The 71,333-nt window shown below is 40.6% G+C and overlaps 1 pseudogene; it reads left to right on the forward strand.

Annotated features, from left to right (window-relative positions):
• Positions 1-30,534: 30,534 nt before the first annotated feature.
• On the forward strand, positions 30,535-60,732 carry LOC125441273 (annotated as a pseudogene).
• Positions 60,733-71,333: the final 10,601 nt, after the last annotated feature.

The following is a 71,333-nucleotide window of genomic DNA, read 5'->3' on the forward strand; positions in this document are numbered from 1 at the left end:
TATTAGTTATAATAATTAAGACTTAATTGAATTATGAATTTACCACAACTGTAAAATAGGGAGCAAAGTGAGTAATTCTTTAAAATGTGTTTACATTTGGTGCAGAAGAAATCGGGGAGCCTTCTCTTTCCCTCTTACAAGTATAATTTTTTGTTTTATACTCCTCAGTTGTTTTTTTGTTTGCCTTTAAAAAAATTCTGATAACAGTATACAAAAAAAAAGGCTAATCTTGTGCAGCACTCTTTTGTCATTCGCGGAGGACTTTACATTTGTCCATTGTGGACCATATTAGTTTGGTATCAGACACTTCTGCTCCTTCAAGACCAATATCTTTTTTAAGTGAGCCAAAAATGCTTCTATAGCACTATATTCACTGTTCAACATAAAGATCCAAGGAGATTTTGCGTACTAAAGCAGCCACATCTTCCTGGACCTTTGCACTGTGGAGGGAATATTCTCCCAGGTCCCTAGTACCTGTCATCCCCGCCCCTCAATTCTGCCACAAGAAACAATATGGCAGGTAAAACTTTACAAACAGGCAAGAGAATCTTGCTACAAAAGCTATCCGGGGCAATGTAAAATGATCTTTTTCACTGTTCTGTGTTTGATACTGCAGGCAAAAAGCGTTTTTTTTTTTTTTTTAATAGAAAGTGGCATTTTCCTAAATATGATTCTTTAAGGCTAACAAAGAGGAATACGGCACAATTTTCCCAAGCAGAAACAATATCCTTTCACTTCCATCAGGGAATGCAAAGCTAACTTTGTTCTTTACGTTGAATGGAGTATAGAAGTCTGCAGCAGAGGGATCATCTCTGATGCAGAGAAGAGTGAATTACCCAGGCACAGATTGCAGGCATGGGATCCAAGCCAAAGCTTGTGGAGGTGGGGGGCAAAAGCCAGCAGGATCAATGATGTTCTCCACTTTCCATGCACTGTTTGCACAGATAAACAGTGCTTTGTGAACACATTTTATTCCAATTTAAAAATATGTTAATATTTAGATTAGTATACTTGATTTTTGATAAGTCGTTTTCTGGATGATGTTCTTTCTTTCCAGTTTGCTGAAGTCTGGTGTTAACACACTGAGGCGAGGAGTTCCTCATGGGCCAAAAGCGGCGTGAAAGCGGTGCAAAATGGTTTAAAGAGTAGTGTCAAAGGGTTTTACACCGTTTTCACACGTTTTCACACCATGTCACACTGCTGTTTTGGCCCATGTGGAATCTGCCACAGATATATACACATATTATTCTTAAGATATTAACTCTCCCCTTGAGTTGGGGGGTACTTAACAGCAGCCAAAATTCAAGAAGAAAGTTGCAGCAAAAAGTCGCTTTATGGATTTCCCCTAATCAACACACTTTGAATTACATACCTTAGCACCATTCCTTGAAACTTTCCCTATCAAAGAGACATTTTACAAGTAGCGACCTTTAAAAAGTCAATTTGGGCAGCAACAAATACAAGTCCCTTACCAAAATCAAAAGTCAATACATGAAGGTACAAAGAAAGAATTCTCCCAAGAATGCTGGCAGCTCTTGCTTCCCTTCCACAATTTGCGGCTCTTGCAAAACATAGAAATCAAATATTTATTTTCTACTGTATATAATTGTTTGCCTGTGTATGGACAGTCATACTATAGCATTCCATCTTGTAAGAGAAACTGGCCCCAAGGTCACCCACTGGAGCCTCAAGGAAGAACTGGAATTCCAACCTCAGTCTCTGAGATAGTCAGAAACCTTATCAAACAGTAGAAAACATCCAGTTCTGGATGCCAGGCAAGCCTCGGGTAACAAATTGTCCAGTGGGTGCTTCTTGGCATAGCTTCAGTGAATCTTCCTCAAAGGCTGAAATAGTTCTGGAAATCCCTGGAAATAGCCCATGTCCTTCCCCACCCATCCCCAACACCTTTTATTGACAGAAACTAAAGCTTGTGAAGGCTGGCAATACTGTTTGGTTACCCTAGCAACCCCCACAATGTCCCCTGCAGAGGGGTTTCTGTTCTTAAAGATGCAGGTACTACTTTGATTTCTTAGGGGTAGGGGTTAACTCCCAATGTATTTTTAAAAGCTTTTAGATTTTTTCTACCAAATTTAGTTTTTTTCAGGTTTATACAAAGATTTGTTATATTTGTTCATAGTTTCTCTGTTCATGAAAAGCTGTATTTAAGTATCCACAGATATGGTCATGGTGCAAAATTCAATGTATTGATATCCATCTATATCAGGGGGGTAGGGAACCTGTGACTCGAGAGCCTGGCATGCCAAAACTCTTCTGCCCTTGCACTGTGGCTCCATGAGCAGTGCTGCCGACCCCACATCCTTGCCATGCCTGCAGGTATGGCAGGGGCTGAGGCGCATCCATCAGCTTCTCCAGAATGAGTGAGTAAAAGGTAAAAAAACCCCAATATATATATAGTGGTTATCTTTATTTTTTAAATGTCAAAAAAAAATTGCGGCTCCAAAGTGTTTTCTTTTCCCATGGAAAACGGGTCCAAATGGCTCTTTGAGTGTTAAAGGGTCCCTACCCCTGATCTATATGAATCCATGCTCATTTTCTAAGATACTAATATCATCTTATATTAGATGGTAGTCATTTGATAATGGAAGATAATTATGTGTAAGTTGATCTTTTTTTGGTTTTTTGGCTTGTCAATTCCACAGTTGAATTATGATGGTACTGTTGAATTTTTTCAAGGCTAGAGACATCCAGAGATGGTTTAGCCATTGGCTTCCTGAGGAGGAGGGCAATTCCCAAACATGGGAAGTAGATGTTGGAAGAATGTGACACATAGATTCGATTCTGCACTTGTACTGCTCGACCTAAGTTGAAACTAGTTAGAGCCGAAGTGCTCCGCACAACCACTGGGATTGGCGTGGTTTTGTACCAGCTTTACTTAATATAGCGGTCAAATTTCCGACTGCAGTTAGAGACTACTACTTTTTCAGGGAACCATGCTCAAACTCAGCTCGATTCCAGTAAAGTGTGGAATCTCTGGGTACCAAGAGTCCTCCATTCAGCCAATCACATCTGAGTGTTTCGGGCATGCATACAGCTGGAGAACCGCCGCGGTGAAAATCGGCGCCTAAATTTCCCCCCCCTCTTCTTGCTTGCGTTCGAAGCAATGGCTGAATTAGCACAAACGGCGCACAATTTCCATACATACCAATGTAAGCGGCCAATCAAAAAAAAAGAAGCCACCTTGATTCCCTCCATTCCTGTGGCAGTTTTTTGTATAATGTGTGTGGGGATAGACAGAACATGGCCATAGAACAGTAGCCAATCGGCTCCAGACGGAGCAAGAAGGGCAAGAAGGGGGAAGGGAGCAAGAAGATTGTAAAGAAGCCCTTTGAGTCTCCCTTTGCAGGAGAGAAAGGAGGGATATAAATCCAAACTCCTCCTCCTCCTCCCTCCTCCCTCCCTCTTCTTCTTCTTCTTCTTCCTCCTCCTCCCTCCCACTTGCTTTAACCAGCTAGGCCCCCCAAATTTTGTACCTGAATATCAGTAGGGTCTCTGGCAGAACAGGCATAGTGTGTGTGTGTGTGTGGGGGGGGGGATGGGAATCTACACTTGGACCAGGGGAATCAGTGGAAATTGCCACCCTTTCTTCCACATATGAAAATGCTATTCCATCAAGATGAACTGTGTGATGGATAAATGCCACTTTGAGAGGGATTGTGCCCACAGTCTTTTTGTTTCTTTTTTGGGACAACACAAAGGGGTCTGCAAATTGCAAGAAGACATTTTGAGTAAGGTAAGAATGAGGGCCTTGTGGCTGCTAGCATCTGATATTACTCACCCCTGTCCATTACCTGGAGCAATGAAGGGACTTATGTTGTGTGGAGTCAGCAAGTGTACAGTCAATGAGAACATTAGGCAAGCCTATATATCTCTTATTCAAATAATTGGTTGAAGCTCCTTCTGTTGTGTAATAATTTCTTAAGGGCAAAGAATGCCACAGATCCAATTAACTGAATTAAGTTATAATTAATTTGACACATTCACTCTCCTGTTTTTTAAATGCTGTTGACTTGTGAACACATTTGGGGGGGTCTGACAGATGTTAAAACCCTTTTAGGGATTTGCAAATGTGCAAAATGATGCTTGGAAGAGATTCTGGGGGGCTCAACTGGGGAATTCAAGGGGCCCTGTCCCATGCCAGCGTGACTGCTTCTAATTTGATTTCATTTTGCAGCAAATGCAGAGTCATCCTTACCAAGTCAAATCTTACAGTTCAAATACAAGCACCAACTCATCCCTGGCCCACTTAGCTATTTTCATTTACACAACACATTGTACTGACACATTCCTTTAATATGCACCGTGTGTGTATGTTTGGCTTAACTATTGCAATTGCAAAAGATTTGTATATGAATAAGGGAAAAGACCATTAGAGGGAAATATAGAAGGAATATGGAGCATAGAGGTATATTATATGGGAGATCAGGTCTATTTTTAACCCATGATTAGTGTTTACCTCTGGCAATATTCTTGCAGTGACTCGGTATTTGATGACTTGTTTCCAGAAGCGGTTCTCCAATCCTGACCCACTCCGCACCCTTACGTAATTATGCATCATTATGTCATAACATCACAAATAAAGGCCATTTCAAAGAACTTATTCACGAGAAATTTTAAGAGATTTTCTTGGAATCCAGTGAATACTGTGATGGTGAAAATCAGATGAATATTTAATAGAAAATTACAAAAGTTGCTGAACTTCAAAGAAGAGTCTATGGGAGGGGGAGGCACAAGCCATATATACCTTTAGCTACCTTTACACAAGCTACCTTTAGCAGCAGCTGAATGACAAACAGAGATATTTCGAATAGGCAAAGCTTTTTCTCCATCATAGAGATACACTGATAAAGGGACATCATGGGACTTGTCACTTTTAGATATCATCAAATACTAATATCCAATACTAAAATCCAACCTATTGCAGGGGACTTGAGGGATGGACAGGAAACAATGACCACAGATAAATAAATTTTAAAAAAAAACTGATAAGGAATGGATGGATTTGACTGGGATCCAGGAATGTTCTGGATTACTCTGGATTGCGACCTGATTCAGGTATAGGTGTGCACTTAAAGTAACCCTAGGTGTCTGGTTAGCTTTCCCATACCAGATCCACTTAACTCTCAACCAGAGATGCACCTCAATAACACTAGAAGTTTGTTTCGGGTCCTAGTACACAATTAAATACTATTAGGGGAGTCTCTGCTTAGATCCTAAGCTTTTAGTAAAAACATAACTATTGCATTCTTAATATAAACTAAATGAACAAAGTATCATGGATTACATTGATAATTAAAGGGACAGTAATTACACAAGTTCGTGGAGTTTCTTACACAAAAAGGGTATAAGGAAGATTATCAGGCAAGAGTCCCCTTCTGAGAAGAAGCTCTCAATAATACAATGTTCCATATCTACAGAGTTTTAACATAATTTCCTAACAATGACTAACTGTCCCATGTGATAAGAGTAGCACATTCTTGGCTAACTCATTTACCTTATACACTGTATAAGTTTATTGTTATTTAGAACATCTTTTTTAAAATATATATTAAAAAGTTGGTTCATCCTTACTTACTATTTTTTAGGTTAACAAAGTCTATTTAAAAAAAATGATCCCAAGTTCTACTATGACAAAAATACAGATAAGCAAATGCATATTTGAATGCTCAGCAACTACAAAAGTGCCCACAGCACTTCAGAAAGCTAGCATTTTAATAAGATGTCTCACTGATGTTCTACTTTTTATTGAAAGATTTTTTTAAAAAAAATTAAGGAACATTTGAAATATGGCCCGGAACAAAGACTCCTGAGGGGATATCATCATGGCTTTTGCAAAGGGAAGTCCTGCCTCACCAACTGTTGGAGGATCTTTGAGAGAGTTAATAACAATGACACAGTAGACATTATACTCTTGGAATTTAAGGTTTTTGACAAGGAAGGAAGGAAGGAAGGAAGGAAGGAAGGAGTGTGGAGGGTGGGGGTTCCACAAGGATTGGTATTGGGATCTGTTTAATAAGTTCATAGATGATCAGGAATTGAGAGAGAGTGGTGTAGCAATCAAGTTTGTATGATACCACATGTATTGATTATGAACTCCAGGAGGATATACATAAATTGGCTGAATGAATGCAGTTCAGTATTAATAAGCTCAAGGTGATGTACATAAGAGCAAAAACATCCCATCTTTACATGCCGATAGTGTCCAAACTAGCTGAGACTGAAAGGGAGAGAGATCTTGTGGTTGTACTGGATAGTTTGATGAAAATGTTTATCCAATGTGAAAAAGGCAAATTCCATAATGGGGGTTATTAGGAAAGGTGTTTTTTTTTTTTTAATGGCAAATATTAGAATGCCCTTGTATAGATCTATGGTGCAATACATTTTGCAAAATACTGTGTACAGTTCTATTCACTGTATCTCAAAAAGGATATTACAAGGCTGGAAAATGTACAGAAGTGAGCAAACAAGATGATTAATGAGTTTGGAGTACCCTTTCATGGGTAAATGAGAAAAGTCTAGAGCTTTTGGTTTTTTTTTTAAAAAAGAGACTCTAGGGGATCCCCTGGTAGATGTTTATAAGAGTATGCATGGGGATAGAGGAAAGTGGACAGAGGAAACTTTTTCTTCCTCTCCCATAATATTATCACTCAGACACACACACTCAATGAAGCTGATAGACAATAGATTGAAAACAGACAAAAGGAAATACATCTTTATTGATTGAGTAATTACATTTAATGGAACTGAAGTAGTAAAGGGCTACCAGCATAGATGGCCTTAAAGGGAGACAGATTGATGGGCAGTAGCCTCTTTGTGGCTGCTAGCTGTGATAACTAAAGGGACTAACCAGTGAACCACTGAATACCCCAGGTACTAGCAGGCAAGATCAAGGAGAGAGAAGCCATGTACCTGCTCGTTGGCTCTTCAAGGAACTAGTGGTCTGTGTGAAACAGCTATAGAACTAGATGAATCATTTAGTCTGATCCAGAAGGACACCTGTTATATCAGTAGCAACATCATTTGAATCTCAGGATGGGTGCTCAAAGGAGGTTGGACAAAAGAGATGTGAATCACGAACAGAGAAAGCAGAGCAATGAAGAATAAAAGGCAAAAGGGGGGACCTGGCTTTAAAAACAAAACCAGTATCCCAACATTATGTCTTTGTGCATAAAGGATGATAAATATCTGCTTGTCTTCTCTTTCTTAGAGCGACCAATCATAGGTTTCATAACCATGACTGAACAACTAAGAAAAAAATGTAGTTTGCCTCCACAGCTGCCCTTTTGGAGCAATGCAAGATGGAACTGTGAACTCTGGGGCAGATGCCTCATAAGGATGAGATAGTTGTGTTGAGAATCTAGATCTTTACACTAATTAAGCCCTACTGTTGAGTAATTAAGTACTTACTACTCCCGATGCTATTACCTTCTGAGTGATGTATGTACATGCCTCAGGTCATGGAAACTCCAGCCCTCAAAGCATGCTATTAGCATTTGCTAATAATTACTATAGTAGTGTTCGGTCCCGCATAAATACTTGTGTCAGGAGTTAATACCATCAATTTTTCATCAGTCAGCCATATATATTATAATAGGAACTATCACAGAGTGTTGTAATTTATGAGGCCTGAGGGTGCCATTTTTCTTATTATTGAAATGTGTGAGGCTCCTTATACCCAGGGAACAGGTATAAGACCAGCAGGTACCATTAGTGGCAGGATTCCTGTTTGGAACATTTAGCACAATCAAACAGTTTTGAATACACGGATTGTATCAACAGGCTTATAGACTACTGAGCAGAGACAGCACTGAATGAAGGGTGATATAATGTTCTTAACAGTCAAAAGACAAGCTGTTCACCTGCAATGTGAACTCTTGCAGTTTGCCCACATGAACAAGTCAACTCTGATTTGGTTTGTCTATCATGTGGTTCAGGTAGGGTTTTTTTGTCTTTTAAAGTAAAATTTATAGAGGGTGTGCAAGTATTGCTACACATATTGGTTCACTTTTCACAAAATGAATTCATCCAGCGTTTTTTACTGCAATTGGTAAAAGGGATTCTCTGGGGACTGGAGGGGATAGTTATGTTAATTCGGTTAAATGGGCATTAGTAATGAACTTTCTTTTTCACAGCTGGCATTGGTTAACAGACTTATATGGGCATTAGCCAACAGACTTTCTTTTCACACTGGAATCTTGTGGGTTTTTTTCTTCTTCAAAGTTTTCTCCAGGTCATTAACATGTTACTTAACCTAATTCTCAGGACAGCAAAGACGTCAAAATACATTCAATGTATTGTTGAAGGCTTTCATTTATAAGATCACCCTGGCATCCCTGCTGCCATTGGTGTAAGTAATGGCAGGAGACGGGAACATGGTCAGGGAGGAACCAACTTTAGTCAGTTCCACTCCTGGCCATTCCCACAGCGATAAGCTGGCGGCAGGGGGATCCAGACTTACACTGCCCTTCTTATACTAAACCCGTTGTGAAAGTCAGTATTGTATTACTCTATTTTGCCCCATAGAAGCTTCTCAGCAGCAGAGGGGCTTTTTTACTTTCTAGGTTTCCCCATGCTGCCAGGAAGCCTTTTTTTTGGAGGAGGTTGGACATGGTTGTGGCACCGCTTGATCCAGGCACCTGGCTCTTGGATTGGAGCTGCCTGAATTTATCCCACATAAGTAGAGGAAACACCATTTCACGTAGTTTCCCTTACCCTTTATCATATGGCTCTACTAGCTCTCCGAGTGATGTACAGACATATCTCCTTGTAAATGTGCATGATTTCTGTCCATAGTACAAACAGAACACCAGATTCTGGAGGTTGACTGAGCTGCTAGGCTCTGTACAAAACAGCCTGGAATTTTTTCTAATAAAGCACTAGCCTCAGTGAGAGAAAGCCTACACATTAAACTGTCTTATACTGAATCAGTCTGTCAAAGATTGAATCCCCACTTGGGGGTGCACTTAGATCCAAACCTGTTCATTTGTAAAACCCGTGTCCTCTTCATTTGGCAAACCGTGTCACTCTTCATTGCAGCAAGCACACAGCAGACACACCCGGTTGCAGAACTCTTAGCAATCCCCACTACCAGGCGGGCACAAACCACCCAGTCTCCCCTGATTGGCTGGCGTGCCTTGATGGGGTGGGACCTTTTCCCACTGTAGAAGCGTGCATTGTAGAGGCATGATTAAAAACCCCCCAGCATGTAAGCGTTTAACGTTGAACTGTTTAACTGTGCAAACAGTTGAAATGGGTTACCTGTGTAAACCATTAGCGAATCAAAGGCTGACACGTTTGACTGTTTTACGCATGTCGTCCCCTTCTGCTGGCTGATTGCAAAAGCGAAAACGAAACCAAGGAAAGGCTGCGTGCTCATTGCAGCGCTGATTGGTTGCCCGAATTCCTCGTCACACTCCCGGGTGGGAAACGAGTCAGGATATCAACCCTCATCCCTCCCCTCGGATCAGCTCTGAATCGTGTTAATGGGGTCTATGCCCCTTGTAACCAGGTCCTGCCGGAACGCAGATTAACAGGGAGAATGGAATTTGCCACGCATGAAGCAATGGGGAGGTCAGCCCTCAAACCTGGTTAGTTTGTGTTCTGAAACCTGGCTAAAACAGTAGTGGGGATTTGACCAAAGTCAGTGTTGTGAACTCAGACTGGCAGCTGCTCTCCAGGGTCTCCAGCTGAAGTCTTTCACATCACCTGCTACCTGACCCTTTAACTGGAGTTGCTGGGGATTGGAAGCAGAGAGTTTTCTGTATGCCAAGCAGATGCTTTACAGCAGATGCTCTGGTCCCTCCACAAGACAAAATTGTCCCCCTTCATTTTGCACTCTCCAATGCTGCATCCCATTATGTTCCCTCCAGGACATACCGTGGTGCATTTGGCCATCTTGGTCACTGTGAATAAGCTAGCTAATGATTTAGCAGCTAGGAGCTTGATCAAAAGAACTGTAATGACCAGGGGTTATTTGTCTGGAGCATCTCTCTCCAGGAATGTAATATCCATTACAGTTTGGGAAAACAAAATGCCTCAGAACTAAAGGGGAGGTCAGAAACCCAGTTTTGCAGTTGTAATTAGAGATAGCTGGGAGCTGTGTGTTGGCTAAAGGTAAAGCTCAACGCTACCAGGAGCTAGTTAATCTGCATATACTACTCCTGTTCAATGGACAACTAATGGAAAGATCTGTCTTGCCAAGTTAATTGTTACTATTAGCCTCCCTGCAAGACAAGAGTGGGCAAGATCTTTCCATTAGTTGTCCATTTGCTTTCAGGTTCAGTTCAAGATTCTGAGTCTTAGCTTTTGAGCCCATCGTGACCTGGGACCCACATACTTGAAGATTATTCTCCCTGTATGAACACATCTGATAGTGTAACCCCCATGCCCAGAATGGGTTGACCCAGTAAGGGGGTGGAGACTCAGAGCAGCAGAAAGGCTGAAAGAGCTCTTTGCAGAAGACAAGGGTACCAGTACCGGACCTTGATTTCTATAAGCCCTTAACACCTTGTTAAGGTAATTGCAATATTATTGGGAACTACTGGGAAGGTAGTTGTTTTTGCTATGTTGTAAATGTTGGAGTTTATTGTTTCAGGGTTTTCTTTTGTGGTTGTAATGGGTGAGAGTTCTCCTGGAGACCTTCATCATGTTGCAACCTGTTCATCAAGCTCCTTGGAGTCTTCAGGAGCCAACCAATAACTTGCAAAGAAGAATTTGGACTTGGCAATATCAGTAGACTGTAAATAGAAGGGACTTGAAATGCAACACTAGACAGAACCTTGTATTGTAAACGTTAAATGTTAATGTTTTAAAAGTGTTAATTGTAAAGAAAAGTAAACTATTTTGTTGTTTAAAATTTGTTGTTGCAATTCATTCCAAGTACTGCCCCACAGAACCCACAGCTGAGGTTACAATAGCACTCCTTATTTAGAAAAAAATTTCTCCACCCCCTCCTGTAGATAAAAAACACACACATAAGTGATCATCATGAGATATAAATTGTGTGCAAGCAAGGCATGCTGCGAAAATGAAGGGAAATCACATGTGCTATTATTTAAGGAGGCTGGGTATTTTCCCTTTGCAGTAATGATTTCGCCCAAATAAGTGTTATGATCTTTATTACTTATCTTTATCATGGTTTTCTGGCCACCTTCTTTTTGTTCATTTTCTCTCCTCCCTGGATTTCAAGTAGTTGTCTGCCATAAAACAGGAGCATAATCATCATTGGAGGGCAGGAGCTATCATGCAATTGGTTCATTTTAATTGAGGGTTAGTGAGCAAAATTAAACAGTCCTTCCAACATTATTTTTATGCACCCAGTGTAAAAACGCTTGGATTGTACCTCATATAATTAGAATCAAGGATGGACTTGGCATCTTCAATGGCAAAACCTCAGAACGAATGAGATGGTTCAGTTGGCACCAGTGCCCACTCTTGTCTTGCAGGGAGGCTAATAGTAACAATTAACTTGGCAAGACAGAACAGAATTAAATGCTAACAAAACTGATTTGTCTTTTTGCCAAATACAGGGTAAGGAGTGACCTCACACTGTGATCTACAACATCTGCCATAGAACTAGATGTTTATGCTTGCTTTTTTGGGAGGTGTATCTCTTCCTGAGAGGTAGTAAAGAGTCCACTTATTTCATGTTTTTGCACTGAAGACCCTGTAATTCTTCTGCTACTCAGGGAGAATGAAACAAACCTTCAGTTTAGATTGTCAGCCCTGTTATTTAAACAGTGAGATGTAGCTAAAGGCACAACACACTTTTGGATGCCCAGCATATACTGAAAAGTGATATCAAGCAACTCTCACTTTCTTTGAGATTGGCAGAGGCCCAGTGGCGTAACTAGGCAAACTGTAGCCCTGGGCAAAACCTGAGTTTGATGCCCCCCCCAGGCGCGTGCCCAATGCAACGCGGACCCCTCCCACGTGCTTCATGCCCAGTGGCGTATCTAGGCAAACTGGAGTTTGGAATTGCCCCATGGGCAGCCACCCTCCCCCAATGTGACCAAGCAATGATTTTTTACACCAGGTTGTTTCAACGTCACCATCACATTATAGAACATGCCCCAACTCACAAATCTGAGCACAGCAATAAGCCATGCCACACAGCAGAAATAATTTTTTGAAAACATTTTCAAAATGCTTACAAAATGTTTTATTACTGCTATGAAAACATTTTATGGTGTTGTATCCAGTACCCCCAATTGGGGGAAACAGCATCACTTTCAATGTTTCAAAGGAGAATCTGGGCTCCCTAGGTTAAACAAGTGATGCTGGAATCCACCCCCAAACAGCATCATTTTCAATGGTGTTTAAACTAGGGAGCCCAGATTCTCCTTTTAAATCCACCTTAAAGGGAGAATCTGGGGTTCCCAGTTTAAACAACATTTGAAGTGATGCTATTTTGGGGTTGATTCTCTCCCACCCTGAAACAGCATCACTTGCAATGTTTAAACTGGGGACCTCAGATTCTCCCTTTGCATCCGATGTCAAAGCCCGGGGAGGGATTTAAAGAGGAGAAAATCTGGGGGGGGGGAAATTTGGGAGGTGCCTGCTGGCAGGGGTGCAATTGTTAAGCTAGCAGCACCAAACTTTCAGGGTACATTTAGGAGACTCCCCTAATGATACCACCCAAGTTTGGTGAAGTTTGGTTCAGGGGGTCCAAAGTTATGGACCCTCAAAGGTGTAGCCCCCATCTTCTGTTAGCTCCCATTGGAAACAATGGATGATGGGGCAACCCCTTTGGGAGTCCATAGCTTTGGACCCCCTGGACCAAACTTCACAAAACCTGGATGGTATCAGTAAAATATCCTCCTGATGATACCTCCCAGGTTTGGTGAAGTTTCGTTCAGGGGGCCCAAAGTTATCGACCCTCAAAAGTGTAGCCTCATCTCCTATTAGCTCCCATTGGAAACAATGGGGGATGGGGCACCCCCTTTGGGAGTCTATAACTTTGGATTCCCTGAACCGAACCTCACCAAACCTGGGTGATTGCATCAGGAGAGTCTCCCAAAACATCCCTGAAAGTTTGGTGCTGCTAGCCTAAAAAACTGCGCCCTCTGCAGGCCAAAAATGCAAAAACACTAAAAATACAAAAAATCCCACAAACAAACCTCCGCCCCCCACAGGGCTGCGCCCAGGGCAACTGCCCACTTTGCCCAATGGGAGGAACGCCTCTGCAGAGGCCCTTACCATACAGGCCAATAAACACAGGTTAAGGGCAAGAGAAAACCCAGGTTGGGGTGGGGGGCTTTGCATGGATCCCGGGTTTTACAAGAATCGTGATTTCTGCTATTCTTTTGTTTTAAGGCGCCGGCTGTGAGGCGCATTATGCAACTGTGCTCCCCCCACCCCAGCTCCCATCTACGGAGCCACACAAACACTGCTGGCTCCAGCAAATCTCTGGGGGAGCATGTGTGCCTGCCTGCGTAGCTGAGCTTCAGAGGGAGGTAAGTTTTTTAAAAGTTTTTTTAAAAAGCACTTCCTGTGAAGGCACATGCCCTGGCCGATGTGAACAGCCTGGGGCTATGCCAGGTTCGTTTATCCTGGCTGTAACCTGGTCTAAATTTGCTGTGCGGAAAGGGCCAGAGTGCTGTGGGGTATGAAAGACTATGGACTGGATCCTGCACAAGGACCATGCAAGGATTGCCGATCTTCCTGGATTTCCCCTCCCTTCAGCCATTTCTGACCCTGAGAAAGTGTATTCCTGGGCTCTTAGGATTGGCATGGAATAATAGCCATGAAAATAGGGAAGATACATTGAGGAGCTCAGCTCTTACAAGAGGCAGGAGGGAGCATTTTTGACCCCCCCCCCATTCCTTCTAACATACCTTAATTGTAAGCATTCAGAGGTTGTGATTTTGTTGTTTTTATTGGCTTGCTATATTTTATATGGAATTGGTATTGTATTATTATTATGGATGTGAGCCACCCTGAGCCCAGCTTCGGCTGGGAAAGGGCAGGATAGCAAGCCCAATAAATAAATAAGTAGATACTGTAACCTCCTGACCCAAAGAAAGGAAACAATGGGGAACATGTGGTGGCAATTAGCACGCTGTGAACAACAGATAACAAAAAATCCACCCACACTAGGCTACTGCATCAACATATTTAAAGGTATCAGAGTAAACACATATATCCAAACAAGACACAAAAACAAGGCACAACAGCAACGTGATAACAGCATACAAGCCACAAAACGGAATGAACAGAAATGAACAAAAAGTTGCAGGAGAACAGGTAAGTCCAGTAAGTCCAAGTGAGTAACACTACAAGATGAGTGTGCAGAAATAATAAATTTTTATTTGGATTCACTGGCTCCCTCCTCGTCCTCCTCTTCTTCCTGGATGTCTGCATCAGTATGCAAGGATTGATGGTGGCCACTGAGGGGGGGGTCACCCCTTCTGCCTTTCCTCCCCCTTCAGTTCCATATCATCAGCTTCCTCCTTCTCCTCCTCCTTTCTGGACACTTGTATCATCAGGCAACAGTTAACAGTGCATTTGCAGCCGCCAGCAGTCACAACCCTTCCTCAAGGAGGGGCCAGTTTTCACACCTGCTCCTTCTCAGGTAACTGTAGGTGGTATAGTGATTAAAATTATTCACCAGTGGATGAGAAGGGCAAGCATGCCAGAGAGTGAGTAACCACCACATCTCGCTGCTTTGCTTGTGTTGGTTTTTTCCCCAAGCCGTGTGTGTGGCAATTGGCTGGAAGTTTACTGTGCATGGCGATTGGCTGGAAGTGAGTCCTTGCCACCCTGGCTAGCCTTTTGTATAATAGGATGCCAAATGTAGGATTCACCACCTTCAACAGCTAAAGAAAGTGGATGAAACTTCTATGATACCACACTTATGTTGTAACTGTAGGCAAAAAAAAAAGAACACTGAAATGTCCACAGCATCTCACAGACAGCACGTAGAGCAAAACAGCACATCTATGCAACCTTCACTCATTTTTGCTGAGATTGGCCTGAAAGTAGGCCTTTTACAGACTGTACTCAGAATATCAAATAAGTTCTACTTATTTTCTTTACCAAAGTCCAGGTGGCACGTAGCTATAGTTGGTGGTTGTCATAACTGCAAGTGGAAGAGATCTGCCATCTCATAAAGACACTCCCGTTAGTGCTTTGTAGAATCAATTATGCCAGAGTTTGTCTGTTGCAGAAAAAAATAAACAAGGATTTTATGGTCCCTTAAAGACTAACAAAATTTTACTGTAGTACATACTTTCAAGGCTCAAGTTCCCACAAAAATTCTTGATGGAATAAAATTTTGTTAGCCTTTAAGAGCCCTCATGGCTCCTGTTTATTTTTATAGAATCAGAGTTTTTTCCCCTTGAAAGTTAAAACAAAGTTAAATGGACCTGGTTGAAGAAATCTCTGCAAACATACTTGGGAAGAAAACTCCAGTTTTGCAAGAATCAAAGATAGATGTCTCATTTTTGTTTCTAATCTTGATTGAACAAGGGCATAGATCAAGATAGCCATGGTGTATGCTAATCTCTTAATCAGATAAAGATGTTAAATAAGATATCCTAGAAATAATTATCAAAATAGTGCCCGCTGTTTCCACAATATGCACTGTCACTACTGTTTGACCTGTACCCCTTTTTACAAATTAAATAATTTGAAATTGAAATGCTGGATGTAGTATCTTTGCTATGTTGGTTACTTATTTCCTGCAGCTTCTCAGTATTCCCAGTCTTCAGCCACATTGCCTTGCTTTGAGCTTTTACATCCTCCAGAAATTGTTGGCTGGGAATGGAAGCGGACATTATGATTTCATGTATTAATGATATACTAATGATTTAGATGTACCCATAAACACAATCTGCCTAACAAATGTTGTTATGCTATTTCACCCCATGGATCAGTAATGACCCGGTGCTTGCACAAGGTACCACCTCTACCTCATGATTAACTTCTATTCAAGACAGCTTGAATGTGATGGAAAACATTCTGTATGAATTTGTTGATATTAGATTGTCTCTCAGGGCATAGACACTGGCTGCTGTACCACCTCTTTCTACACAAAAGAAGCCTAGACTGGTCAAAGCTCCACCTGCACCACTATAATCTGTGATCAGTGGTGGAAATTCCAGTAGAGCAACTAATTATGAGTTCTTTGCAATAACCAAGAGGAAACTGAAAATGTGAGTCCACAGTGATGGCATAAATTGAAACCAAAAATGTTGGTAGCATTACATAAAAGCTGGTAACGTTTCACATTTAGCATTCAAAAATCTACATTTTAAACATACATATAGATGCCATTTGGCAGAACTGCATAACTTTGGACAAAATTAACAGAAATCTTGTGGTGCCCCAAAGACCTAGCCTCAAGCTTTCAAAGGCTGGAGTCCACTTGTTCATATGCACTAAAAGCGGATCCTCTCTTAGCAGACATATGCATACAAAGGTTTTGAAAAAGAACAAGGTTGTAAGAAGAGCAGGGTCAAAGGGCAGGTGAAATACAAGTAAAGAGTGAAGAGGCACAATTATGGAAACTACAAATGCATTCAGGAAAAACATAGCATAGCGACCATCCTCAGTTACAGTAACTGGAGTGATAACACAATTTCCCTCATTTTGCCTAAGTTGCCAAGTACTTATATTGCCAAAGGAATCCCCATGTTTTGAAGATACTGTCCAATTTTCTCATGAATTCTAAGCATGGAGATGACAAGTCAACTAAGTGTATGTCTGTAATGTGTACCATACGATTCATAACTGAAAGCTTACTGATAAAGAGTAACACCATATTGCCCCTAGGCCCCTAGCTTGTGATTAATTTCAGATTTACAAAGGGATTTTGTGAGGGATTTCTTTAAGAGTTTTTCTTTTTCAACAGTACATAGCACTGTTTGTGATCTCCTAAAACCTTTCCAGAGATTAAAGATAATCCAAGTGGGTGGTAAGAACAAAGAGAAGTGTTTATGAGTGATTGGGTGCACCTATAAGTTGTGAATTCTGTATAGAAGTCAAAGAGTCCTGCAGTGGGGGAGGGAGAGATGCAAGAAGCTATCTGTGTTTTGCAGTTGTCTTACTTCTGCACCTTTTTTAAAAAAAAAATAAAAGAGGTGTTAGTGGGAGACCTCCTTGGTTGGAGTTATTTTATAACATTAGATGCACCAAATAATACAAAGTGTTCTCCTTGACTTTTGAATTTTTTGTCTGCTTTTGATTTGTCATAGCTTCTGTCATTGTTTTAAATACATGTTTTGTGTTTTAATATTAAACTGAAGGCACAAAAAATTGTATCATGCATTACAACAAAGGTGGAAAAAAAAATAATGATGTTCCCTTTTTTTAACAAAATGAAAATGTACATGAATTAATCACTGACCTGTACATTGTAATCAATTACAGTTAAATAGATCTTATGGCGAAGTCTCAGATAGCTTTAAAAAGCAGTGACAAATTATCATAAAAAGATAATAGACCATGGGGTGCATGTTTGAGAATTGTAAATGACTGCAACAGTACATTAAATATGGATCACGAGAAAGAAAATAAAACCAATGAGAAAAACTTTGATGTTGCTTTACAGAATGCATAAACAGCAGTAAGTACACTTTTTAATAGAAAGCTCTTTTAAAAATTATATCAGTTGAAGTTTTCACCTATCATACCTGTTCATGATAGCAGCAGTGGCGTAGTGGTTAAGAGCAGGTGCATTCTAATCTGGAGGAACCGTGTTTGATTCCCCGCTCTGCCGCCTGAGCCATGGAGACTTATCTGGGGAATTCAGATTAGCCTGTGCACTCCCACACACGCCAACTGGGTGACCTTGGGCTAGTCACAGGTTTTCTGAGTTCTCTCAGCCCCACCTTACCTCACAGGGTGTTTGTTGTGCGGGGGGAAGGGCAAGGAGATTGTAAGCCCTTTGAGTCTCCTACAGGAGAGAAAGGGGGGATATAAATCCAAACTCTTCTTCTTCATAGTTGTCCCAGTGTTCCTTTGGCAATATCATGTACTCAGCTAACAAAGATGTTTTACTTGAAAAAAAATTCTTGAGATTTTTTTAAACAAATGTAATTTTTTTAAATTAACAATTAACAAACAAGATTTGGAGCTCTTGAAAACATCAGAGTTCGCTTACTGAATGTCAACATGAAAACATTTTCACTTGGTGCTGAAAGGGGGCAATGCAGTGATGTAACAATTGTTTTATGTAGGAAATTCTGCAATTAAGCCTACCTTTATGCTCCAATAGATCTACATGCAGGGGGATATATGGGGTCAAATGTCTCTGGGCTGTGGACATTTAGTCACGTGGGGGGCTGAAAATCACCCCCACACCAGGAGTGAGCTTCAAATAATTTAACCACTGGTTCCAGTGGTGGGATTCAAATAATTTAACAACTGGTTGTTTACAAGCACCATTTTAACAACCGGTTCTGCCAAAGTGGTGCAAACCTGCTGAATCCCACCACTGCCCCACACCCCTCCTTCTTTCCCCCAGGTCCATACGCTGACTTCAAGACCAGTGCAAAAAAAGTTGTTTGGTCATGGTGCGGGAGGGCGGCCGCCCATATGGAACGGGGGACACTCAGTTTTTGCACTGGGCTACATTTTCCCTAGATACACCTCTGTCTACATGCAGTAAATATGAATGAATACAATATTCAAAAGTCTGAAGAGATAGTAGGGAACACATAAGAGAATATAAATTCTGAGGTCTCAAGATCTCAGGCATCCCATGAGTATGGCCTGAAAGCAATTAGTTCACTGGTACAACTAAGCCAAATCTAGGAGTGATGCAATCCTTACTCCAAATCTAGGAGTGATGCAATCCTTATTCCCATTCCCCTTATTCCCCCATTTCAAGTGAAGTAAATAATAAATAAGAAAACTGCAAAATTCAGTGTTGAAATTTCATTGCCATCCTGTTCAAAGGGTGCCAACCATTGCTGAACCTATGGGCATCTTTGGATTTTGAGAATAAGTAATGGGTGCCAGTGCAAAATGGCTTCCATGAGGTGTGTGGCCAATCACGATTCTTTAGGAAGTTCCAAGTCAAGCATGGTCCAATGGTGGGAGCAACTGTTTCTAAAGAGATGCTTTCTACGGACACAAAGGCAATGCCTTTGTGGACACCGGGAAATACACTGGTGGGGTCTAAGGACTCTATACTGGGGATTGCTGTTAAGTTAGACAGTACCATTGATAAACTAAATGCTACCAAATCCCCTGGCCCAGATTGCATTCATCCAAGAGTTCTTAAAGAGCTCAAGCATGAAATTGCTGATGTCCTCACATTAATATGCAACTTATCCCTGAAATCAGGCTCCATTCCTGAAGACTGGAAGATGGCCAATGTCACACCAATCTTTAAGAAAGTTACAAAGGGGGGACCCAGGAAATTACAGGCCAGTCAGTTTGACATCTGTTCCTGGTAAATTAGTAGAATCTATCATTAAAGATAAAAATTATTAAACATGTAGAAAAGCAAGACCTGCTGAGGAAGAGTCAGCATGGCTTTTGTAGAGGCAAGTCCTGTCTTACAAACTTACTAGAGTTCTTTGAGTGTGCAAACAGACATGTGGATAAGGGGGAACCAGTGGACATTGTCTACTTGGATTTCCAAAAGGCTTTTGACAAAGTTCCTCACCAGAGACTGTTGAGAAAACTCAGCAATGGAAGAGATAAAGAGGGGAAGTCCTCCTATGGATTAAAAACTGGTTGAGGAACAGGAAACAAAGGGTGGGTATAAATGGGAAGTTCTCACAATGGAGAGATGTAGGGAGTGAATTGTCCCCAAAGAGTTACGTTTTGGGACCAGTGCTCTTTAACTTATTCATAAATGACCTGGAAGTAGAGGGTGGAGTAGTATGGTGGCCAAGTTTGCAGATGATACCAAGGTATGTAGGTTGAGTAAGACCACCACAAAGGATTATTGTGAAAAGCTCCAAGTGGACCCGATAGAATTAGGTGAGTGGGCTAAGAAATGGCAAATGCAGTTCAATGTAGCTAAATGTAAAGTGATGCACATAGGGGCAAAAAAATTAGCTTCACATGCACGCTTCTGAGGGTCGAAGTGCTAACAGTCACAGACCAGGAAAGGGATTTAAGGCGTCTTAGTTGATAGTTCAATAGAGATATCCAACTCAATGCATGGTAGCTGTGAAAAAAGGCAAACTCTATGCTGGGGATAATTAGGAAAGGAGTTGATAATAAAACTGCAAGGATTGTCATGCCCTTATATAAAGCAGTGAAGTGCGAGCGCGCTTGAATTACTGTGTCCAGTTCTGAGTCATACGCATCTCAAAAAGGATATCTCGAAGAGATAGAAAAAAAAAGAAAGTGCAGAGAAGGGCAATGAGGATGATTGAGAGGATTGGAGCACCTTCCGTATGAGGAGAGGCTGCAGCGTTTGGGACTCTTTAGTTTGGAGAGGAGACGTCTGAGGGGGGATATGATTGAAGTCTATAAAATTATGCATGGGGTAGAAAATGTTGACAGAGAGAAATTTTTCTCTCTTTCTCACAATACTAGAACCAGGGGGCATCCATTGAAAATGCTGGGGGGAAGAATTAGGACTAATAAAAGGAAACACTTCTTCACGCAACGTGTGATTGGTGTTTGGAATATGCTGCCCAGGAGGTGGTGATGGCCACTAACCTGGATAGCTTTAAAAAGGGCTTGGTTAGATTTATGGAGGAGAAGTCAATCTATGGCTATCAATCTTGATCCTCCTTGATCTCAGATTGCAAATGCCTTAGCAGACCAGGTGCTCAGGAGCAGCAGCAGCAGCAGCAGGCCATTGCTTTCACATCCTGCATGTGAGCTCCCAAAGGCACCTGGTGGGCCACTGCGAGTAGCAGAATGCTGGACTAGATGGACTCTGGTCTGATCCAGCAGGCTAGTTCTTATGTTCTTATGTTCTTACCAACCCATAACCACTGCACCATACTGTTTTGAATTAATAGCATGGTATTTACAATTGCAGTGATTTTCTAGAAATGTGTATTCTTTGCCTTTGTTCTTTCTGATTTTACCAATTATTATGCTTTGAAAAGAAAAAAAGCAACATCATTTGGGTGTGGGAGAGGTCTTCTTGGTTCAATCGTTTTGGTATTCTTGAAATAATGAAGAAGAAAAATGATGGGGTTGGATAACCGGATTCTGAAAAACAAATTCCTGACTAAAAGAAGACATTAAATTTAACAGACAAGAAAATCAGCTTGTTTTTATCCATAATTAGTGCTGCTGTGTCAGAAACTTTTCTAAATGGGAGGGACCAATTTCAATTTTGATGTACTGATTGCTTTCAGATGCAAAGTAATTCTAATGAAATGTCCCTGGAGTGCTCTGAAAATCCTTAAGACCGAGGAGTTCCCTAGGAAACAAGAGATGCATTTCCAAGCATTCTAAAGCTCGGATGGCTGACAGCCAGTTCAACTGTAAGCATCATTGATAGAAGTTAATATGCTCCAGCTCAGAAGTGAATCCTTTGGTGGTGCAGAAGAAAAGAGGAGTAGCAACTTAAAAGTGGTGAGTTTATGACTACATTAAGACATCAAGAACTTGCCTACACTGTAGCTAAATGCACTCTTGGATAACACTAACTCACAAGGCTTCTGGGGGACTCTTTTCCCCCAACTGGGCCAGACTCAGACTGTCCTGGGCATTTGTCTATCTTTTTCTCTGGCGTAGGCTTTCCATCCACTCTCCTCCCCAGCTGGTTCTTTTCTCCTCCTTATAGGCCTGGACGAACAGGTGCTGGAGCTCATCACCCCCACCCATCATACTCTCATAAACCCATGGGAAGTAGTCCCTGTCTGGACTTTGCTGGGTTCCCACTGTGTGGGCTGAACTTGAACAGATATATCTACTATTTTGCCATAGCAGCATGAGAAGCAAACTCTGCATTCACACAGAAGTTTTTTCCAAATGTCAAGAAGGCTGCCTGTCACATTTGTGAATTTTCTATGCTTCCTGAGCTGTCTCTGGAATTGGAGAACAGAGTTTCCTTGTCTGCCATTTTCCTCAATTGTCCTTCAACACACTTTGGCCTTTTTTGCACACTTCTTTTTCTTGGCTTTAAATGTCTTTTTCTGTTGGTTTTTTTTCTTCAAAAAATATGCACACATTACCCCCTCTTCAGCATAGACTCCACTTTCACTCGTATTGTGCCATGCGTTTTATGAATGCTCACAAAAGCACAACACCAATATACCGGTATGCAAAAATAAATAACCCACATAATACAGGTAATAATACTGATTGTATGCTGTTGATGGCCTGGTTGATACCACATATGATATTTGATAGGGAAGTGAAACAAATGTTTGAGGAAATTCCTCTGCTTAGCTGAGTGGTGTGAAGGACTGCATGACAACATTTCTTCTTAAGAGTGCAGCTCTGTCTCAAGCAAGGCAGTGTTACATTCATAAAAGGCTAGGAACAGGATTGGCTGTGGGGGCAGAAAATTGAGGAGTCTGCCCGGGCTCCATTTTCCGCCCCACCACTGTGATGGTGTGAGGAACCTGCTTTTCTGATAAGGCCTGCCTTTTCTCTGACTGCAGCAGCACTGCTCCTCTTTTCCCTTAGTGCAACCTTTAATCTAGCAGTGCTGACATGAGATTGCTCTTTGGGGGTAAAAGACAGAGGAAGACTCTGGGAAGCCATACTAGTGCCTCTCTCCCCAGACAAAATAAGCAGGCCTTGGGTACTGTTGTTTTGGAAGGTCATTTTGGTCCCACACTGTTTGCACTTTTTTTTTTTTTTTAAAAAATTACCACCAGAGATTAATAGAAGAGATTACTGTACAGAAACAATCATTAAGAGAACAAAGGGAAAGCTTCAATAACTATCCTCTTTCTATGGCGGCCCAAAGAATCTGAGGGAAAGAGGCAGAGGAGCCCGTGAGTGAGGAGCTCTCGCCCGTAACCCCACCAGCTCCCGCCACCATGCCCTGGAATGTCCCTGCCATGCACCTGCATGCGCCCGGTGCGCTACACCCCCTCCCCAGCCCTCTTGGCGCTACGCCACTGGGGAAGAGCGCTCTTTCTGTGTGGGCAAGAAACGTCTGCACAAGGCAGAGGAAAGGAGGAGTACTCCGAATGCTTCATTCATCTATCTAGAAAAACCTTTAGTCCTCCCTGAGGCTAACATGAGCATGTACAGCCCCATGTGTGCCTACACAGAAGCAATAATAAACTTCATAGTTAAAATTGTCATATAAAGTAACCTCCTGCCTCCCTTCTCTCCTTTGTTCTGTAAACAGCCTTGGGGACAACACCAGACACAGCTTTTGCCAGGAGTTTTGGAGTTTGCCAGGTTTAACTGGTCACAGACTAAACAGGTAGAGACTAATGCTAACAAAATGGCGGTTGAAAAGCTTTGTGACAACAGAGAATAACTGGGTGGGAGCCTACCATAAATTAAGACACAAAACATTAAAAGTCCTAGCCTTATGCTTCCATGCAACGTCACTGCAACTGGTTTCCTGGGTCACAAGTGAAAGGAACATTCCTCAGATATCTGAATGAAATGTACACATCATTCTAAACATCTCAGCTCTTGTTTACCCCCTTAGTCTAGGAATCTTGTTTAAGTTACTTTAAGGTGTGACTCGGAATGAAAGCATTTATGTTAGTAATTGGGTGTGGACATATCCTCCAGACATTTACAGTCCATGCAAACAATAAGGATTGTGTGTTTTATTTCTCAAGTAGCAGATAGTATTTCTAAGAGATGATATAATATACAATTTCTTTTGAAGAGTTTAAATAATGGTACCTTGTAACTGAGATCTGAACCATGTTTTTCGACCATGTGTTGGAGCTTTATAAATGTTGGAAGAGAATCCATCGTTGATGTTACATCAAGGTATAATTCCTTGTTCAGTCATGTAGTGGAACCCCTGAAATTTGTGTTTAATTTAAAGGATGTTCCTATATTTTAAATTACATGGTTTTTTTAAAAAAAAATCAAATATTCTCTTAATCTGATTTTCAATGAGATTAAATTAGTGGAGCTGCTCTGATGTGAGAGAACAAAGTGTGTCCCTGGAAATTGCTCTTCCTGTATGAGCATCACAGTCTCCTGCAAGAAATGTCACAAGCTGTACAGCTGAGGAAAAAAAAAGATATTTTTGTTAAATATTTTCAAAATGAATAATTGTCTCACTTGATCAGCTGAAGAATCAAAGGGCTTGAAATGAAACAGTCTTTCCTCAGTCAGTAAGGTCATCTTCAGGCAAACAAAGTAACAAGAACAGATAAAATTAAGACTTGCAGATTTTTCAGTTTTAAATTAGTCAAAGAGTCTTTTCTTTCAGATGAGAAGCCATAAGGAGTTGCCTCATGCCTTTATCTTGCTCATTTAGCCCTCAAAGAAATATTTCCCTTTGATTTTCTCTTGAGCATCAACAGGGGATGGAGCTTATGGGTTCTGCCTGACCTCACAAATGTCAACATCACTTTTGAGATTTTGGTGATGGACAGACTTCATCTCTAAGGTAATTCTTGTAGGAATGCAAAGAGACAGAAACTAGATTCATTCCAGAGTTCTGGTTTTACCGTAAGATTACAATAACTATAATCTGTTATTACCTACACTTTTAGCATACTTTAATTCCACACCTTTCCCCAAAGTTTGTAAGAAAGAGCATACTTAGGTCCACCCTACTAGTTTCTTCTAAAACAACAATGCTATATGAGGAGTAGGTTAGGCTGTGAAAATAAAAAAAGAGTGGTAACTGGACAAAGGTCACCCAGTAGGAGTTTGATTACTGAGGATCTATTTGTTTACTTCATTTTTATCCCTCCTTTGTGTCACAGAGTTAGTATTGAAACTAAGGAATCAAAAGGAGTCCTAAGAGTATTTAATGTTGATTAGATGTGCTGCATTTTTAATTTGGTTATATTCTTGAGTTTAAAATAAAAATAGAGACTTTCCAAATAAATGAACAAAACACAAAAACAAACCAGCTTTTTCAAGTTCAGTGCATCCCCCTCACGAAGGTTAAAGGATGCACACCAACTCTGCGCCAACTGCTTTGTCAGTTGTTGCTGAGAGGTAACACTGACATTAATTTTTTGTTTCCCTGAACAGATAATTTCATGAAGCTGAAGACACTGCATTGCTTGACATATTCCTTGCCACATGGTAGGTATGACTTCATGGTCATGTCATAGATCTTAATTCAAGACAGGAGTGAGTCCTGTAATCTGATTTCCAGTTCCAAAGTTTGGTTTGGGAAGATTTCAACTATTAATAAATAATCTGAAGATGTGCAGTGTTCTTTGATCATCATGACTGTCTAACTACAGACTGCCCCCTGTCCATTTTAGGGAAAATGCAAAAAAGTGAAGAAGAAGAGTTGGTTTTATACCCCACTTTTTATCTACCATTAAGGAGTTTTCAAGCTGCTTACAATTGCCTTGCCTTCCCCTCCCCATAACACCTTGTGTGAGATCGGATTGGAGCTGAGAGAGTTCAGAGAGCTGTGACTAGCCCAACAGGCTTATGTGTGGAGGAGTGAAAGAGAATCCAGACAGGTCTGACTTCCTGGTAGGCATGGATTGTGGCAGCATATATATATATTAATGAATCGCACTGGGGCATAAGCATATTTGCATCTCTTCTACTGGCTTGGTCTTGGTGTTTAGCAGTAGATGGGGTGAAATATGTTCATTTGTAGACAAAGATCACAGGGGTTTTGGCACACTCTAGAGAAATTTCCCAGGAATGCAAAAAATGTGACAATGTAAATTAGCAAAATGAAAGAAAGAAATCACTTTCCCAAAACAATTTGGTAAGAAATGCTGATTGGGAGAAAAGCAGGATGTTACTTTTGAAAAGTGAGGGATGAGCATGCTCAATGTGACACTGAAGGCAGTTAAGTATTGATGGGAGGGGAAACAGAGGGGAACAAGGACATTTTGAGGCTTGACCCTTTAATAGCTTACAGTACTGTAGATATTTAGGTTGTGGAGAAATTCACCAACTTGTTCAGTTTCTTTTATTACCAACATTTATCCATCATCAATATTGCATAAATATTAATCTTGGTTTTTTTTCTGCTTTCATCCCCAGCCCCATCCATACTGCACCGTGGAAAGCTATCCCACTGCACCCTCTGAAAGAACTTGGGAAAATAGGAGGATTGAAGAATCACTGAAATGTGAAACTGAATTAATGAGTGTTTATAGTGACACAGGAGCATCTGTACTACCTTCAAATGGTGAACCACAGGAGGAGGTAATTAGCACTGGATCATTTGCTAGAATGATCACATGCCAAGAAGAGCAGGCTCCAAGCCCTCCTATTAGTTGTGCAGAAACAGAAATTTCTGCTGGTGCCACATTTCGTACCTGTGCCTGGCAAGCTTGCAAAATTCTTTCTTTTCCATAGCCATGTCTTCCTCAGCATCTAAGTCAGTCACTTTTAATTAAGCAGTTTCAGCACTCATTTTTAACTGTAGAAATGCAAATGATCCAGAAAATCAATGTGGCATAGATGAGTGGACTACAAAGACTGGAGTTGAAATCTCATTTAACTATGGAATTCACTGTGGGTCAGTCACACTCTTTGAACCTTTACTGCATTGCAGGGGGATGGACTTGATGACTTTGGGGTCTCTTCCAAATCTATGATTCTATGAACCTACCTCCAGAGGCGTAGTTCCAAGGGGACAGGGGATGCGCAATGCACCAGGTGTGCGCCCCTGTGGGGGCGTGGTGGGGGAGTTCCAGGGGCATGGCAGGGGTGTTCCGGGGTGGGGCGGAAGATGCCCCAGTGCGCTGGGCGCTTTTCCTCCTTGCTACGCCTCTACCTTCCTCACAAGGTTATTGTGAAGATAAAATTGAGGAGGGGAGAACCATGTACAGTGGCCTAAGCACTCCAAAGCAAATAAAATAAGTGCTAAATAATGCTAAGAGTCACTGGGCTTAGAAGTCATTTGAGTGAATCATTCTGCAGAATGTAAAGGGCAAAGTTACTGTGGTCATTTTGAGAGCATAATGTTGGCCTTTTCAGTTCAAAACTGAACAAATGTGCCTACAAACTAGCAACTTTGTAAACCAAAAAGTCTTTTCAGCAAGGAACACTCCTCCATCATTCCACACAACTGTTTCCATTTGTATGTGCTTGTATGCAGAACACTTCTGAGCAACATCTGAATTTCAAGAGAGACTATTAACTGATTTTTTTAAAAAAGTTTATGTTCTGCAATTTCATTTACTAGGATGAACACTTAAATTCAAATTATTTGCTACTACCATTTAGGGTATTTTTTTCCTTCAGTGGGGCAGTTTCATCAAAAATAATCAAGAGTTGTTTGGCATCTTAAAGGCTAATAAAATTCTATTTCAGCATATATTGGAACAAATGTGTGAGTCTTTAAGGTTCCACAAGAATCCTGTTTTATTTTTCTAGCTGTCAGTATTATTCTATATATTAGATATTTCAGAATTTGGTCCTATCATTTCAATCATTCTTCCAAGGGTTTGCCTACCTTTAAATCCATAGTGTTAACACTATTGGTTATAAGGTGAATTATAGCCATTTGGGTGCAGGAATTCATGCTCCATCTTGTCACACTCTACTGCACATTATATTTAATTAAAGTTTCTTCTCAGTCCATAAAAGAAACCAGTATGGTAAAGAGAGTGCCACACCAGGCCGGGGGGGGGGGGGGTGCTCCAGGGTTCCTTCATTAACTAACATATGTATTTGTTTAGAACTGAAAATAAGCACTAACAGACAGAATAGTATTTTAGTTATTGGCTTTATACTGTCTAAGATTGTTCTCCCCTTTAAAAAGAGGAACTGTTATATTCCTTTCTATGGGCTTAATGACTGCTGGGCCAGGTATTAATCATCCATGCTTTGCAGGATCTGTTTTAGAAGGTGGTGTGGTTTCCTCAGTGGAAACTAGGACCACTTCTCTTTTCAATTCCTCCAAAGAAAGGATATGGGGTGTGTATGGAGGGAAGGTGTTCTGTCAGGGGAAAAGCTGAAGGATCACTAATCTGCTACCTTCCTTTCCCTCTCAGCTTTCAGGCATCATCTCTCCTGCCTGTCCCAGTAAAGCGGCTTAGAAGGAAAAAGGCAGATCTACTGACTCATGGAGGTGTGGAACATTATAATAGCACCTTGAACTGAGCCCAGACGGCAACGGGGAGTTGGCGCAGTTGCTAAAGCATAAGAAAATTAGATGTGGCCTTCCAGTTCATCCTATATCTCCAAGTTGCCAAGGCCCAATTTCTGAACACATAACTTTGGAAAATGCACAAGAAAGGTGTGAAATTCCAGAGCAGCACCCATGTTAAATGGTTGCCTCAATCCCCAGAAGGAGATTTGTGCTACCTTAAAGATTAGCAGCCTTTTTTGAAAGCAATCTTAAACAGGTCTACTCAAAATCCTACTTAGTTCTATTCAAAGGGGCTTACCCAAAGAAAAGTGTTGTGGCATAAGAAAAGTGTGAAAAGTGAGCTGTCTTGTGTCCTACAGTTCTTATGTATCACATTTGTTTCATTTTTCTTATTGAAAAATTAGACCCCAGCTCTTCCCATTCAGCACTGTGTTCTAGCCTTTGTTCCTGGTACATTGAGTCTCTATTATTTGCCTTTGGGGATGCCTCATTAAAATTTTGTTAGTATAAATTGTTAGCTTTGTCATTCTTCAGGGTTCAGCTCCTTTCTCTGAATCCCAGAGTGGAGTGTGGACCTTTCTTGTTGCTAATGTGTATCCATGTAAATACATGTGCATAGTATGCAGCCTGCTGTTTCACAGGTTGCAGCTGCTGAGGTAGATTTCGAGTTGTTGATAATATATTGGAGGACAACTGTGTTTTCTTCATTTATTTTTAACCAAAGTATCCATCACTCTCTTGTCTCTTTCACCAGTCGAGGACTGGGATACTGCAGAGTAAATGAACGTAGCAGGTTGTGAAGACCCTTCAACACCAGTTAAGAGTGGGGTTTGCAAGGGATCTTTAATACAAAAATAGGGGCTATGACAAGCACATTTCTACTTTCATCTCTGGAATGTTGAAGTATATTTATAAATACCCCCTTACAGATTTTATTCTCACAACAGCAGCCCATGATTTGCTCAAAATCACCCACTGTGGCCTTCATTAGGGAGAAAGAATTTGAACTCAGTTCTCATAAGCCCAAGTATAACCCATGATTGACTACAGCACCCTGTCTCTGACCACCAAACTTTCTCCAATCTTGTGGAGAACCAGTCTGACAGCATTACTCTCGTGTATAATAAGGGACTTTGATACTAAAGCACCAAACATATATTTCTTTTTCACAGATTAAAGAGAGTGCTAAATGCAGTGCTTTATGCTAAATCATCTAGAAGGCACCTTTTTTTTGGTAGAACTTAATTTTATTTATACCCTGCTTCTTTCCCCAGTGGGGATCCTAGGCAGCTAACCATTCTCCCTTCTGCCATTTTATCATCATAACCCTGTTAGCTAGGTTAGGCTGAGAGAGACGGTGTAACTGGTACAAGGTCACTTAGCAAGCTCTCGATCAACTATCCTGAAAATAAATGGACCGGTAAGCTTCTGCCACATATTAAAACCCAGTCCTTGCTGTCCATATTAAGAACTTCCACTTTTGATGTGCTCAGTCACTACTGCAGACCAGGGCTGTCTTAACAGCATTACAGGCCTCCAGGCAAAGCAGTGTATGAGATGCGTACATATACATGCATATGTGATTGCAGAGGTGACCATGATGCTAAATCAGAGGCAAATGCCAATGTCCACTTGTTATAATAAAAATTAACAATATTGTTCATTATCTTTAGTAAAATCCATGCCAAATATGCATTTTCCAATAACAAATATTTACAGTTTAGTATAGTATTTATTTATTGACAGCAAGTCACAACATACAGATTAGCATGGGGCCCCTATGCTCGTGGCAACTGCCCAGTGTGCCCATGCATTAAGATGGCCCAGCTGCAGACTCAGATCGATGGAGACAGTTGTTGGCCTGACGGAGGGAATTTTGACTTTCGAAAGTTCTTGTTGATCTCTAAGGTGATCCCAGACTCGGATCTAGCTCTCAAATCTGCCAGTCACTCACCCGTATGCACGCACTGAACAGATGAAAAACCCCATTCACCTTCCCTCTTTTATCCACCCTGGTAAGTGATCTAGAGGAGGCCCTTTTAGCTAGCATTACAAGCGATACAAATAAAGGTCACTCTATGAATTGTTATTAACAATAAACAATAACCCTATTTTAAGGCTAAACGTGTTCCAGCCACATCATCTCCTCGCGAACGGCCTGGCCCATGTCATCGAAGAGGTTCTTGGCTATAGATCCGCAGCCCCGCTTGTGATCCCCCCCCCCTCCCCCTTTTCAGATCCTTAACACTGGGTTTGAAGCGAGTGAGGCTGACCGACTGTCAGACGATCCTTCTAGGCCTTCATTGGCCGAATGCAATGGCGAGGCGGGACCTCCTCCTCGCGCAGGCGCAGCTCTGCCCTCTTTCTTTTTCGACGCCCCTCCCCATCCTGCGTTTCCTTCCCCCTCCTTTTGCTGCCTGCGAGCGAGCCGCTGTTGTTGTCAGTAGGCTTCGCAGCCCGCCGGGGACGCGGGGAGTGCCGGCGCAGTCCGTTGGGCGCGCGAGACGTAGAACCTAAGGAGAGCGGCGCGAGCCCCTCAGCACCGCCAACCGCCCGCGGGAGGGTTAAATTGTTTGTTTGCCGCCGCCGCCCGAGTCGCTGAGGAGGCCACTGCGCGGTGGCTGTTCCCTGTGAGGAAAGCGGACCGGTGCTGAGCAGAAGCGGCCGCTTTCTCATGCGGGGAGCGGCGGGAGAGACGCGGAGGGCCGCCGCCGCAGGGAAGACGGCTGCTCCCACCGCTGCCGACATCCTGAGTAAGTGGACGAGGGCGGGGTTGGGGAGCCGAGCCTCGGGCTGGGCCTTCCTCGGAGCTTTGGCCGGGAGGCAGGTGCCGTCGCTGTTGAAAGACGCCGGGTGTTTCTGAGGGGAGAAGGGGCGAGCTCCAGAGGCCTCCCGCTTGTCATCCCCCTCAGGCCAGACGCGGCGCCGTTGGCAGGGAGCTGTATCCATGCCCAGCTTTGGGGTGTGTATCTTGTCACAAACACACACACTCACCCTCCCTCTCTACCTGTTTGCGACAGACCGGTGGAGAGGGACGCGCGGATGCGTTTTTGTGTTTGAGAATGGGATTCTTCCAGGGACTAGTGGGATGGATGGATGGTGTATGTGTGTGTGAGAGAGAGGGGTGCATCAGCATTTAAAGCGTACACAATCATCATGCTGCGCTGGAGGGTGAAGTCGAGTTCACCTTTTCTCTTTCATCTTTAGCGCGCGCACTCGTCCCCCCCCCCCCCCTTTGCAGGACAAGGGGAGAAAGGCGCTTTCTTTATTCCTTCCCCGCGCCTTTGGATGAACATTCATTCAGTCAGGTTTATGTGCTGGCTGATAAGAAGTTCTTACACTACAGCTGCAGATCTTTTGGGGGGATGACACTGCATCTTATTCTTACAAGCTAGGTATGCGGAGCCAACAGGTTTGCCCGGGGTGAGCAGAACTGCCTGTTTATTTCCCTTCTAATGGTGCAGAGTGGGTCTGCCGCAAAGAGAAGCCCTCTGTATTGCCTTCTTTGGAAGTAGCTGCAGGAGGTTGTCCTGCCAAAACACATTATTGCACAGATAATCTCTTCAGCAAACAGCCATTTTTTTGGTAAACTATTACCCACCCTCCTGTGCTTTATGGGCAAGCATTTCGCATAGAGTTCTTTTTGCTTAGGGGTTGTTGGGGGTTTTTTTGCTGTGTTATACTAGCACCGATGAAGCAAATTGGTAGAGAAGCATTGCACTTATTTTAACTAATGAATAATTAAAACACTGAGTGGCTTAAAAGAACCTGTGTTTATTACAGTGGGGCAAATTCACATGGTTTATCTTCAGTAGGTGTCTTTTACCTCTGTCAAGTTATGAATTGGAACTGTAAGATATCCTGTTCTTGTATTAAGAAAGAAACTGCATTTGGTTTGTATTTGAGTGTTACTTGATTTGGGGTGTGCCGTGTTGGAGATAAATATTTTTCACTGACCACCTAAGACCTAGGTAGTTAAAGCCACAGCTATAGCTCTGTGATGGTCTACTATGGATGTGAATTCCTTTCAAAGGATTCAAATCAAGTTCTGTTTAAAGCCTGCCCTCTAGTGCAGCCATTCTTACTCATAAATGCTACTATATTTATATAGTGCTTGTTAGGAATTCACAATGCTGGATGCTTGCTGTAAAAAAGTGGGAAAGAGTTCAGTAGAGTAAGTCATGCACTTTTCCAAGCTGTTTTTGAAAATATCCACAAGTACATATTGTTGAATGTACATACTTTAAATGTAGTTACTTTATTACAATGCTTCAGTCAGTTATCTAGACTGAAAAATAACTGGACATTGATGGTACATTTTAGTTTTTTGCACCGTCATGGAAATGTACATTCTGACTTTTACAGAACTTGGTTGACTTAACAGTTGCCATATAATTTTTAAAAAATTAACAGCACAACTATGCTTATGGCAATTTGTTGAACATTTTCCTAGAATACATTGAAAGATATTAATTACGTGGAAGAATTAGATTCAATACTATTCAAATGCAACCTGAATGGGTGAAGACTCTGATTCCAGATGAAAAAAAGAAAATTTAGAACCATAATTAACTTTATATAGCCAGTGTGGGGACTCGTTTTACTTATTGTAATGTCCAAGTAAAAAAGTAAAATGAAGATATTAATTTTCCAAATGCATGTGAATAATTACTGATATCTTCTAATATATAAGCTTATGATATAGAGATTGCAGTAATTACTTTATTGTCTATAATGTTTAGAGATCACCTCCTGACAAGGTGCTGTAACTTGTACCTTGTACTCTGATAATTATGTCAGCTTTTGTGCATTCAGCATTGAGTTGAACTCAGCATTCTTATCTCATTTTTCTTTGTGCTTTGAGAACAGTTCTTTAAGTGTGCTCTTAGTGTCAGGTGTTTTTTTGTTTTGCTTGATTTCACCTTTGTATTTTTCCCCTGTCACTTTTAAATAAACACAAGAAAGTGGTTTGCTTGTAGTGTTTGCATGATGCCCCAAATTACTTTCACAGTATTGTTTCCCACTCTATTGTCTCTTCTAGTTCTGCCATATAATTTGGAGGTAAGCACTTAAGTTATTAGAGAGGAAAGTCGATGGGGCAGATAATTTATCTTTTGTCCTTCCTCTGCAGTGGTGAGTAAGCCATAATGCCTAAACATGGTTAATCTCTATGGGTGCATAGTAATGTTTGACATACATAGTGCCCATATGTATTTTTTAACATTGAAGTGGCATAAAACCTGTAGAGCAGCCTTCTAATTAAGCACTTGCCTGTGGTAAGAATTGCTTCCAAGAGACAGAGTAAGATGTGCTTCCTTCAGACCTGTGCTACTACTCGTCCTTAACATGCACAGCCGTAGTATAATGTTTTCTTACTCAGCTTGGAGAAATTCAACATTTCACTAGGGTGGCTTCTTGTTCTTTTTTCTCCTTTTTCCATTATGGAAAAATATTATTTGAACATCTAACCTCCCTTTAAAGCCCCCAACTTCTGTGAGCTGGTTTTCTGGTTGAGGTGCTCATATAAATGTTTCAAATTAATAATAGTACTTAAACAACTTACAGTTTACTCACAAGTGAAGCTACACTATGTTTTCTCTAAATCCATCAGAGTATCAGCAAGTTATGCAAGAAAGTTATAAAGTACATAGCACTGGACTTCCAGCATGGGTGACAATGTTGGTGGGGCAGCAAATGGAAAAGAGGGAATAGAAGTTATGTTGAGGTTTTCTTATGTATATTTGAATACATTTTATATGAACCATGTAAAGCTTCTGAAACCTTCCACAGCACAGGTTACTCCAGTGAGTGGATCTGGTTGTTGGGTTTTCATTTTGGAACGCAATAGTGTACCTAACTTTTTACTGAATAGTTGAAAGTGTGGCGTGCATAGTAAACACAACTTGCTACAAATCACATATAAATTATTCCTAGTTTGATTATTAATTATTTACGTTATAGTCTGGCTTTCCCCTGTGGCTCATGGTGGATTAGAAAATTTAGTAATGCAGTAGGAGCAGTATAAGACTTATTAAACATTATAATAATACTGGATTACAAAGTTAGAAAACAATGCAATAAAAACAACATAAATATATAATAAGAAATGCAGAAACTGGATTGCAAAAATTAGACAGTGCAGTAAAATGAGAAATTCATACAAAAAGTAGTGCCATAAAAATGCAGCTCTATTCCCTTTGTAAAAATACATTCTGAGCAATTTTGTTTTATACATTCTGTGGAATAGTAGAAGCGTGAGAGCCTTCTTGGCCCTCTCAGTCTGTTCATTCCCCAAAATAAGGGCCACAGCAGATAATGCTCAGTTAAAGGCAACTGCTGACCTTACCCATTTGCAGGGTGGCACTTTCAGGAGACTTTGCTCACATGAACACAGCTGTTGCAGTGGAACATACCACAAGAGGAACTCCATTAGATATGTGGGTCCTAGGCCATGAAAAGGGCTTTGTAGGTGATAAGTCAGAACCTTGGATTGAAGCCGGGAACTAATTGGTATACATTATACCTTGTGTGGCTCATTGCCTGCAGCAAACATACTAAGAACTGTGATTAACTACATCAGTATAATGTTGTGGTGAGTGGCATATTTAAAGTTTATTCCAGGTCAAAGAGATTAGAAAGATAAGGGGAAAACAATGCAGTAGTACTAGCCCATGTACCCTAGAGTCTTACATGTCAGTCTTGCATTAACTGGGTAAGTCAACTGTAGCACATTAGGAGTATCAAAAAAGGAGTTATTCTCAACCAATCTGTAAAAAAGCTTCTGTCCATTCACTTCTACTGTTTTACTTGCTACAGCTGAATAGAGGGTGACTAGCTACTCTTACGCTCTATGCAGCTAAGCAATACCACTGTAGTTGCTGTTTAGATTAATAGTGCTAAAGTGTGTTAGGACTAGTATTTAAGCGGTCTAGAACATTTGCAGACTGCTAGGTGTTTGACTTCTGTTGACCTTTTGGAGATTCTATACACATGAATAACCTTCAGACCTTATAGTTAGTCTAGTAGGAATTGAAAAATATCAAGAAATGCTGTTTAAAACTGTTCTTGGCTACACAAAGGGTTTTCTTTGGCTTGACTTTGAAATTGCACTGAATTTTTTGTTGTAGTTTGGTTCATTTGTTCATTTGCACATGTCATCTTTCCTTTTATATCTTTGGGACAAAAATGGTAAGGCATGTCAGTATTTTAAAAAGGAAGCATGAGAATTTGGAACTAGTAGATTGTGACAATAGTTTGCTATAAATATCATACAATAGCAATTGCCTGTTTTTTTCAAAAAGCCCTCTTGTGGTCCAGGGGGAAAATGCAGAGCAAATGCTGGCTGGTAGAAGAAAGTGTGCACACAGCTGCTAAGGCGATGAACTGAATCAGGGAAAATGTGTCTGCATTCACAGCAGTGATGGCTGGGAAGTAGAGAATTTTTGGTGGAAGATACCACATACGCAGAAAATTACTGTGATGGTACTAATTTACATGTTTGTACAAGCTGAGAATTAATATTGGGACATAGAAATTCCAGCATTCTTTAATCAGGCGTTCCTTAGGCTCACTGAATTTATAGACCATTCTTCCATCAGTTTCTACTACTTTTTTATTTTTGAGGCTATTTTGCGTAGGATATTAAAAATTAGGCTTTTCCCAGAGTTTGCTGTTGCATGACTTGACCATGCCAAATCATGGATTCATTGTTTCAAGGAAGAGAGTGTATGGCAGATAGAAAGCAAATGAAGAATAAGACCAGATTGTATTGCAGATTTCATGTTCCATTTTAAACAGAAAAAAGTTTGCATTTGTGGTTTGTGAAAATGAGTTGCAAGTCCACAAATTATAATGAATTGTTTGTGTTCATGATAAACATTTGTAACTTTGTTACATATAAAGTATATAGTGAGGCAGATTAACAGTTTAGTTCAGTGTATAAAGTTACATATAGTAGGATAAAATAATTTATAACACGCTCCTAAACATACTACTTTGAATTCAAGTCTCATTGATTTAGTTGGGATTTCCAATAGAAAGGCACTTGTATGTAAGTTTAGTATCTCATTTTCTAATCTGTCTATTTCACAAGTGTGGCCAGACCTAAGAACATCTAAATTAATGAATTGGGACCCCCCCCCCCCCCCCCAGTTTACAGAAAAATCTTTAAAAGTTGCACAAATTATATTGGGGGATTTAAACCCCAGGAAAAAATCTTATAATTTTATATTTGCGTTTACACAGATAACTTGGTGGGCCTGTTGCTGATGTGGCACCTCTGGAGGGTATTGTCTGCTGCTTAGGGTGCTCCTGTCACCAGTATGGGAAGGAAGTGGGCTGGTGGGCAGAAAATGCATGACTGCTCCCACTGTGGAAGGGGAGAGCCGCTGTTGCTACTATGAAGAGGACAAAGTGATTGGTTGGCCAGGAGAGCCACTGCTGCTGTAAGGTTGGGGTAGAGGGGGGAGAAGAGGATGAACAATAGTGTTCTTCTGCTAAGAATCAGTATGCCCTTGGCCTGCACCAAAAGGCCAAGGACATGCCAAGTTCATGGACAATGGACTCCACCCAGACAATGGACTCCACCCAGACACAGGATTTGCATTCACCAATACTACTGCTGCTGGGAATGCAAATGCGACTACAAATGTAAATGGACTGATAACCCCATTCCAAGAATACAACACACTCAAATCCACACTCCCTTGCATACATAGCAAGTTCCACCCAAACAGGTAGTGATTGGTTCCCCACCCTGGGACATGGACAATATATACCCCACTAAACTTTCCCTTCTCACTATACACAGTGTATAACATACTTCTCTCTGTGATACACCTCTGAAGATGCCAGCCACAGATGCAGGCGAAACATTGGGAACAAGATCTACCAGATTACAGCCACACAGCCTGGAAAACCCACCACAACCAGAAACTATCCCGTTTCCCATGAGACCAAAGTATCAAGGGAAAACCTAGTTACCTACTCGGCATGTGAAGCCATAAAGCAAAGATCAAGGAAAGAATGTCTCAGAATGGCAGTGATAACAAATAGCAGACTGGTTACATATATGTTGTAGCAATTACATTGAGCTAGGAATGCATCTCAATCAATTAGATACAATAATTCTGAGCATTTTTTTTCAAATTGTGAATTTAATATCTTTCATCCATAAGGATTCCCATTGTTGAAAAGATATTTCTGCTTGAAAGTTTCATCCATTTCGCCATATACTCTTTCACTTGTTGTTTTTTGTTTCATATTTTAATAAGAGCTTATATATTCTTCCTAGCAAATGTTGTTTTTGTTGTGTAAATTCTGTCAATTCCCTTAATATTCCTCCTGACACTTTCAATTCTTAATCTTGATAATATTTGAAAATATAGCAACCATTGTATTTCCTTTTCTTCACCTTTCACCTCTTACCATGATTTAATTTGTTCTTGTGGCTGTTATTTATATAATGGGTGACCGTTAGATTTAAATGTTTCATCTGTCCCACTTGCTCTGTTCATAATTAGTTATGAACTCCTACACTTAACTCCGCAGTGTACAATTTAATAATTTTTTGTTCTAGACTTTTGATCCAATCTGAAATTCAGACCAGTCCCATTGCCTGATAATATAAATTAATGTTGGATGTGTGTTTTGCTGTGTTGGTTTGTTTTGTAGCTGCGGTGTTCTTTTAACATGCCAATAAAGGCTTTCTGTACACTGAAAAAAATAAATTAATGTTAGGGTCAGCCAGTCCTCTTTCATCTTGTAAGACTTTAAATCTAATTTTGGGTTTCTTGCCATTCCAGATTAATTAATTTATCTGAATTTATATAAATTGGGAGCATTTGAAATAAAAAAGTTCAGCTTTGTTAAGACATTCATCTTAACAGTAGCAGTTCTTCCCAACCATGACATTTTAAACATAGTTCATCTTTGTAAATCCTGTTGTATTTTCTTCCATGTTGTTGAATAATTGTCTTTAAATAGTGTATCATTTTGTCCGTTGAAGTTAATTCGAAGTTATTTTACTTTCTTTGAGATAATATCACACCCAGTAATTTTACCAATATCCATTACTTCTTGTTTTGTTACAAATGTCAGAAAAAATGTATCCTGAATAAAGACCAAAATTGTTCTGTTTGCACCATCAAATATTTAATTGATATGGGTGGGTTGGTGATAGTTAATATTATATCATCTGCATAACTTTTTGTCTTATATTCTTCTCCATCAACACATAAACCTTTGATTCTTTGATATTTCCTGATCTTTGCTGCCAAAACTTCCAATCCAGGAATAAACAACCATGGAGATAATGGGCAACCTTGAAGTGTTCCTTTTTCAACTTGTAATTCCTCTGTAAGAACATCATTTATTAATACCCTCGCACATTGTTTAGTATAATTACTTTGTATCCAGTTGAGAAATCTTTTACCACATTTTAAACTTTCCAATGTCTTTAAATAAAAGTCCAAGAGACATTATCAAAAGCTTTCCTTGTGTCTAAAAATATATTTGTTTTGCTTTGCTTTAACAAATTCCATTGCATTAATGACAAACCGTATGTTATCTTTCATGTATTGTTTAGGTGCAAATCTTGTCTGGTCATGAATTCTCATCTACACACTTTTGTAATCTGGTTGCCATAATCATTGTAAACAATGTATAATCCTTTTATCTTCCATTTCTTCATATTATTATTTAATTGAACTATTTGTTGTTGCATCAGTACATGGCTGGTAAAGATCAATATTAAAGGTAACTTGGTAATAATACCTCCATGTCCAAAAAATACTTTTAGGCTTTGATTTCATCCTGTTTCTGAGTTGTAGTACATTTGACTTAAATATAAAGTGATCAAAACAGATGGATAATTGGTTTCTCAGTTTAACTCCGGTTGAGTCTGCAGACTGGCAGATTATGAACATGTATCACTGATTTTTGTGAACTTTGTGCACAGAAGTGTTTGAAATTTTGGGAAGCTTGGGTAGCATGTTAGTTATGATATTTCTAATAAGTGAATTTAAATATACTTTTCCTTAGGCAATAACAGAAGAAGAATAAACAACTGTTCTCAGAACTGGATATGGAAATATCAATAGATGAGTCTTTAGAAACATGAAAAAACCGGAAACTTCATGAACAAAGCATAGACAAGATGATACCTCTGGAGAGGGCACTGCCAAGGTTGGTAGATTCCAGATTTGATTTGTTGATTTTGGAATTTTGAAAATTACTTCAACTTTTGTGAAACTTCTCAGTTGCTACTGGTGTAACTTCATGACTTGTCAACAGTTGCCAATAATTACTTGATTGGACATATGTAAGTAACTTTTTTGTAGTTTTGAAATACAGATTAGTGCTTGCATGTGTTTTAAAGAAACAGCATAAATATGCATACACAGTATGCCTGTGCATAGATTTTGTATCAGAGGAGTACGAAAATATTACTAGTAGCAAAAATTTCTTCAATCCCAAATGTATTTATTTCTCAGTTAGCAGAATTTATATAATCACAATGCGTTGATGGTACTGAAACTCAGAATCACAGCAATGGGTAAGAATAAAGGCCTCCTGTAGGATACAAATAAAAGCCTCCTCTAGAAATCTAGCATAGTGTAGTGGTTATGGTGTTGGACTAGGACACCCAGGCTGCCTGTTTGACTGGGTGGTGGTGGTGGTGGTGGTGGGGTTGTAGGATGTATGACAGAGGCAGTAGTGAGCCGATCAGACTGTCTCATATCTCAGAAAGAGAGACAGAAGTGGTAAACTTGGCTATCTGCTGGGGGAGTGTGCTCTTCAGAGGTCAAGTGGTGGCCAAACAGGCTCCAAGGAGGTTGGGAAAGTAAGGCACTCCATCTCTGATTTTTTTCCCTTACCCTTCCTGGAGTAACCTGTGACAAAAGTCTAAAGCAGTAAAAGTAATGCCATTTTATTACTGCCAACTCCTAAGTGATGTCAGGGGATGCTTAGTGAACACAGCATTTTTTTAAAAATGGCCCAGAGAACAGACAAGTTCTTGCTGCTAAACCAGCAAATTCTGCTTGTGATAGTCATGATACATTTTAGGCACCACTGCAATGTCCATATGATGGTCATTCAGAGGTTCCTCGTAGCACATGAGTACTGCTACTGCTTAAGCAGTAATTGCCTTTATACACACTAAGTACATTTGACATCTGTTAGGATGGATTACAGAATTAAACTGGGGCTGTCTCTCTCTCTCTCTGTCCAGCCTTATTACTTGAATATGTTGTCTTCTGCATATCCACTACACCTTTTCAATCAGCTTAATTTCCTCCAGTTCTCAGTGATGAAAAGGAACTTTTAAAATGAGGTCAAAATGCTGTTTATAGAGGAGCTAAAATTTCTTAAACTTTTGGTGTTGAGTGTATATTCTGTAATATTTTTTTCTATATTTTAGGTGCGTTTGGCAGTGAAAATGGGCTCTGTATCTACTTCAAATATCTTTATATGAGAAGACACCAGTTTCAAAAACCCTTCAGCATTACTTCTTGACTTGGAGCAGTATGGCAGGTTTCAAACGAGGGTATGATGGAAAAATTGCTGGATTATACGATTTGGATAAAACCCTAGGCAGAGGGCACTTTGCTGTGGTCAAACTTGCAAGACATGTCTTTACAGGTGAAAAAGTAGCTGTGAAAGTAATTGATAAGACCAAGCTAGATACACTAGCTACAGGACATCTTTTCCAAGAAGTTAGATGCATGAAATTAGTGCAGCATCCTAATATCGTTCGTCTCTATGAAGTGATTGACACCCAGACCAAACTTTACCTAATCTTAGAGCTTGGTGATGGGGGAGATATGTTTGATTACATCATGAAACATGAAGAGGGCCTTAATGAAGATCTAGCAAAGAAGTATTTTGCTCAGATTGTTCATGCTATATCCTACTGCCATAAACTGCATGTAGTTCACAGAGACTTAAAGCCAGAGAATGTTGTCTTCTTTGAAAAACAAGGACTTGTGAAATTGACTGATTTTGGCTTCAGCAACAAATTTCAGCCTGGAAAGAAACTTACAACAAGTTGTGGCTCTCTTGCATATTCTGCTCCTGAAATTCTGCTTGGAGATGAATATGATGCACCTGCAGTAGGTAAGTTAATGGGTGAAAGCACAAAGTCTATTAATTACGAAAATCCTTTTGTTTTTAAAATGATATTCTTGAAATGGACTAACGCTAAATATTAGAATAGATCAGTGATGGTGAACCTTTTTGAGACCAAGTGCCCAAATTGCAACACAAAACCCATTTATTTATCACAAAGTGCCAACGCAGCAATTTAACCTGAATAACCCCCCCGAGCAGGGGCCAGCCTGCTGTAGCCTCCAGCAAGTCCCACATGCGCCTCTCTAGCATCTCTGCAGCCTCTGCCCCCCCCCCCCCCCCCCGGGCAGCAGCCACCTGAAGCACAGGCACCAGGCCCGCCAGCCGAGTCCTCCCTGCTCACTGAGGTGCATGCAAATCAAGTCCAGGGGCCCAGGGCAGCCTAGATGTGTGCACGTGCCCACAGAGAGGGCTCTGGCACCCATGCCAAAGGGTCGCCACCACTGGAATAGATTATATAAATCTTGGGATATCCTGCATTACATTTTTTTTGCTGTCATGTTGCAGCTGTCATGTTGCGGCTGACTTATGGGAGATCCGTTAGGGTTTTTAAGACAAAAGACACTTTCAAAGATGGTTTGCTATTGCCTGCCTCTATACATATCTGCTGCCCTTTATTTCATCATTGGTTGAAACCATTAGACGTTTTACAGCTGGGATCTCCAACCTATGGCCCTCCAACCAATTGGCCATGTTGGCAGGGGCTGATGGGAATCATAGTCCATGAACATCTGGAGGGCCGTAGGCTGGAGACTCCTGTTTTTTAGTGTATGGCTACCAGGAGTGTGTGCATCCTTCATGGTGGGCACACTTCAGCTGGAGGAATGTGGAGTTCGTCTCTAGAAATATAAAGGGTATAAATACTTGCAGAAGAATCTAATGTTTGTCATGAATTTAAATTATGAAAAGCTTTGATAAGTATATGCCCTAAATGCTCTGGAGTTCATACAGCTATTGGAAAGAGGGACCTTCTTTTTTATTTTTCTAATATCCATGCATTAAGAGACTTTAGATTAGGTTGTTAGAGATTACTGATTATGAGCAACCCAATCCAGAGCCCTGGGCAGTTGAAGACCGTGCTACTATCACGCTGCTTCCAGAGGGCTTTCTGACACCAAGGAGGGAAGAAAACCCAAAACACCGCACCTCCGCTAAAAAGCCTCTATAGGGTTCAGTGGACTTATGTCATCCAAAAGCTCAGTCACTACTACACCCCCCCCCCCCCCAACACAAACCATTGCAATGATGGTGCTAGAGTTTTGGGGATTTCACCTTGAGGAGACAGTGGCAAATCACACCATATAATTTCTACCCCTTCTGTATTTCTCTTGCTGGCACAGAAGCAAAGGTGGGTGGGAGGGCATATGCTCAGAGGTTGCCCACACAACGAGGGCAAATGGTAAACCTAGATAGAAAGTGAGGAACAAGCCGGAAGGCTTCATATAAATATGTGGTAGACCAAATGCCTAAATCAAAGATGTTTCTAAGAAATGTTATGGTATCAAGTATTTTTCCTGGAGATACTAAAAATATATTTTGGATCTGTTCAAATAATTTGAGAAAGTACAATAAAATGTTGATTTGATGCAAAATGGAAAAAATGGGAGGAGTGGGTGAGTCTATCACAGTTTCAGTGTTGATTTGTGGGGCTATGCATCAGGTGCATTTTCAATTGTAGTTAAATTAGAAACAAATTGAATTTTTAAAACTGCTTCTTTCCTGGTATATCTCCGGGTATATGAAAGTACAGAAAAGACAAGTTTCCATGAGTCTTGATTTTTATTCCTTTATTCCTTGTTTTTTATTTCTTTCTGCTTGCACATGCTTCATATTCCCTATTCAGCCCATCTAGAATTATTGGTTTGCAGCACAAAAGCCCTGACAACTATAGATAAACAGACTGTGGCCGTTTCTGCACGGCCACGCTGGGGGGTGCATCGGCGTATACAACGCTGACACACACACCCCGGGACAGTTCGCACAAACGGTCCTGGTAGGGACAGGGAAGACGGCACAGCGGTGCCGGGAGTCGACGACGCCTTTCCTGTGACCTGCCGGGCTGCCCGCCGAGGGGACACGCCTCTGCCTGCCCTGCGGACAGCTCCTGGGAGCCTGCAGGGCGGGGCAGGGGCGAAGTCCAGGCGTGGGCGACGCGCCAGAAGGTCACAGGGAAGGTACATCAATTGGGAAAGGGGGGGTGGCGCCTTCCAGCCGCTGCCATTCGCACCTTCCAGCCCCTGTTTCCAGAAAACCTCGCTGCCTGAGAAACCGGCTTCACGCTGCTGGGGGGAGCGAGGGCAGCACGGCTGCGATGCAGCTGCGCCTCCCATGCGAACAGCTCCCTAGGGACAGCGTTTTTGCCGTCCCTAGGGCGCTGTAAATGGCCCGTGCGGAAAGGGCCTCTGTTTGCATATGTGAAAAATGTCTGCTTTAGGGACCACCCTATAGTAGCCAGAGTTTGAGGTTTTAGTGGCATGGACTTTCATGGTTAGTTCAAGTGGGTTTCCAAGTGAAAACAATCTATTTGCTGGATGTAGTTGGAAAGAAGCACCCTTGGCTCCTGTACAGACTTGTTTTTAAACAATAAAGCTTATTCAAATAGAAGCTGCAAACTTTTAATTCAGTTAGTAAAAAGGGTAACACCACAATCCCTACAGAAACATCAGCAAAACCACATAGCATATAGGTGATATATTTGCTGTCATCTGTTTGATTGACCTTTTTTTGGTATTCTAGCAGCAATCCATCTAAATGAACAATTGATGTGAATTTCAGTAACAATATAGACATATCAGGGCTAATGGCGTAATTGTTCTTGATGACAAAAGTTTACCAGTGGTTGTGCTCATAATTGATAAAAATTAGAGATGTGATCACTATATTACATTAAAAGTTGCTTATATTTGAAGAAGGTGTAGTACAATAGCTTTATCCTTATGGAAAGTGGTATTTCAAACTCAATATTTCCTAGAGGTTCTAACATTACATTTTCATCCTTCCCTTCAGTCTAGGAGTTCTGGGATACATTGGACAGTATCCCTTTAATTTTTATGTGTAAGGCACATGGAACTTTCCTAGATTCCCTGCTTTGCTGCATCTCCCTCTAACCCCTAAGAACTTTACTACTAGTGTTGCTGAATCTGCACAGAGGAACAGCCTTGAGGATAGGTGGGCTGATGTGTGCAGGGACAAGAAGATGCAATTTTCCCCTTGCGTCAATGGAGCAGTGTTTCCAACAGAACTCCCCACTACACCAGCACCGAAAATGCATTCACCCCGTCTCTGTCGTCCCCCCACCCCCCCAGCTCAGCGTGCGTCTTTGCAGAACCTGGATGAAAAGTAGACCTTTTTGAAAAACATGCGCCGAACAAGGAGTGGTGGGGAAGCTCGGGGGGGGATTCTGGATCTCACTACTCCACCCTGCTATGCGAGGTCAATGGAGCCTCCCATCCAATCAGGAAGCAGTAAGCGCAGCCCCTTTTTATTAATTTCCCAGTCCTGAGATCTATGTCGGTTCGAGGCAACATGGAATAGTTTTGAGACAAGACTTTATTTTTTATTTATTAGTTAGATTTAGGAACCTCCAACCTCCGAAGGGCTCTGGGTGGTGTACTTAAGTCGCATTTCCCCCAACCTTAAAACAATGGTGTCTCTGTGGCACAATTGATTGAGCGCTCAGCTAAGGGCCAAGAGATTGGGGATTTGAGCCCAGCCAGGGACAAGGAAGCTGTTTTAATTTTATTTCATTTTATTTTAGACCCTGAAACTGCTTGAGAAAGTCCAGTCCTTTGTGTGCCACACTCATGGTTTCAAGCATAAATGCCCACCTTTGGACACTTTTACTTTTTGGTAGTTGTGGGGAGGGGGGGAGGGGAGTGTGTTTGTGTCTACCTTGCATTCACTTAAAAATGTTCCCACACATGCTCGTGGATCCGTTCCCGCATAGGGTTGTTCTGCGCATGCTCGCAGAGACGGGGATCCGTCCTTTTGAAAATAAAAAAATTCCCGCCCCAGCACAACGCAGCAGCCAATCAGGAGAGCCCCTGAGCAATTGCGTGTTTGATCCGCCGACAGTGGGGGCTCCTGTGTGCCTGCTGCGTTTCTGGGGAGAAGGGGGCACAGGCTGCGGTGGGGAGCATGAAACCGTGTTCAAAAGGTCCCGAATCTACCCAAACTGGTTCGTATCTAGTTTCGTTTTTCAAGTGGGGAATCAACCTTATACTCGAGTATATACGGTAATTTAGGATGTAAGGAGCCCCATGCCGTGGAGTGGTTAGCTGCAGTATCTGCAGTCAAAGTTATGTTTGTAACCTAAGGTCAATCCCAATGGAAATCAGTTTCAGGTAGCTGACTGAAGATGGACTCAGCCTTCCATCCTTCCGAGGTTGGTAAAATGAGTACCCAGCTTGCTATGGGTAAAGGGTAGATGGCTGAGGAAGGCCACGGCAAACCATCCCATAAACTTAGTCATCCTGTGGGTCAGTAATGACCTGGAACTTTACCTGTTTAGTTTAGGTTGTGCCTTAGTTGATTCATACTCTTAATACTCAAACCTGATGAGCTGTTGGCTTTCCATGTTTGGTTCTAATACCTTCTAATAGCAACTGTAGGATCCCCAGAATTGGACTGGGAATTTAACATAGATGTGTGCGTGAAAGTGAGTGACTGGACCATTCCAGTGTCTTTTTCTTGATGCCATTTCCTGTGCACCACAAAGTTGCTATTTTATTCATTGAACCAGATCCTGAGTTTGGAAGAAGCCTTGTAGTTTGTCATTTCATGTGCTTTGTTTTCAGCGCTAATGGAATAAGGATTCCTAATTTGAGTTACTCCATTTCCATTACATTATTCTGATCTCCTTTTTGCCAGATGTGCCACAGTTTTCTTTCATCCATAAAAAGTTACAGACGCCAAGTAATAGAAATGTTTGCTTTGCTGCAAAAACAATAGTTTAAAGCCTATAACATTTATTGTGGCAGGAGTAAACCTGTTAGGATACTTGTGTGTGTGTGTATGTGTTGTTGAACCATCAAATCGCTTCCAACTTTCAGCCTGAGAATTAATATCCTGTGAATTAATTTCCTCCAAAATGTCCTATTGTTAACAACCTTGCTCAGGTCCTGCAGACTAAGGGCCATGGTTTCCTTTATGATCCTTTTCCTTTTCTTGTTGTCTTTTAATGATGTAGGTGGAGGGGTTGGGGTCATGGCCTTATAAGAGCAGGCTGGGCCTTCCCGTTCCTCTCTTCCACTCAAGCTATGATGGATTCTCCAACTCACCCTCATTTTTTGACCTTGTACTGGTGCCCTATTGTTTGTTGGGTTTTGTTGTTATCTACATTCATCTGTCACAGCCTGGCGGGTTGCATATGGGGACTGACCCGTTCAGGGGAAGAAGAGCCTGTGTGTTGGGCCTCCCCTTTTGGTGGGGGCCTCCATAAGAGGCCTGGGGGGTGGTAGCGAGCATATGTACTGCATGCCCAGATAGGGGCTGCAGGTGGCTTATGCCCCCTGGGAGCAAGGGGAGTTCACCCAGAGGCCCGCACCCAGATGGCTCCCACTATCTTGCTGCTCTGGGTGTTGGTTTTCTCCCCATCCATCAGGCTGGAGGAAGGTTATTACTGGGGGACAGCAGATAGTACTGCCCAGTGCTGGATCCATCCCCTATGTTGTGCCTCTGCTTCCTTCAGCCAGTATACCAATAAACAGACTGTGGGCAAAATTTATTCCATACAAGGTGGTTGTCTGTGTTGTCTTTCCGCACCCTCAGTCTCATTCTCCTTTCCTCAGGCAGCAATTAGTATAACTGTTAAAATGCAAAAGTTAAGATCTAGTTTAAAATAAGGTAAGAATTAGAAATCCTAAATACCAATTCTGTAGACTGAGCACTGTCATTATTTCTACTGCTTCATTGGCAACATTAGCCTGCAAGAGGCTGCACCATTTTTACTTGAAAAAAGTATCATATCAACTTGCAGTATGTTATGTAGAATAGACAACCCTTCCTTTCTCTTCCATTAGCAGAATTGTGAAACAGATCAAAGGAGTAATTTCACTACCTTTTTCTCCCTTCAGCACCTTTACCTGCACAGGTATTCCCTTGTGTGGGTCCCACGTCCCCAGAAATCATCTTTCCAGGGTCAAAATAGGCAGTGTGAAGAGGAATGCAAGAAAATCAACATTCCATGAATGCATAGCTTGGTACGGGCTAGTGAAAAACTGATATGTCTTAGAACTTAAATAATTTGTCCACTTAAATAAAGACCGTGAAATAGTTTAGGGAGCCTGGGGAGCTAGATAAATGCTTTGTTCTGCTCTATGAAAATCTTTGCTAGAAGGTGGCGTGTAGATTGGTTTTAGCAGAAGTTTGTGGATATGGACAATCTATGCAACCAATGAGAAAGAGATGAGCTCTTATAAACTTAGATAGAATTTGCTTCCATAGAAGCTTAGATAGAATTTGCTTCCATGTAGAGTCAAAAATTGCTATAACTGCATGTAAGTTGTATTTCTTTGTTAGTGGCACTCTTGATGTTTTGGATTTTTTTGTGTTGCTAATTTCTTAGTTTGACAGTGCAGGTAAGATGACATTAATTTGTGGTCCAGGCATCTGCAGCAATAGTTGAGACAGGAAATCCTCTGCTGCAGCAGTCATTTTCCAAACCGGAAGGAGAATGGACAGGAAAGAATGAGAACACAGTGAGAAAATAAAGAACATTTGAGATGGTAGTGTGTGGAAAGAGATGTTTCCTAAATGTATGACAATTGTTGAGACAGACTTGATGTCTCAAACCTTTCTAGTTTGTTTATACTGAGAACAAGCTTTTGGATTCATGTACTCCTCTCCTCCTTCCATGTTACATGGAACTAAGATTGAAGACCTTGGTTGAAGGAAATCTTTGGGCTATGTGACCATGATGGTTGTGAAATACAGATTTGAAGGGGATTTAAGCCTCCAAGTAAATTCAGAACCACGATTTAAATTGTGGAGGAGAATGGGTTACTAAAGCCCTGTATAAAGCAGGCTCATTCTCATTTGTTTATTACATCTAAATATAGTCTCAGTCTTGTCTTTGTTCTTACTGATTCTTGATGCTATATGAAAACATGCTTGGGATTTATTGGGTTGCAAAAGCTGTTAGACATAAAGTAATGATGATTAGACTGGTAAGCTTTTAAAAGTCTAGTAAGGGATGACATGGTAGAGTTCTATGAAATCATGCACACTATGGAGAGTGGGCAGGGAGAAGCTTTTCTACCTCTTGTCATAATACTAGAACCTGGGGCCATCCACTGAAGCTAAAGGATGATTGATTCAGGACAGACAAAAGGCAGTTCTTCACATATCACAAATTATATAGAAGAAATAGTTCCATAACATTATTAGCATGATCAAGGGTTGGGGTCATGGTTGAAGGTAGTTAAAAGCAATTGGATCTTTACATTACCAGTGCTAGCCATTCATGGGAAGGGATGCACTGGCCAGGGCCTTGCCATGTTCTCAGCATGCCAACAAATTCCACCATCCATCACTTGCTTCCTTCTCAATGTGTCTGCCCTATTTTGTTGTGGCAGTTGATAGGCTGATCTATATAAAATGCAGGATGCAGGCCTCTTTATGCATGGCAGTTTCTCTCCACTTTCTGCATGATGCCCATACAGTTCTCTTATAAATTTTGAAATGAATGCATTCCCCCTACCGCCCCACTTCACCACTCTCCAGTTCTTTCATCTGTTAATAATTTGTGGGTAAGTAAAAGTGTTCCTGGTACTATTACACATGTGAAGAACATGGTAAGAAAAGAAGTAAATGAAGTATTTATTTTTCTGGTGTTTGGTGTGCCCCAACTAGAAGTGATACCTAATGATGGACTACTTGGTTAATATATAAACTATGCTAGACATTCCAGGATGTATCATAGGCTAGGGATTGCATCTGATATAGTACCGTTTTGCACAGTCTCGGGAGAAATAAATGTGGATTCACAGGAAAAGTCTGTGAATTAGGGCAATCCCAAATGTGTTATTTTGTTTTCAGATCTCTCCTGCAGAAATCCCAGTGAACTTTTCACTCCATTAGATTGTTTTTGCAGGTGTATTCCTCTGAGGAAAAATATTTTTCTAGAGTTGTTCCAAAAATATCTTGCAAAAAAATATTGCATTTTATTGTATTGAAATATTATATGCCAGCTCCTGTTCACTTCTGCTGCTGATGGGATAATGAGATTATGTGGCTGCCTTCTATGTTTCATTTTAAGGACTTGGAAACTGAGAAGGCATTTTTCTGCTATGATGTTCTCAACTTTGAATGCAGTGGGAATTCTAGCCAATTAATAACCTCTGTGATGTGGTCCAGTAAATAACAGGTTATAAATGACTTAGTCTTTCACTGTGGGCTAAAAACGTTCACATTTTATTTTGGATGAGAAGACATTGAATAACATTTTTAAATGTAATGCAAATTTTGTTGCTCTATGCTTACTGGATTTGAGACAAGCATGGAATGGGCAGTTTGTGACGTAGCTTGGTTTCCATGGCAGTGACTCAGTGTTATGTAAGGAAGTTACATGTACGCTGCTGGTTGTCATGGTTCTGAGAATCCTGCTTAAATAACTCTTTCTCAATCAGTGTTTCCAGCAGCCCTGAAGATTTGCAGGTATTAACCAAGAACACTTGAAATAATAAATAAGATCTTGTCCAAATTCCATGTTATACTAATATCCTTCTGTTCTGTAAGAATGAAGTCCTGTTTTAAAATGCAAAACTTATCTTTTAAAAATTACAGTGTCTTTTCCAGTTCCCTTTTAGTATTCATTCAGAACTTTCTATTTAAAATATTTTGCATGCCAACTCCCAATTTTTAAGGGAACAAATTCTTAGATCTTTGCAAGCAGTAATTTTTCTCATGGTGCTAGTTAATTTTTTCATGAAAATGGGCTGCCGGTATTTTTAAGTGTTAGTGTTAATGAATACAGTAAAAATCTAGTGTCAGGAATTCACAAAATTATAATTAGAACTCCCTGGACGAATGGTTCAGGTAGTTTTGGGGAACGTGCCTAATTTTTATTTTATGGTTGGCAGCAGGGAACAAACAACACGGCTTGTATTTCCTCCTATTGTTCTCTTTTCCTTAACTTTTTTGCTTCTTTAAACAGACTGAAACTAACCTTTCCCAGGTTATTAACTATAGAAAGTTGCATTTAAAGTAATATTTAAGCAGTTCTCATTTCATTGCCTTCTCCAGAGGGCATGGGAAGGTGTTGCCAGTGAACAACCAGGATTAAGCCAGAACATCTGCATTTTTATAACAATTAGGACAGAGTGTGGTTAGTAAACAGTATTCATGTTCCAGTATACAAATTTGCAACCAACAGAGATAAACATTTTTGTGTTGCAGGATATCACATGTTTTATACACAACAAAGGTGAATAGCTTGTTCAGAAATATGCAGGTTGTGTTTATCTGTCCTGGAAAAATTTCTGCACCAAGATACAAACACTATTTATGCCAGTTCAGTCACCACATAAAACTAGGTCTAGGTTGAATTCATACTGAGGTTTTCTCCTCGACTTCCAAACTGCAGCTAGAGCAACCGTACATCATCATCTGCCTGTCCATTTTCCAGTTTTTCCCTATCCTTGGTAGGTACTGTTTTGGTGTGATCATTCTGGAAAGAATGTAGTCTAAGTGTATTTAGCAATCCATTTGGACAAGATGCATATTTTAGGAGGTCCTGTTCATATCAGTCCCATTTTCTTTCCCTCAGTTCCCATGGCCACCATTTTCCCCACATACATCACCAGAAAGCTTTTTAAAAAATCAGTAAATGCTATAATCTGCTAACTCCTTTGAATTGGTAGCTTTCATTCTTAAAGTCGTGACTAGAGGGTTTTTGTTTAAATGAAAACTATGAATTTAGAGGAACTAGCAGATTGTGGCAATAGATTGTTATTGTGGTAAAGCACAATAATAAATACTTTTTAAAAAATTCCAGTGACACAGCAGAGAAAAAGGCAGCGAATGGAGAAAATTGTACACAGGTCTGCTCTGTGGATGCTCTGTTACCTGTGTGAACACCTCAGCATGCACTGAAGCTGTCACGGGGTAATAGACAGACCTCATTCTGTGGGTATAACCTTGTTTTTTAAAACCAGGAATCCATTCACAAATCTCCACTTAGGTCTTAGTTTGTTTTGACAAATACTTATTTTAGCTCCTTTCTCTATAGCCTGAGTGGGTGTTGCCAGGTAACAAGCCAGAGTGTTAACATGTCCAGTTTCTATCACTCAAAGCTACAGTTGAGTAACTGTGTCTAATAAGCCAGATCCTGACTAATAGACCTTAGCCATAGTTACTGGATGTCCTACATTCAATCTCATAAACTACAATTAATCATTGTTTCTCGTGTGTTTAGGCAGTGGGAAAAGCCTCAGACTGCAATGAAATAAACTGAGCTAGATTAATCCTTAACCTTCTACTTCACTGACTAAAGTTTGTTAGGTTTTTGGGTTTTATTCAGATATTTGTGTTCCATCTCTCCTTTTGACTCGAGTTTGAACCCTTCCTCCAATCTAAAAAGTCTTCCTCCAACTGGAGTGTGGCTTCTTTTCTAGTTGGAAGGAAGAAGCCACTTGAGAATTGGTGAAGAAGTTGCTAGCTTTTAGGAGGCTGGAGGAAAGCTACTGGGAAGATGGTTAGATTCACCCATTGTTTCTAATGAATCTGTAATTATAAAGTAGCTACTTGAGTAAAATTTGGGGGGCAGGTACTACTTTATTAATTGTTGTACTGAGGCAATATTTTTGCCTTGTTTTCCTATGAAATTGTGATGCCTTTTCCCCCCTTGTAACAGATACTCTAAAGTACAATCATTGGTGCTATTGGTGGCATTAACCTTCCAGTTTTATTAAGAAATATTGGTTTGAATTTACTGGTAGACTAAAAATAACTATTTTTTTCTGTGCCAGTTTTAAAAGAATTGATTATTTTTGCAGATATATGGAGCTTGGGAGTTATCCTGTACATGTTGGTTTGTGGACAACCGCCATTCCAAGAAGCAAATGACAGTGAAACGTTGACAATGATCATGGACTGTAAATACACAGTGCCATCTCGTGTGTCAAAAGAATGTAAAGAGTAAGTAAAATTTTATAGACTGCTCTGAAATTTAAAATCAATTCTATCAGTGATTCCATTCCCATTATTGAAAGTGTTTGCTTGTTTAAAGAAAAGTAAACATTCCATAGCCCAGTCATTAAGTAGCTGCCTGTACAGAAGACAGCTTGTTCACAGTAGATGGCCAAATGGGAAATATGTAGTGAAATTGCATATGTCTGCTTTCATGAATGAATGAGACCTATATATAGATGCTGACATTTTCGAAGCCATTAGAGTGCCTCTCTGTCTTCTCCATTCTCATTGCTCAAGAGAAAATGCAGTTGCTGAGAGATTTATTCAGCCTTTTCCGTCATTAGAACTTGGTCTCTCTTGTTAACATAAAGATTCCTTTAAAGCTGGCAGTTGGATACCCATAATGATGTTCTTTTATTGAACCATTTTCTGTATAACTTGTTTTGGAATAGCATTTGTTAAATTCTTAGTACAAAAGACAGACTGTAGAACTTAAAAACCAAAATCTGCTAAATAGAACCTGTGGAATATGTTTGTAATGAAAAAAAATTAATTTGCTGCTTAAGTGCAGTGTTGGATTTACTTTAATTCTAATTGCTTTTATGACTGGCACATTTGGCATTAGTCTCACTCTGTTTCCACAAGTGGATGGTAACAAAAGGATGCTTATTTGCTTAAAAGTGCTTGCACCAAAGAGCTTTTGTGTGGCACATTGTCATTTTATTTTGGTTTTCCTCTTCACTGTATGTCTTGTCCATTGCTTGTTCTTATGCTGCTCTTTGCAATGCGTATGTTGTAAGGAGCACCAGAGGATCAGAGAGGGAACTAATAAAAACAAATTTCATGTATAGGATCTCCAGTTTGCTGTGCAGAAGAAAACTTGTACATATCCACTCACCTCCAGTTCCCTCCCCCGGCTCCAGTGTGGCAGATAGCATTTTTATGAGAGTACTTATGTCAGCGAAAATGTCATGGGGGAATGGTTTATTAATTTGCCTTCATGTATGCCACTGCCTGGTCCCCGCACCTCCTTTTAGCTCTATAATAAATGGAGAAGATCTGGTTGGTCACTGATCTAATGTATCTAATATGGATGGACTTTTAGTACTACTTAAATAAAATGTAAAAACTTTGGCAGGACAAATTTAGAAGAGGAGTTTGCATTAGGGTAGCCCTGAGATATGTCCTGGGAAAAGCAGCTTCTTGAGGGGAAGAGGGGGTGCCTGCTCCTACCAGGCCATTATGCGAATGTGCTTACAGAGTTCTCTTTTTCCTAGTCTAATTACACGTATGTTGCAAAGAGATCCAAAACGAAGGGCATCCTTGGAAGAGATTGAAAACCATCCTTGGCTACAAGGAGTTGACCCATCACCAGCAACAAAGTATAACATTCCTCTAGTTTCATATAAAAATCTTTCTGAAGAAGAACACAACAGCATAATACAGCGAATGGTTCTGGGAGATATTGCGGATCGAGACACCATAGTAGAGTAAGCTAACATCATATACTTTTTTAGATTTCAGCATTGCAATTATTCTAACTTTGCTACAAGAAATTGATATGCTGATAATATAACAACAATAATAAAAAACATAAAAATAAAAATAATTCATCTTATCTAGCATTTTGTTTCTAATGGTGATAGCTAGCTGTGTTCTACAGTGGGTATTCCCTTATTGCCCTCTTCCTCCTAACCTGTGTTTAATGGCTTTTTGTTTGCTTGCTCATGGTTTTAACTGGTTTTATACACTTTATAATGTTCCTCTTTTAATTATTTAGTGTGAAAGTAGATTTATATATGTTATAAATACAATGTCTCTTTCTGCCGCTGTTTATAGAGGTATTGACATTTGTCTGCCTCAGATTGAAGAGGAAGACCCAAGTAGAATGTATACACTGAAGAAAGTGACAGTTTGGGGCAGTATGCCAGCTTGAAAAACTGAAGGCGGGGGAGAAGGGACAAACTCCTTTCAAGGCAAATTCTTGGCAAAGATTCAGGCAGCTATGATGGACCTCTCTCCCTCCAGTTTCCTCTCCTGCAGTGAAAGGCCAATCCTAGGAGGCAACCCTGCACCTGTACTTGCAAATACATGTTTGACCATATCGTGCATCCATGTGCCAGATGTTCTGGATGACCAAGTCACAGAATAAAAGAACTGTCTTTCATAGATAGCTCTTAACTGTGTTTGCCTTTTATTCAGACATATATGTATATCAGTTGGAACAACTGTTGAGGCATAAACTCATGTTAAATTACTATGATCCAAAAAACATCTGCTTGGCTTTCAGATATATTTCTTCATATATTCTAATACGATAATTGAACTTGCCACATTAGGTTACCTAGTTCTTAATAAGCCAAAAGCCATTTGTCAAATTGTCGAAAAAACTATTTTCTGTTTTTAGGCACTCTTTAATTTGTTTTGAGAAGTCTTGTAAGTTGCTTTGGCCTCATGTCCAGTTTCAGGAAAACATGTCTACTGTGTTCCATTTCAATTTTCTTTTCCCTCAGGGCCCTGGAAACTAACAAATACAATCACATCACTGCTACCTACTTCTTACTAGCAGAGCGGATTCTAAGAGAGAAACAAGAGAAAGAAATACAAACCAGATCAGCAAGTCCAAGCAATATCAAAGCTCAATTCAGGTGAGAATTAGTTGCCCAGATCTTAATGGAGTTAATAAAGTTTTAAATTTCTAAATTCTTTAAAATGCACTTGCTTAGAATTCAAGTTTAAAATCAATATAATTTAATGTATTGTCAAAAGCTTCCACAGGTGGATTCAACTGGTTGTTGTGGGTTTTCCAGGCTGTGTGGCTGTGGTCTGGTAGATATCGTTCCTAACATTTCGCCTGGACACAGTGTGTAACAAACTTCTCTGTGTGTTACACTTTTGAAGATGCCAGCGAAACATTAGAAACAAGATCTACCAGACCATGTCCACACAGCCCAGAAAACCTGCCTTAACCAATAAAATTTACATTTGCCAAAGCATTATTTTCTGAGTAATGAAAAGTTAATATCTTGAAAGCTTTCTGATTGTGGTGCATTGATGTCTTCTGCCAAAGGCATGAAGCTGTAGCCCTAGACAGCAGAGCCGAAGAGCTGAATCTTTATGGGGAATCATTCTTTTGTTTTTCTTTGTCCAACTTTGTTGTGATGCTCATATTGCTATACTTCATTGTAATCATCAATCCACAGTTTGGATATCACACAAAAAAAGGTGATGCCTAAGTAACCATTTTATGAGTGCACAGAATTCTTCTGTCTGCGCAAGGGCTAAAGAAGAGATATCCCAGTACTAACAATAGGTGTGATAGAGCTCAGGAAATGCCTCCTGCATAAGTTTTTTTAAGGTACCATATTTTGTGTTTCCTCAGGATGCATCTTGCATATAGCACCTTTGTTCAAAGGTGTTTTGGTTGTTTTCCTTGTGTAGAGGAACTTTACTCATACTTTGTTCACCCTCTGAGCTGGAGGACATTTTTCAGAGTAATTTCCACTACTTACCAGGGAGGCAGGAGCAACAACTTTTATTTCCCTCTGTTCTGTGGCAGTTACTCCAGAGATCCTCAAATTCTTTTCCTGCCTCAGGGGAGAGCAGTAGCTAGTTGCCTGTGCTATTTCATTTCTAATAATTCTGCTCTTATCTGTTTCTTTGACTTCTAAGTCCTGATCTATTCATCTTCCTTTGGCTTTTCTCGCTGCCTGCTCCTATTTTGTGTGACAAGGTTGGGGAGAAGGAGAGCCTCCATAGTGGGTTGGCTGCTCCTGTAGTCTCCTCAGAGCTACACCTCAGCAAAGTGCCTGGTAGACTGCAGCATGTAAAAAGTTGCTTTGGACAATGGCTTTCTACTGGGAGGAGAAATGGAGGCCCTAATAACAGTGAGTGGCCTTACAGAACACTCCCAGGTTGGCACAGCCCAGAAATGGAGCTGCTCCAACCTTGGGGGGGGAGAGCCAGGTCACGATGCCTTCTTATTTTGGCTCAAAAGTGCAAAAAAAAAAGACAAGCCCGAAGAGGGAAAGATGGCTCCCATAACAGCTCAGCAGCCAGGGACAGTATCCAGCAATCCTCAGCCTGAATTGGGCCAAGGAGCTTCTGCAGCAACTCCACTGAGTCCTCAGGAGCAGAGGGAGAGATGGAGCAAAGATCTTAAGGGTGGGTAACCCCTGCAACTCTGGTTCCCTTTTCATCAACTATTAGCAAGCTGATTTTATAAAAGAGCATGATGAGGGGCAGAATTTGCCTTTCCTTATGCAGCAAAGGGGCCCTAGCCTTAACAGGAGTTGAAGTGAAATCCAGCAATACACCTCTTCATTGGGGGAGCCCATTCCAGGATCCAGCAGGGGGGGGAGGGAGGTTAGCTCCTCCTGGCCCAAGAGAAGCTGCAAGGGAAGAGGGGTAGATCTAGCAGTCAGACTACTATAAATCCTCAAACAGTGAGGATTCCTGGAAAGGAGGGAGATACAAGAAAAGTGAAGCCACTACTATAGCTAAAAGTATGTGTAGTAAAGTTTCCAACTGTATTGTTGTAAAGCTGTCTTGAGGATAAGGCAGTAGAAAATGGAAGAAATGAAATAACATGGGAGTGAAAAATTACTTAGAAGTCCAACACACCTATGTTTGATTTCAAAACTAGATTAGCTAAAAAGAAGCTGAAATATACAGGTTGGAGAAGTGTCAGAAAAACTGTTGTTTAGAGGCCAAAATAAAATGTGTACTTAAAATTACAAAGAGCACAAACAAGTCCAGAAAGATGCAAGTGTGTGTGTGTTTTAAAATACCCTGTGGTAAAGGATACAAAAGGCAAGAAAGCTTACTTAAAAAATACTCTAGGGGCCAAACTGAATGTGATTTGCGGAGGTAAAAAACGTGTCTATTTCTATTTCTATTCCACTGCTATTTGTTTGTCTAAAGCTGAGGACAGGGAAGAAGCAGCTGTGAAAAGACAACAGGGCAAACTCTATGCTAGGGATAGTGGGAAAGGAATTGAGAATAAAACTGCAAAAGATTGTCATTGCTTATATATAAAGCAGTGGTGCAACCGCGCTGCCGGAGGACTGTGTCCAGTTCTGATCACCCGCATCTCAAAAAAGGATATTGAGGAGAATAGAAAAAAGTTACAGAGAAAGGGACAACAAAAGGATGATTGTTGAGGGACTGGAGCACCTTCATTATGAGAGGAGGAGGCTGCAGCGTTTGGGACTCTTTAGTTTGGAGAGGGAGATAGCTAAGAGGGGGATATGATTGGAAGTCTATAAAATTATGCATGGGGTAGAAAATGTTGACAGAGAAAGAAGATTTTTCTCTCTTTCTCACAATACTAGAACCAGGTGGCATTCATTGAAAATGCTGGGGGGGGGAAGAATTAGGACCTAATAAAAGGAAACACTTCTTCCATGCAACTTATGGCAGTTGGTATTTGGAATATGCTGCCACAGGAGGTGGTGATGGGCACTAACCTGGATAGCTTTCAAAGGGGCTTGGACAGATTTATGGAGGAGAAGTCGATTTATGGCTACCAATCTTGATCCTCTTTGATCTGAGATTGCAAATGACTTAACAGACCAGGTGCTTTCGGGAGCAACAGCCACAGAAAGACCGTACTTTCATATACTGCATGTGAGCTCCCGAAGGCACCCTGGTGGAGCCACTTTCACGGTATGAATCTGGACTAGATGGACTCTGGTCTGATCCAGCTGACTTGTTCTTATGTTCTTAAGTAGAGTTCTTAACAAAAGTACAGAGAATGAAAGCTTAAATATAACTACAGGTGAACTGGCTTTGCCCAACTCAGTATCAAAGCCACCTATGTCCTAAGATTGCAGTCCTATGTACACTGGGAAGCAAGTCACATTTAACTGGTGCTTTGACTTGCCCCAAAATATACACAGAAATAGGATGCGCAAGAGTACACATAATAGGTCATTTCAGGGGTGTTTTAATATGTCCAATGAAATTTTTTAATATGCAATTTTATATCTATTTCAAAATAAAGCTGAGATACAGGAAGCCAGTTAGAAAAGGCAGAAAGGCCTTTTCTATAGGTGGCAAAGGTATAACAAAGGAAGAACTGGAGATTTCAGCAGTGTTGAAATACATGCTACTTAGCATGTTAAGTAATCTTGCTGAAGACCCCCAGTGTTGATAACTTCTGTACTTGCTTCTTTGTTCTTGTGACCCTTGAGTTGTGCCTGCTGAAGGCATGTTCTTGTGACCCTTGATTACATCTATGAAAGGTTGGAGCAAGTGGTAGAAGTTGACAGTAAAAGTTTCAGAATTTGCCTTTGATAATATTTCAAAAATTCAGGATTAAGGAATTACCATACATCTTGAATGTTGCATCATTCAAAGTCCATTGAAGAGAATGAACTTAGAAGGGTGCACTGTGTTTAGGGTAATACTGTTCTTCTAACTTTGCATCTTCAGATTTTAAACAGGTTACTTCCAAAGCAGCAGTGAGTCAATCTCCCTTTATCTAAAAGTCAGGAAGTATTTCCACGTTTAAGCTTATGTTTAAGAGACTGGTTAAAATTTAAATTATTGCGATTTTAGCAGATTTTTATGTTTGGCCTTATCTGTAAATTAATATCCATTTTAACACTTTACATAATAGAAAGAACAAGATTAAAATTTTGAAGCCTGGTTCTGCCCACTTACATTTCTTAGTTATTTCCATAGGATTCATGAAACTGTCTTCAGCACAATTTGCCGTTCAGCAGTTGGGGTTGGGGGGCAGGGAGAGTTCTTTTCCTCCATGGTAGATTTTTTAATAAAAGTTTTAGTTGTAACTATTAAGTTTTCTTACCTTGCACTTGTTGTAATGCCTTTTTACTCCTTGTAATGCCTTTCTTTAAGCTTTAGACTTTCAGTAAAATTGCCTTTTTTTTAACTTTATACTTGCTGCAGGCAATCATGGCCAACAAAAATTGATGTTCCGCAAGATCTTGAAGATGACCTTACAGCATCTCCTCTGTCCCATGGAACCGTTCCTCAGTCTCCAGCTCGTAGTGCTGAAAATGTTCTTAATGGTCACAGGAATAAGGCACTTAGTGATTCCACAAAGAAAGAAGATATTCCTGAATTAGCAGGCCCAGCACTTTCTGTTGTCCCTTCAGTAAGCTTAAAACCTACAACTAGTGGTCGGAAGTGCTTATTTAGAGTAGAAGAAGATGAGGAGGAGGATGAAGAAGATAAAAAACCTGTTTCTCTTTCAACACAAGTTGTCCCTCATGGAAGCCTTCTGATTTTCGTCGTCTAACTTCCAGGAAGAGTGCTCCAGTGCTCAATCAGATCTTTGAAGAAGGAGAATCTGATGATGAGTTTGATATGGATGAGAATTTGCCTCCAAAACTTAGCAGGCTAAAAATGAATATTGCCTCACCCAGCACTGTACACAAACGTTACCACAGAAGGAAAAGTCAGGGACGGGGATCTAGCTGCAGTAGCTCAGAAACAAGTGATGATGATTCAGAAAGTAGAAGCGACGTCTCAAACTTAAACGACAGTGGATTCATTATTCCTGGCATAGGGCGGGATAGTGAGTGAAAGGTCCCCAGCGGTCAGGGAGATGGCAGTGAATAGAAAGCAAAACCTAACAGTGGAAATGGAGAGTTTGAATAAAGCAAGCCCTGGTGATAACAATAAAGGGGTGGAAGTCCCCTTCTGGTAGCTCTGGAGGAAGCCACGAATAACAATTCGGAGTTCTACGTCGGTGTGCTGGATCACTGGTAATTCCAATGCAGTTGTCCTCAAAGTGCTGGTAACCTTGTTTGAAAGCCTCAAATTGATGAGTCTCTGCTTAGGTTCACAGATTCACAACAGTACTAAATACATTATTGATCCACAAAACACCATATCATTTTCCAGTGTTAAGGTGCAGGAGAAATCAACATGGAAAATGTGCATAAGTTCTTCTGGGGGTGTAAATCCAGCTTCATCTTTGGGCAGCATAAAATTCTTTTCTGACCAAATGTCAGATACAACAAATGAATTGGAACGAATAAAAAGCAAGAACTTGAAAAATAATGTGTTACAACTACCTCTGTGTGAAAAAACAATATCTGTGAATATTCAGCGAAACCCGAAGGAGGGATTGTTGTGTACCTCTGGTCAGACTACTTGCTGTCATGTCGTTTGATAATAACCAGACTTAACCCATTCTACTTGACATCACCAATCTTCCTTTTCAGAACTGTGAATACTTTATTTCACTGAAACCCTTCATTGCCATTGTCTTAATATTTTAAAGTGAGCTTTGAGCAGTAATTTATTATGTTTTAGTTTGCTTGATATTCCAATGCATGATTTTTTTTGCATGCAGCTAGCCAACACTTTTTTGATCCCAACAGACCAGGCTATTGTGTTTTTTTAACATTATAATTTTTTAGTATATGAAATTCTGGATTACAGTTTGTATCCTCATCCAGTGCAAGTGAAGCACTTAGTTTCATATTCTGCACATAAAAGCTAGAAGCGGGAGAGCTTTTGTTTCTAAGTGAAATGTCAATCTTGTTCTAAACTGTTATATCTAGATGTGGCATAATTCTGTGTGTTTGCAACAAAACCAAAGCAATAATGTTTTAATGCTGAAAATTCTTGGGAATTTTCAGATTTCCAAGGCTTGTACAAAGCAAACCTACAATGAAAAGGTGTCTTGAATTATGATTTTAATCCCACATCTTTGTTTTAAGCTGAAATAAGTGGTTTATAAGAACTAAAGATCTTGTTTTAATTTTACAGGAAAGATTTAAAACACTCTTTTTTGTTAAGGCAGCTTTTCTCCACAGAAATATTGTTACATGCAGACAATCTTTTAAAAACTATATAAGGAAGATTATAATCATCTGGAGCTTTTTACAATCAAAGGGAAAAGTCATTCATTAACAGTACACATAAACATGGCAATTAGGTACAGGTACAAGCAATTTAAAATGGACCAAGGTATATGGTTGGGGAGAGATTTGTTCTAATAAACCCATTCCTGTATAATAACTGGCCATAAAGATGAATCTAAGAAGAGCTTAACAAGTTGATAATATCTTCTGAAAATGTCCTCTACCCTATCCATTAATATTCACAGTCTGACAATATTAATGGAAGCTTTATAGAGTGCTTATTACTTTAACAGTTAATCAAGTGTCTCAGCTGTTTTAATATTGCTGCCATGCACACCATGGACAGTTATGAGAGCTGGCGATTACCTCCATGTAAAGTTGTTCATAGTACACAATGTAGGTGTCTTAGTAAGATGTTTTAAATGAACTTGATGGAAGTGGAAACAAGTACTGCATTTTGGAATAGAGTATGCCTTGTAGAAATCTAACATCTAATATTTCAAAAAATACAACAGGAATGAAAATTATGCACATTTCAAGATAGTCTTGTAATAGCAAATTTAGTTTGCTGAATATAAAGTAGTTCCCTTGCTGAATTTCCTTCAATAACTCTCCAAATCAAGTCAAATAATAAAAAGCTGGTATGGATCAATTTCCTTCTACATTCTTCACTGCTGTTAGCATTTTTTAAAAATCCCTTGCTATTGAAATGTTAACAAATGAACAAGATTGGCATTTTTTCTGTCTGAAAGATACTTTTGACAAGATGAACTTTTGAACTTTTTATCTAGGAATAAAATATATTGCAGATTCCTAATTTTGGGAAGGGCAAAAATGTTATTTTTTCATGCCATTGTGTGCTGTGTCTTCAAAACAATGTTGGTAAGTATTGATGGTGTTATGTAGCAAAATCCCAGACAGGCACTGGTGTCTGAGACAGTTTACATACTTTAGTATCTTAATGCTAGCAGAATGGTCAAGTACAATCCATTTCATTTACATAATAGTCTGCAGAGCACCAAAGAACTGTTATATCTGGTTATAATTTATTGTTTCCACTAACCAAAGCCTTGCTATTGACAGGGCATGCTCTCAAAAATTCATTACATTTAGCACAATTTATTTCCAAGTACAGAATATTTTAATTATTAGCCTATATTAGCCTATATTTTTCTTCCCAAATACAGCAAGTCATAAATGAAACATTGTGCTTAAAACCTTTAGGGTTTTTTTTAAGCTGTTGCAGTTAAGTTTAAAAACAGCCTACTGTGCTATACCAGTATGGTATCAACAGTTGAAAACTACAGACACAGATGTGTGGGCGAAGCCATAGAACATATTTGCTTGAAATTTCCTTGAGCATAAAAGACCAGAAATATGGATAGTTCATGGATGGTGGTGAACAGAGCATCTATTAAAACAGGGAGAGAAAGTTTATAAGGGCATTGGCAATAAACTTTGCAGCTTTTTTATTTTAAAGTATTGTAAATATTCTTTTCCACACTGTGTACAACCTTGGAATGGCACCTTTTGACTTCTTAGGTGTACTTTTTTGTTTCCTTTGTTCTTATATACAAATGTGTATCTATGGTGCTCACTTTAGAACAGCAGTGTTGACCATTATGCTGCATAGCTGTAAAATAGCCTTATTTAGTTGTGTATGGTTGGGTGAACCTCTGGTTGTACAGATGTTAGCTTGAGTGTCGTCTTTTTATCCATTTGTTCACAGGTGAATGATTGTGCATGTGATGTATGTTGTATTATGTTGTCATGTTAAAAGGAGGGAGAGAATAACCACTACATTGAAATATATTGGACCAAACTATTATAGAGCAAGTAACAGTTTCTCGAACCCCCTAAAGCTGTCTTTACAAGTTATATAGTTACCATAGCATATAAATTAAATATTGTGGAAAGCAACTAGTCTCTTGTATTTTTTCTGTATGTGTATATAATGTACTTCAAAGCAACTTACCTGTATTTAAAATGTGACAATCTTGACTACGAGGAGTTTTACAAGTAGCAGTGAAATTAAGCAGAAGAGATGCAAAAAGCAAGAAACTATACATGTTATGGAGGGTACAAAAATATCAGTTGATCTTTGTCAATTGCTTCCAGCGATTGTTTGGCTTTCTTCATTGTATAAGCATTCATCGTGTGTGACAAATGAAGAAGAAATCCAATTAATAAAACTGACCTCTTCATTGGTGCATAAATTACTTCCATGTCAACTTTATATGCTACTGTTTCATTACTAATGTAGTGTGGCTTAAGTCCTTGTCCATAATGCAGTATCTTACATCATAATGGGTAAAAAACCCATACAAAGTCAAATTTTATTGCAAAAACGGGTGGGAAATGCATTACCCATTAATATTATCTCATAAACTGAAATTTGAAACATGTCTTGTAAATCTTGATCATTCATCAAGAGATTGTCATGAAAAGAAAACACTACAAAGTTCATGCTTGGCAACGTCCTGGTGGCAGACCACAATTCTTATCTCTTTCAAAGCTGACTTGTACATCAGTAGCATCTCTATAACCTTATTTGAAAGTCTCTGGTATGGGTAGAAAGCACTAAGTGTATAGTTTGTAACTTTGAAACAACTTGGAATTCTAGCATTAGTAAATGTATACTTAATCCTTTATTTTGGTTGGTCTGTTCATGTTTGAAAATGTTCAAGGCATACTGATTCCAATCTTTCCTGTTTAGAGCGGGAGTTCCGCAAAAATGTCATTTTCATACTTCTGTAGTTTATTAAAGGGTTGGGTGACGTGAAAGGTCACTTGATGGGGAATTGTTGTATTCCCCTTAGCTAGGTGAATGAGTGAGCTCCATATATCTATGCCTGCAAAGTTAGGTTTTCTTCATAATTCTTGCTGCCATGAGGAGAAGGTAAATGTTTTAGTGAAAGTGGATTTGCTTAGCCGTTGCATGTGTGGAGAAGCAGCCCATGTTTTGTCATCAGAGGAAGGACCAATACAGTACAATAGAAATACAACGGCAAGGCCTAGGCGGTTACCTTGATTTGAAACTGCTGTTTTGCATTGTTTTAGATATACCACTAGAATCTTCACTTAAAAATAAAATCACACAAAATGGAAAAGGCCCAAAACTTCAGCGCTTGATAAATGACTCCACCTCCATCTGAGAAGTGCCATGTGTATATAGGGTTGGAGAAACAGCCCAGTGGTTTTTTTGAACAAAGCTGGGAGGTGGCTGAAGTGTTGTGGGATGACTTATCTCTACATGGACCTATTACAAAGGAAGTTGTCCCTGAGGAACATCTTTTGTTTATTTTCTACTTGCATGTTGTAAATATCACAATTTTTAAATGCCCTAAGGCTCCAGAGATGCTTTTGTTCAAAGAATGCCAAACCTGGGTGGCAATTCCTGCTTGCTGAAACAAGGAAACATGCACAACTTGAATTTTTTAGGGATGGAGGCAGTGGTGGGATTCAAATAATTTAACAACCGGTTCCGATGGTAGGATTCAAATAATTTAACAACTGGTTGTTTACAAGCACCATTTTAACAACCGGTTCTGCCGAAGTGGTGCGAACCTGCTGAATCCCACCACTGGATGGAGGGCTTCTTCTTCTTTTTAAACAGAAACTGAGTTTGGTGATTGAACCAGAATGGAGGATGCAAAACAAGTTGGTTTGGCAGCGGCTAAGTACCAAAGCATTTCAATAGCATCCTTAAAAAGATGGTGACAGGAAAACAAAATCTGACAGCAAACACTGCGAGTATATTTGACCTCAACATGTGGAGAAAACTTGTCCAGCAACTGTAGGCATAGCTGTAGAGTGCCAGTTTGCAGGAGGATGATGGGCTGAAGAAATCCAAAGAGCTGGAGTAAACAGCATAGTCTTGAATTGTGACATACTATCAATAACTGAAAACCTGTGTCGAATTTAGAATCCCTGTCATCACTTTTTTTTGATGGGTGTGAAAAAATAGAAAAAGAGACCGACCTATGCCTGAAAAGAATGGGGGGTTGGGAGAAAAAAACTGAAGAACAGGAATGACTTGGAGAGAGGTGGCTGTGACCTGAAACTGAAAAAATACTTTTTTTTTTTCTGAAGTGCTTAAACCCCATGCAACCATAGGAATAAAACTGTTAAGAGGAAATGATTATAGGGTGTGGTTAAAGAAGGAACATCAGTCATAGCCTGGAGCTGAAAATAAAAGGCAAAATCTAGAGTACAACAAAGGTGATATAGAAAGGGGCATAGATATCCCACATGCACCTGTAGTGTATCCTAAAAGAAGTAGGTGCTTGGTGTGAAGAGAGAAGCACTATTTATTGTGTGTGCAAGGCATGTGCTGTATTGTGTGAAAAGAGGGAACTGATCCATGCCTGCAGAAAGGCTTCACAAACAAAGCTTTTGAGAGCAGAGCTGGTTTCCCACCCAAATGGTCATGTGAGAGGCGGGGGTGGCAATACCACAGGGGGGGAGCATCATAGGGGAGAAAGTACACCACAACAGGGAAATGAGAGAGAGAGGTATGGAAGACATTCAATGAACAACAGTTACAGATAAGAATTTCACAACTTTGTGCGTGTTTTCAATTACAGTCCCGCGGTGGAAGTAGCCAAAGCTCGCTACTGGAGTCAAGAATGGGATTGAAATGTGAAGCTGCAGCACTGTTCTCCCAACAGTTGTATGTCTCCCTGGAGCCTATATTGATGGAATAATGCGCTGGAAAAGATGGACAATACAGAGCAGACCAGGTTTGCCACCTTAAAGGGATGTCATGAAAGTTGTGACACCACTGGAAACCTGCAGAAGAAGAGGCACCTTAGCACTGACATATGCTAACCTAATGGCAAAACCCACTTGTTTAGAAATGATTTGGGAAGAAACGGCTTTGCCACGTCAAAAAGAATTTGTACACTTAAATAAAAAAGGAATGCCCTCCTAACATCAAGTGGGTGGAGTGATTGTTTACTTGTCAACTGAGGATTTCGGAAAAACACTGGTAGGATAGTGTCCCAGGACACATGGAAGTGGGACACCATCTTATGCCTAAATTTCAAGCTAGAATATACAATCACTTTATCAGGACGAAATCTAGTGAATGGAGAGTCTATCCAGAGAGCAGATAACTCTCCCACCCTCCTGGTCAAAAAGGCAACCTTATAAGACAAAAATGACAAGTCAGATAATACCAACAGCTTGAAAGGTTTATGTACAGTATGTGACAAAACTAAAGAAAAACTCTGAATAGGAATAAGAGATTTCAACACAGCGGAGAGGTTAGTTAGGCCTCTTAAAAATATTTTCAAAATCCAGTGCCAAGAATACAAAACAAGGGGTAACAGGTACATGGAATGCAAAAATTAAAGCAAGGTAAACTCTGTGGTCAAACTGGTACCCTTTAAGAAGAATACTCAGAAATGTCAGATAAATGACAGGTTTCAGACCCAGACATTGGGTCTGGGACCAGCAGACAAATTCTGTCCGCTTGGAGGCATAGGGCTTTTGCACAGAGGGTTTTCATGCTATCAACACTTCCCTGCCTAAAGGTGGTGTTAGGGCTGGTTGAGCCATGCCATCAGGTGCAGGGAAGGAACATTGTGTTGGAGAATGATCCCTACCATAATAAAGTTATTCTCCAACAGGAAGACCCTGAAATTACCCTGAGGATATCAAGTGGAAGTTCTAAGTACTTGGTCTTGTGCAACTGTAGTAGTTGTAGAAAAGTTGGAAATGAATGCATTTGAAGTTTGTCTCTGAGTGCTGCCCCTTTCAAAAACCTAACTACATGAGCATGTTTTGACAATTTATAGTCATCCACAACTGGGATTATTGAAGCTATGGAAGCTACCTGTCTGTGAAGAAAGGATGATCTCAGGCCTGTTTGGACTCCATCTTGTAAGAACTTAACATCCTGGCCACCTTGTTGAAGAGGTGGTACTCCTTTCCTTCAGCACCAACAAATGAAAACTGTCCACGTAGAATTATAGATTTTATTTGTGGATTCTCTGCTAGAAGCAAGAATGGTATCTATTACAGTTGCACTGTAGTCTAGATTTGAAAGGATGTCCTTTTCAACTTCTAAATGGTTAGCTGCCAGTTGTCTGAATTGGGATGAAGAAGCAGTCCCTGCTGGAGAAGATCCCTCTGATTGGGAAGGTCTGGGGCCGTGGGGGGGGGGGGGATATGGCCATTTGATGCGGGGTAGAGAACCCTGGCCTCCTTGGTCAAAAGGGGGTCACCACCAATTGCTCCTGAATCTTTCTGAGCAACCTTGGGATTACTGGGATTGGCAGAAAGGCACAGAGGAAACCTTTTAGCCTATTTGATATCAGAGCATCCATGGCCTTCATGAAGCATCTCTTCAGCTGATGGTTCTGGAAAGAAGTGAACCAGTCCACCACTGGAGTGCCTAGTTGGTTGATGATGGTCTGGAAGATTTCCTTTTTCAGGGACCGCTTCCCTTCTTGAATCTCTCGGTGACTGAGCCAGTCCACTTCCACATTATACGCATATTATGTGCTCCACTTTCAAGGACAGGAGGTATTGTTCTGCCCATATCATTTGGGTTAATTCTTGCACCCCCTATTGCTTATTTATATAAAAATTTTCACTGCTACATTGTCCATTTGAATGAGTACATGGCAGCTGGAAATCTGGGACTTGAATGATGATAGAACCAGGAAGACTACTCTTTGTTCCAATTGACTGATGAGCAATTTGGATACTTGGGGACTCCAGTGATTCTGCATGGAGATGCCGTTCATTACTGCACCCTATCCCGATAGGCTTTCATCAGTGAATATCTGTTTGTAGTTAGGAAGTCAATGCATTCTGCCCTGTTCGATACTGCTGATCTTTGGCCACCAGGTCAGATCACATTTCACACGTCTGAGTACTGCTAAGGACATGTCTATCTTACTGGCAATATGATGTATGGTCTGATTAACTGCTGCAGAAGCCTGTAGTAGAAATGATTCCATTGTATGGCATCCAGATTGGAGATGAAAAGTCCCTCAGACTGGCTAGTGAAGTCAGTGAGGAAGTTTTGTTTGTTGTAAACCAGTGACTGGATCATGCTCTTGATCTTCTGGGGCTTTGGTCGGTAACAAAGAAGCTGTTGTGCTTTTCATCTGTGATGATCCAGATGTTCCAACATCTGCAACAAGTCAAGGAACACTTCAGTTTGTTCACCAAGAAACCGTGGTTCTGTAGACATTATAGCATCTGTTGAGTATTCAATATCATTGGTTGCTATAAGGCTGATCAAATCAAAAGGTCATCTTGGTATGGGTGGATGTGAATCCCCCATACTCTGAGCTGGACCACAGTGGTAACTAGCAGATTTGAAACAACCCAGGGCACTGTGCATAACTTGAACAGCAACACTTTGAATTGCAGGTGACTTCATTATACACAGAATCTGAGGAATTCCTGGTGACTCTGTAAGACTGGTACAAGTAGGTAAGTCGTAGTCAGGTCAATGAACATCAAGAATTCTTTTGATTGTAGAGATTCTGTGATTGACCTTAGTGTTCCCGTGCAGAAGTGTTGCAGTCTTATGAAGTGGTTTAAAATTTTTAAGTACAAAATCTCAATATTTGTCCTGTACAGAATCACCTGATGTTTGCCTCCCAGGCCCTCAGCCATTGCAGGTGTCTGGTTGCTGCCAGTGAAGCCAAGGCACATTCTGAGAAGGTCATAGCATACAATGTAACATCAGTTGTAAAAGAAACTGCCTTTAGAAACTCCTTCATATAGATGTTTGTCATTCGCTGTTGTCCCCATACAATCACGGACCTTGAGACAATTGAAGCTGTTGCTAAAGTCATAATCACCTAAACTATTGCTTTTTTGAGCTCTGATCAATGTTTCAATCTATGCTGTCCCAAATATGTCCTTCTCTGTCCTCCATATGTAGTCCTAATGCCTGGAGAACCACCACATTTTTTACCATCCTTCTCTGAGAGAAACTCCTCTTCTGTGGAACCCTCTCCACTGAGGAACGATTATGATCTCTCAGAAGGCTCTGTCTCCCTCTCTTTCTTGCAGCTTTAGTGGAAGAGCACTCTCCTCCTCACTATTTCTCCCAGGGCGGAGTTCTCAGGGTGTGTGTGTGTGTGTGTGTGCAAGGACAACTGGAGATTGGCAAGGCTGAAAGAGGGACCCTTTGTTGTAGAAGGGGATTATATGATCTGCAGTGTAGTCTGTTCAGGAGAGGGTGAAATATGTTCTCAGTCTCCTTCAACAAGGCCCTCTTTGCCATCATGACCTAGCGTGGCGGCAGCTAGCCACATGGAAATTGAAAGGGAGTTTTTTCCTCAAACCCAGGATACTCTCAGAAGGTCACAGCCACCATTCTGGTATCACAGAGAAAAACGACCAATAGAATATATGATGTAACCTGGATGGCCTTCATCCAATGGTGTTATAGGAAAGAGGTTGACCCGGTATTGACAACCTTCTTCGCTTCCTACGGAAAAGACAGCATCCAATCTGGATTGTGGGCCTCCACTCTGCATAGACAGCTGGCAGCTATATCCACAGTGATTCCATCCTGGCCCACTTCCAAACACCCTCATTTGATCAGATTTCTAAACGGGGCTTCTGCCAGGGCCAAACCCATTTGCCACAGGTTCCCATTTGGAAGCTTAACACTGTCTGCGCTTACACGACCTCCATTCGAACCAATCAGGGAGATCACGCTGAAATTTCTTAGGCTTAAAACCATTTTTTTAGTGACTGTTACCTTAGCCCAGGGGTAGGGAACCTGCGGCTCTCCAGATGTTCAGGAACTACAATTTCCATCAGCCTCTGTCAGCATGGCCAATTGGCCATGCTGGTAGGGGCTGATGGGAATTGTAGTTCCTGAACATCTGGAGAGCCACAGGTTCCCTACCCCTGCCTTAGCCTGACCAATTTCTGAGCTAGGGGCACTTTTGGTGGACGATTCCCTATGCATCTTCCACAAATATAAGGTGGTCTTATGGGCCGACCTCCTCTTTCACCCAAAGATTGATTCTCAGTTCCATAGACAGGAGGAATTATGTCTCCCTTCCTTTTGCCTGAACCCCAAATACCCCAAGGAGAAGATATGGCACACCTTAGATGTCAGGAGGGCTCTTAAGTCATACATCATTAGGACAGAGCACATCAGGTAAACAGAGCACATCAGATGAATCAAGGATGATATCTTACTCACCTGGTTTTTCAGCATGTAAATTTAACAGGCAACAATGGACAATTTTTAAAAAGTACTTCTATTAGAATTTCTTCGGAGTTCAGTTTCTAGTTAAGTGCTGCTTTTCCTGTTGGATCAGGCTTCCCCAAGGAGGTAGTGTTCCTTGTTCCCCTTTTTTTCCTTCTGGTTAAATTTACTCCCTTATTGTTACTACGATTATTACTCTTCGGAGTACAAAACTGAGAAGGGGCGACTCCCACAGAAACAGAAAGCTGAAGATCAGATCCTGCCTCTCTAGGAATACAGTGGGAATCATCCAAAAACCAAGATGTCCTCCTTGGCTCAGAGGAGAAGGATCCTTCACAGTAAATGTCCAATGGTCGTTTATTGATTATGATGCGTTTAAGGAAACTCTTATGGCTTACTTTATATGCCCCTCAAAATAATGCCAACTTGTATTTGTTCGCCATAGTTCATGACCTAATGACATACAGTTAAGACAAAGGACAGAATATCAACCACATGCTGTCTTGAGAATCCATGGACTACAAATGTGGTTTTGCCCCAATAATATTAGAAATATAACAAAAGTGTTTGGGTACACACACAAAAACAAGACATTCACAATGACTACATGTTTTGATGGCTTTCTTGCCAATTCAGATGACATTATTTATTAATACCACTCCAGCCAAATAGAAACTGATGCCAAGTAGAAAGATGCAAGCATGGCTGTTTTAACTGGTACACTGAATTAAGATGAGTGAATTTTGCTGCGTGCCAAGTATTTCTTTTCCAATTCCTTAAAGCAAATATGAAGGAGCACACATTTTTACGTTAAAATGCTAGTCTCACACACTTTACAGTTCATATTTCTTTTTTTTTTTTTTAAAAAAAACTTGTACTGAATTTGTCTTGTGGGAGAAATGTACCCATC

This window comes from Sphaerodactylus townsendi, linkage group LG11 (genome assembly GCF_021028975.2).
Source record: "Sphaerodactylus townsendi isolate TG3544 linkage group LG11, MPM_Stown_v2.3, whole genome shotgun sequence".
NCBI lineage: Eukaryota > Metazoa > Chordata > Lepidosauria > Squamata > Sphaerodactylidae > Sphaerodactylus > Sphaerodactylus townsendi.